This window comes from Lactuca serriola, chromosome 8 (assembly GCF_051521515.1).
Source record: "Lactuca serriola cultivar US96UC23 chromosome 8, Lser_US96UC23_V15, whole genome shotgun sequence".
NCBI classification, from domain to species: Eukaryota; Viridiplantae; Streptophyta; class Magnoliopsida; order Asterales; family Asteraceae; genus Lactuca; species Lactuca serriola.
The window spans coordinates 72,675,087-72,747,175 of NC_136415.1; the positions used below are offsets into that span (position 1 = coordinate 72,675,087).

General features: G+C 38.0%; 3 protein-coding genes across 3 annotated transcripts; all 3 read left to right on the forward strand.

Annotated features, from left to right (window-relative positions):
* Positions 1 to 15,920: 15,920 nt before the first annotated feature.
* On the forward strand, positions 15,921 to 16,983 carry LOC145067045 (uncharacterized). Its single transcript, XM_079014266.1, has 2 exons — positions 15,921 to 16,455; positions 16,520 to 16,983. Exons 1-2 carry the CDS (start codon positions 15,921 to 15,923, stop codon positions 16,981 to 16,983), a joined length of 999 nt encoding a protein of 332 aa, XP_078870392.1.
* Positions 16,984 to 18,076: 1,093 nt separating this feature from the next.
* LOC145069123 (TMV resistance protein N-like) lies at positions 18,077 to 24,478 on the forward strand. The gene is made up of 6 exons (XM_079016091.1): positions 18,077 to 18,218; positions 19,458 to 20,172; positions 20,551 to 21,664; positions 21,751 to 21,963; positions 22,836 to 23,594; positions 23,664 to 24,478. The coding sequence occupies exons 2-6, from the start codon at positions 19,880 to 19,882 to the stop codon at positions 24,234 to 24,236; spliced, it is 2,952 nt and encodes a 983-aa protein (XP_078872217.1). The 5' UTR covers positions 18,077 to 18,218; positions 19,458 to 19,879; the 3' UTR covers positions 24,237 to 24,478.
* A 28,042-nt stretch (positions 24,479 to 52,520) lies between these two features.
* On the forward strand, positions 52,521 to 58,617 carry LOC145069615 (disease resistance protein Roq1-like). The gene is made up of 6 exons (XM_079016567.1): positions 52,521 to 52,618; positions 54,106 to 54,820; positions 55,168 to 56,272; positions 56,368 to 56,589; positions 57,089 to 57,811; positions 57,890 to 58,617. The coding sequence occupies exons 2-6, from the start codon at positions 54,201 to 54,203 to the stop codon at positions 58,490 to 58,492; spliced, it is 3,273 nt and encodes a 1,090-aa protein (XP_078872693.1). The 5' UTR covers positions 52,521 to 52,618; positions 54,106 to 54,200; the 3' UTR covers positions 58,493 to 58,617.
* The last annotated feature ends 13,472 nt before the right edge of the window (positions 58,618 to 72,089 follow it).

Consider the following 72,089-nt stretch of genomic DNA (forward strand, 5'->3'; position numbering starts at 1 on the left):
TGCCGTTCGGATTAACAAACGCGCCCGCAGTATTCATGGATTTAATGAATAGGGTGTATCGCCCTTACTTGGATCAGTTCGTCATTGTCTTCATCGATGACATACTTATCTACTCTCGAAGTAAGGAGGAACATAGCCAACATCTGTGATTAGTCTTAGTAACCCTGCACGCGGAGAAGCTTTATGCAAAGTTCTCGAAATGCGAATTTTGGATCCGCCGAGTCGAATTATTAGGGTACGTGGTTAGCGAAGAGGGAATGCATGTGGACCCTTCCAAAATTAAAGCCATTGAGAGCTGGTCAGCACCGAAGACGCCAACAGAAATTTGTCAATTTCTAGGCCTTGCTGGCTACTATCGCAGGTTTATTCAGAACTTCTCCCGCATAGCGAAACCTCTTACAACACTTACCTAGAAGGGCGTATCCTTTGACTGGGAAGAAAAGCAGGAGAGAGCGTTCCAAACGCTCAAACGAGCCTTGTGCACCGCGCCAATACTATCCCTCCCCGAAAGGATAGAAGACTTCGTTGTCCATTGCGATGCATCAAATCAAGGACTCGGACATGTTCTAATGCAGCGAGGTAAGATCATCGCCTATGCCTTGCGACAACTAAAGACGCACGAGGTCAACTACATGACCCACGATCTTGAACTAGGAGCAGTTGTATTTGCTCTGAAGATCTGGAGACATTATTTGTACGGAACGAAGAGCACAATCTTTACAGACCACAAGAGCCTACAACACATATTCGACCAGAAGGAGCTCAACGTGAGACAATGGCGGTGGGTCGAGCTACTCAGTGACTACGAATGCGAAATTCGTTATCATCCCGACAAGGCCAATGTAGTAGCTGACGCCCTAAGTCGGAAAGAATGTTCTGGTCGTAGAGTCAAATCATTGACTATGTCTATCCACTCACACTTGTCCACACAAATTAAGGCAGCTCAGCTTGACGCTTTGAAGCCCGAAAATGTGGCGGGTGAATCCCTGAGAGGGATGGATAAGAACTTAGAGGTTAAGGGTGGCGGAGCTTATTATTTCATGGACCGAAGCTGGACCCCGAAACTAGGTGGTTTCAGAGACTTGGTCATGAACGAGGCGCACAACACTCATTATTCCATGCACCCAGGATCAGATAAGATGTATCTGGACCTCAAAAAGTTATACTGGTGGCTTAACATGAAAGAAGAGATTGCTACCTTCGTGAGTAAATGCCTTACTTGCGCAAAGGTCAAGGTCGAGTACCAGAAACCCTCAGGCCTCCTGCAACAGCCTGAAATCCCGGAATGGAAGTGGGAGCGGATCACTATGGATTTCATTACCAAGTTGCCCAAGACAACGGGTGGACTTGATACCATATGGGTCATCGTCGACAGATTGACCAAGTCCGCGCACTTCCTACCTATCAAGGAAACAGACAAGATGGAGAAACTTACAAGAACATACATTAGGGAGATAGTACGACTGCACGGTGTTCCCATATCCATTATCTCGGATAGAGATAGTAGGTTCACTTCTAGCTTCTGGCAGTCGCTACAGAGTTCCCTAGGAACTAGGCTGGACATGAGTACAGCCTACCATCCGCAGACAGACGGACAAAGTGAGAGGACTATTCAAACCTTGGAAGATATGTTGCGAGCCTGTGTTATCGACTTTAGGAAGCCATGGGATACTCATTTACCCCTTGTCGAATTTTCCTACAACAACAGTTATCACACGAGTATAAAGGCAGCTCCATTCGAGGCCCTCTATGGCCGCAAGTGCAGATCCCCTCTGTGCTGGGCTGAGGTGGGTGATACCCAGTTAGCTAAAGGACGAGTTCCTGAAAGCACTCTCACAGGTCCGGAGATCATACGGGAAACGACGAAGAAGATCTTTCAGATCCGCGAACGATTGAAAGCCTCCAAAGACCGACAGAAAAGCTACGTTGATAAACGTAGAAAACCGTTGGAATTCCAGGTGGGCGACTGTGTTTTATTGAAGGTCTCACCCTGTAAGAGCTTGATACGCTTCGGAAAGCGTGGAAAGCTAAATCCAAGGTACATTGGGCCTTTCGAGATTCTTGCCAGAATCGGCCCAGTAGCTTACAAACTCAATCTACCGATCGAACTTAGTAACGTACATTCTACCTTCCACGTATCAAACACTCGACGAGATCGAGATCAACGAGAGCCTCAACTTCGTGGAAGAACCAGTAGAGATCATGGACCGAGTGGTCAAGCAAACGAAACAAAGTCATATCCCGATAGTGAAGGTTCGCTGGAACGCTAAGCGAGGACCTGAATTCACTTGGGAACGAGAGGATCAAATGAAACTAAAATACCATCACCTTTTTACTTAGTTACTTGTAATTACTTATTTGCTTAAATTCTAATTTCGGGACGAAATTCCTTCTAAGGAGGGGATGATGTGACAACCCGAAATTTCTAGCTTTCATTCTTCAGTGTAATTAAAGTTAGCTTCATTTTGCTATTTTATAATGAAGTTTTGGGGCTAAAAGAGTGCTTAAAGCTTAGTATATTTGAGTTACGTGTCGGAGGATGGGTTAGATTTGGGTGTAGCATTGGAAAAACGGGCCAAACACACCAAACCTGGTGTGTGCGGCCAGCCAGCCGCACACAGGCCAACCACACACACCTCCAGCCGCACTCGCCCTCCTATATATACTATCCTTGGTCATTTTGATCATTTCTTACACTTCTACAAAGCAAGAACCCGAAAATCCTCTCAAGTATCATCCGGAAAGGTAACATCTTTCACCAAGAACACCAAGAACACCAAGTTTTCTGGCAGCACACTCTTCAGGCAGCACAACTGGCCGCACATGCGTGCTGGCAGCACACCTGGCCGCACACACACATACAGTGTGTATTTTGGCCATACACCTTCTTGTATAGCCTTATAACCCTTCATACAATCATATATGGTTGTAACACTTCAATATAAGTGTTTACTAGTCCCTAAGGTGGTCCCAATTCATAAATTAGTTGTTCATAACACTAATTATATTCATATATGTGCCAATATATGCTAAATAGGATTCACGTGTGTACTCAAGTCAACACTTGATACTTAGCAACTGATCCAACATTGTCATCAGAACCACTCACTACAGGTGAGTTCATACCCCTAAATGAACCTTTGAAATGTTTTTAAATGCTTTTATGGGGGGGGGGGGGAATACAAGTTGAACAATTATAGTTATTATATCAATCACATGTGATTAATGACTACCAAGAAAATGGTTTTCTTACTTTCCAAACTATTTATCAAACTGTTTTTCCTCAAACTGTCTTACAAACTCCTTTAATTGTCAAATACTTTTACTTAAAACTCTTTTAAACTTATATTTTGTGCATCTGTATAAATATAGTTATATAAGTAGGATTAAAAGGACTTAGAACTGCTAGTCTACCCTGCTTCCTGTTCTTGTTTGATGTGGTCTTAGGGTATCAAGGTTAGTTGTCCGAAGGTCGTTTGAATCCTAGTTATATATTATGTATATGTATATAGATATAAAAGGTTATTTCTTTCATCCAATTCCATGCCCTTAGGTAGCAAGGGCATACAAACATGTTCGTACTTAACTAGTAAACTACCATAGGGGTAGTTTAGGAAGATACTATTACTAGAACAATGAAACATACAATGAGTCAGTTCATACATGAGTCAATACATACTATGATGAGAATCAAACATGTAACAGAGTGATGAGAAACAAACTATAGACACTATGATGAGAAACAAACATACAGGCTAGACAGAGAAAGAACACACAATACAGCTAGTACACAAATCACATTGCATATACATTAACCACATTTATGTGAGCCATTAAGCAGGACATGGCACTACCTGCATATAGATCTATACTAGATTGACTATCCTACACCTTGCTGCTCGCTACAGTGGGACTTGCAAGTCTACGGGTGCCAAACGTCATTTTCACGGCATCTTACATTGTCGTATTTCAGCTAAGTCAGTAGCAAGATACAGGCCGATCACATGTTACCTTAAAATTTACATTTGGTTTAAGGTAGTTAGTACAACAGTAGTTACTAATTACTACATTACAGTACTATAACATTTTCCCTTTACTTTTTACTTTGTGATATTCACACAATAAACAATAATGCAAAAAAAACTATATTTTTGGGTAATGATAGTCGGATTTGGGAAAATACACACTTTTACAAGAGACACACACACAAATACTAGATGCCTTGATGGAAGGCTACTTTTAGTAGAAAACATAGGGTTTTCTAGGAGAGTTCAATCAAATACAAAACTTTTACAAACATACACAGTACATCTTACAAAACATCTTACAAATGCTTTCATACAAACATAGACACTAATATACTTATGATCTCACCAGCTTTAAAGCTGATACTCGCTTTCAATATAACTTGTATTCTCAGGTCGCCAGTAGACAGGTACAGGTGCCAGGTTGTGAGAAGAAGGAGCTAGTTCAAGACTCCTCTTTTATTTTGATGTATATAATTTTTGGTGTCTATATAACTTGACAGAACACACTTGTATGAAACTATAATATTAATGCAATGGATGATGTTGTTGCTTGTTTACTACTTTTCATTGTTGTGATACTGTACATGACGTCTTCCACCCCAGAACGTTTCTGCCGTTCATCGGTTTTGGGGGTGACACAGTCCCCTATGTTCAATTAATATCTTTTGATCACAAAATTAATTCTTTGACCAATATTAATTAACCAATATGATTTATCCTTTAATATATTATTCATATAATCTATTAATAAACCATAATAACCTCTTTCTCTATTATTCATCCAGTCAAGTTGCTCCAATGAAGGTAACCAAAAAGGACCATGTTACAACCGGGTCAATTATATACCAAATATAGTTATGGACTTAGACACTAATCCAATGGTCTCCCATTTGGATAAGTCTAATAACTATAAATGCAAGTACGACTTCAAAATCTGATTAGCAATCGTAGCTCTCAAAAGCCGCTGTCGAACTCTAACATGTCCTTTAGATAAGGGATCGATAGTCCTTCATTCTAAATATATCATGTGAACAATTACATGGAACATAGTCATACTTATTGTCCAAGAATTTTTTTTCTTGATCTTTGATCTGTCTGACATAGAACTTAATTGAACACATCAATTCAGTCCTGACCGGGACCGACACATAAGTCAAACCAAATCATCGAGGGGCCCAAGATATCACTTTTACCGTCGTAGGATAAAAGGAACAGATAAACTTCGACTTATATGCTTTTACTATTTACTCGTCAAATCATACACAACAATGTGTTTTATAACATCAAGTTACGAATGCGTTTACGCATTATCAATGCACAACCAACTTGCAAACAATAAACCATATATCTAGGTTTAAAGACTATATGATATTATTGTCTCACAATCACTCGTGATTAATTCCATGATGTGACTCAAGTGAGCGTAGGTTTAATCCAATACTCATATCTTATTTCACAAGCACTCGTGAACGTTGCAGCAAAATTTTTCTATGTCTAAAAACTTAGACAATCTACAAGCCAATTCATGACAGTCTTCATTCATACTTACTTCCAATGTATGATTGACTGTGGATAGTTTAAATAATATTATTATTTAGGAAGTCAAAACATGCAAAGTGAAACAATAGTAAATAATTAACACAAGACAGTAACTTTACTTATAAATAAAACACCTTTATTTAATCATCAAATGTTAATTACAGTTTGCTATTACAAGTTTCTAAAAGCTATCTAATCACTAAAACTAATATCGTCCTTTATCCCAATGCTCCTAGCGTGCTACAAGTGCTTAACCCTACTCAGTCCCTTCATAAGGGGATATGTTGGGTTCTCTTCTGACGAGACCCACTTTACTACGAGGAGTCCCTCTTCTACCCGATGTCTAATGAAGTGCAACTTTCTGTCGATATGTCTGGATCTGCCATGATCCCTCAGTTCCTTGGTTAAGGCAACCGCGACTTCGTTATCACAGAAAATCTCCATAGGCTCCTTTATGGCTGGCACAACTCCAAGGTCACCGATGAATTTCTTCAACCATATTGCCTCGTTTGACACTTTGCTCGCTACTATGTACTATGATTCGCACGTTGAATCAACTACGGTTTCCTGCTTGGAACTTTTCCAAGTCACTGCTCCTCCATTATGGGTAAAGACCCAGCCCGACAGAGAGCAAAAGTTGTCTCGTTCGGTCTAAAAACTGGCGTCACTATACCCTCACACCCTTAAGTCATCACTCCCACCGAGGATAAGAAACCATTCCTTGGTCCTCCGAAAGTACTTAAGAATATTCTTGACTGCAGTCCAATGTGCTCAACCAGGGTTCTCTTGATATCTGCTGGCCATGCTCAAAGTGAAGTCCACATCAGGGCGAGTACAAGTCATAGCATACATGATCAAGCCAACTGCAGAAGCATAAGGTACCCGGCTCATCTCTGCTATTTCAGCTTCGGTACACGGGCTTTGAGTCTTACTCAACTTGGTATTGCTTTGAGTCTTATCCAAGTAAGTACTTTGAGTAAGTCTTATTAGTCTTTTACTCCTATTTCTCACTATCCTTATCCCTAGAATATAAGCAGCTTCTCCGAGGTCCTTCATAGCTAAGCACTTCCCAAGCCAGGACTTAACCTCCTGTAAGGTTGGCACATCGTTTCCTATGAGTAGTATGTCATCCACATAGAAAACGAGAAAGCTAACTATACTCCCACTAGCTTTGACATATAAGCAGGACTCATCCTCACTTCACAAGAAACCAAAATCTTTGACTTTCTCATCGAAACAAAGATTCCATCTGCGAAATGCTTATTTCAATCCATAAATGGATTTCTCAAGCTTACACACTCTATTTGGGTGTTTCACATCGACAAAATCCTCTGGCTGACTCATGTAAACAACTTCAGCCAGCTTCCTATTAAGGAAAGCAGTTTTGACATCCATATGCCATATTTCATAATCATGAAACCGCAACTATGGCTAGCATAACCCTTATAGAATTTATCTTCACTACTGGTGAGAAAGTCTCATCATATTCAACTTCGGGAGTTTGAGTAAAGCCTTTTGCAACCAATCGTGCCTTATAAGTGTGTACTTTCTCATCCATGTCAGTCTTCTTCTTAAAGATCCATTCCCACCCGACCGTCTTATGAACCGGTACATTGTCAACCAAGTTCCAAACTTGATTGTCATACATGGACTGAATCTCGTTGTCCATAGCCTCTTTCCACTTTGCAGACTCCAGGCCTGCCATGGCTTCCTTGTACCTATTAGGTTCATCTAAATTTACTAGTTTAGTATCACTAATAAACGTATCACCTTCACTTGTTATATGAAAACCATATAAAACAGGCAGAACACTAACTCTACTGGAATGTCTAAGAGGTAAGGATTCATCAATCGATTCAACAGGAGTTTCCTCCTCGGGTTGAGCGCCAGCGTTAGAGGTTCCTTCATTGCTTGACTCTTGAAGCTCTTCAAGATCAATTTGCTTCCCACTGTCCTCTTGGCTTATGAGTTCTCGCTCTCAGAAAACCCCTCTCCTCACAACGAAAACAACATTGTCACTCGGTTTATAGAAGATATATCCAAAGGACTTCTGTGGATAGCCGATGAAAATACACCGCTCACTACGAGGTTTGAGCTTGTCGTGATTCTCTCATCTTACGAAAGCCTCACCACCCCAAACCTTGATATGTGCCAACGAGGGAGCTTTCCCTGTCCATATCTCGTGAGGTGTTTTAGCCACCTTCTTAGTAGGGACTAGATTAAGGATATGGGCAGCAGTCTCTAAGGCATACCCCTAAAATGAGTTAGGTAACGAAGCATGACTTATCAAGGAACGGACCATGTCCAATAGAGTTCGATTGCGCCTCTCAGCCACACCATTCAACTACGGTGTCCTAGGTGGCGTCAATTGCGAAATAATTATGCATTCCTTGAGGTAGTCATGGAATTCAAGACTAAGGTACTCACCACCTCGATCGGATCGGAGCATCTTAATTTTCCTGCCCAACTGATTCTCTACTTCTTGCTTAAACTCCTTGAAGTTTTCAAAGGTTTCTGACTTGTGCTTGATTAAGTAGATATACCTATATTTGTTATAATCATCGATAAAAGTCACATAGAAGCGGTTCGCATCCCTTGTGGTGGATCTAAAGGGCCCACACACATCGGTGTGTATGAGATCCAATAAACCCTCACCCCTTTCAAAAGTATGAGTGAAGGGTGACTTGGTTATCTTTCTAAGCAAACAAGACTCGCACACGTCATCGTCCCTAAGGTCGAATGACTCCAGCACTCCATTATTTTGGCGTTGGGCTATGCGATTCTTTTTGACATGTCCAAGACGACAATGCCACAAACATGCTTTGTCCAAACTATTGGAAGAATCGATATGCAACACATCATTTCCTAAGTTGTCTACAACCATCACAGTTTCATATATTCCATTAGAAGGCAATGCTTCAAAATAGAAAGTACCATTAATGAAAGAATTAATATAACCTTTTTCATTATCAAACAAAAATCTAAAGCCTTGTTTATACAAACCATGAAAAGAAATAATGTTCCGTGTCATTTCTGATGAGTAACAACAATTATTCAAATCTAAACCTAACCCACTACTAATCACTAAAGAGTAAAATCCAATCTTGGTGACATGTGATGCTTTCCTATTCCCCATGATCAAGTTTTATCTTCCCATGCTCCACATTCCTACTTCTTCTTAGACCGTGCAAATCAAACACAAATGTGAAAACCACATCGTGTATCGAGGACCGAAGACATAGTATGCGATGAGTTGTTAGAATGAATAGTATAAATACCTACGAATGACGACTTTATCTTCCCATCCTTGATATCTTGCAAGTACTTCGGGCAGCTTCGTTTCCAATGCTCTTTGTTGTGGCAGTAGAAGCAATCAACATCCTTCGGGTTGGAGGAGGGTGCAGCGGGACCATCCTTGATTCTACTGGAAGAGGTACCATCATGGGACTTTCCCTTGTGGCTCTTAGAATGAGCCTTCCTCTTCTTACCCTTCCCTTGCCCAATAGCCAAGACGGGGGCGGTAGTAGCAAGAGTTGATGCAGCAGATTTGTCTTTCAGACTACTCTCAACAGTCTTTAGCAAGCCTTAAAGCTTGCTTAGAGTGACATCCTCCTTGTTCGTGTGGAAGGTCATACAAAATTGGTTGTAACAAGGAGGTAAGGAGTGTAGAATGATATCTATGGCCAACTCCTCATCAAAGTTAACATTTAACTTCAGTAAGCGGTCCACATATCTCTGCATTTTCTGCAGGTGGGCCGTGATGGACTCTCTATCCTTCATCTTGGTAGTGATCATCGCAGCGATGATCTCGTACCTTTCATTTCTCGCGCTTTGATGGTACCTATCCATAAAATCTTGATGCATATCATAGGGGTAGTAGTCCTCGTAGGACTTTTGGAGTTCATCAGTCATTGTCATGAGCATGATGCAATGAACTTTCGTAGCATCTCGCTCGTGAGCTTCGAAACGCAACAATCTCTTCGGGAGTAGCAGTGTTGGTGTCAACCTCCTTCAGCTCCTTGTCGAGAACATACTCATTGTCCTCATAGCGGGTGACCATACGGATATTGCGGATCCAATCATTGAAATTGGTCCTGTCAAAAATCACTCTCCCACACAAAATTCATGAATGAGAATGAGCCTGCAGGGGTTGAACCAGAAGTGTTGGTCTTTGAAGTAGACATCTGAAAAAGAAAAGAGACAAAATTTAGATTAGATAATAATCCCCAATTAAACAGCCAAATGAGAAATTAGGGCTAGGACCCAGTACAATTATTCACAATTTAGAAGAGGGATGTCGTAATCTAAATTGAAAATAATTTGAAGATAAGTGAATGACGATTCACTAATTTCCACCATGAAAAACAAAAAAGAGTTTTAAGTTTTTAAATGAATTGAAATTCTTAGATTTTTTTAGATTCAGTGAACTTTTCAATGGCATGTTTAAATCTCGATATGCCCTTCAAATTTGTGACTGAGATACCGAGGATCACAAACAAGGTGTGAATAACCATGCAAATATACTTGGTGCTCTCGATGTTACAAATCACCTAATCAATGTGTCAGTTAGCCACACACGCTTCATTGATCTATGATAAATACCAAGCTACCTTTTGCCACCTTTACTAGTCCCAAATTAGTGTGCCGATTAACCACACACGCTCCACTAACGACTTGACAAGGTGTAAAGTGAAAATTCATGGAATAGCATCATTTCACATTTTTCCTAAAGTAACTAAGATTGAGAATTTATAAAAAAAACATTTAATTACTTTATTAATCATTTTACTTTTAATGATGAATTAGCTGTCATGTTATACCCGTTCGGCTAACGACCCTTTACTAATCAAGGAAGTGATTGGTGAGAGTGGACACCCCTTAAACTGCCATTTTGTAGGCATCAACCTTATACACCCGTTATAGACCGGGTTCGTAAATGAGAACTACTAACCGTAAGACTAGCTTAATCTTGTGTGTGTGTTTGTGTGTGTATATATATATATATATATATATATATATATTATTAATCTTAGAATACTATAATAGTATAAGGGTTGAATTTTAAACTTGTAAAATTCTAGGGTTTAGAATTTAAATATTTTTAAAATTAAACTTTTAATCAAAAATTTTAAATTCCAAAACTTGAGGGCAAGTTTTGAAACTTTTCAAAAACATCTATTAGATCAAATTTGAAAAATTATTAATTAATCATATTATTAATATTTATCACATAATTTGACCTAATCTATTTTCTTTCAAGATAATTCAAATAGAAAATACAAATAATTAAATATATCTTATAAAACAAGTAATTATCTTATTTATGACAATTATCCTTCAATTGAATTAGGATAATCAATACCATATTGGAAAAATCGAGTTTTTTCAGTCAAAATCGTTTTTGGTAATTATCCAAATTCAATTTTAGTCAAAATCCTGAAAAATTAGCCACCAGACGAGCCGACTGGCCGAGTCATAGACAGGACTCGTCGAGTTGCCCTGACTCGCCGAGTTCATCTGGTGACTCGACGAGTCCATCAGTCAGAGGCTGGAATTTTCGACTTTTGAGCTTGAACAAATTATCTATGCATCAAATACAATAGAGAAATGATCTAGGCTCTGATACCACTGATGGATTATGAGCAAAACAACATTCCTATGGTGTTCATGCAAACCCTAAAGCTTGGGTCTAGTTTTTTCTATTTGTACATGCAACAATTGTTTAAGACTTGCAAACCCTAATCTAGCATACAACAAAACTTGAAATCAACATAAATAAACTAGTAAGAATGTTACCTTGATTGTTGCTTGAAGATCTTGAGCTTTTGAGAATCTTAGCACCTCAAATATTGTGCCTCTAATAGACCACAAACACCAAAGCAATTGGAGAATGCAAGAGAGAGGGGAGGTGAATTTCAGCTCTATGAACTCTTCTTAGGGTTGTGGTAGCCGAAAAATGTAAGCCAAGAGGTTGCTTATATAGGTGAGCTACTAGGGTTTCAGTCAAAACCCTAATTGGATTGCTTAGGTCTTAAGCAGTCTAAAGATCCTTCCAGAAGCAAGGCCTTGGACGAATTCAATGTGGGCTACCCTCTTGATTTCGTCTACCCACTTCTAAGGGATCCACAACCCAAAAATCAATTATTTTATAATTGCAATTCCAGTCCCCTATGTTTAATTAATATCTTTTGATCATAAAATTAATTTTTAATTAATTCTTTGACCAATATTAATTAACTAATATGATTTCTCTTTTAATATATTATTCATATAATATATTAATAAACTATAAAAACTTCTTTCTCTATTATTCATCCAGTCAAGTTGTTCCGGTGAAGGTAACCAAAAATGACCATGTTACAACCGGGTCAAGTATATATTAAATATAGTTATGGACTTAAACACTAATCCAACAGTTTTCCCATAAACTAATATTAATCTCAAAATATATGATAAAAAATTTGTCAAAGATATCAATCATCTATTTTTAATGTAGTAAAAAATAATATTAATTTTGATTATGTATTTTCTAAATAATTAAAAAGAGAAATGTGATGCTCATTTACTATGAACAGTTTGTGATCGACCTTGTTCTAAGCTATGCACTTCTTCCGAACCATCTAACCCACTCCGATCGAGATAAACAATTTCCTTTAACCAACAATTACTTTTTTACAAAAAGTAAACTATACTTTTTTTAATGTTATTCATGTTTAACAAACAATTTTATAATAAAAAAATAATAGTTATTAAACCTTATCTGTATTAAAAGAAAAAAAAGCATGATTGTAAATGAATTTAGTTATAAACTATTATTATCATCACCATGGTATCTTTAATAAATATAAACAAACAAAACATAAAAAATAGCATTAAAAATATGTTTGAATAAAACGCTAAAAAAATTTGAAAAAAAAAACATCAAAGAAAATATTAGTAATGTATTCGAATAAAACATCATCATCAAAAAAAAAAATTGTTTGAGCTAAACGTCAAAATATACAAACACGAAAAAATGTAAATAAACATTAAACAATATATTTGAACAAAACGGGTCAAAAAAATCTAAAATCTAAAAAATATAAATAATTAAATAAAAAAGTAATAAATAATAAACAAAATTACATAAATGATTTCTGTGATTGGAACAAATTACATAAAGTGTCTCTATGGCAAGAAGGGTAAATGTGTGTCATTTTAGATTGGATTTAATTGAAAAAACTTAGGTTGCGTTTGTTTTTTTAAAAAAAACTCTTCTAACCTCTTAGTGCTGCGTGGCGCAGCACACGCGCAACACTTTTAGGTTCGCAGCAGTTTGTTTTTCTGCAGACTTCGGGCTTAAAAACCTCTTCCCGTCCTCTTCCCCACACAGCAGTGGACTTACCTCTTCTAACTACTTCTAACCTCATCTAAAAAACACTCTATGCCCTAAACAAAAAAAAAAAAAAAACGCCGCTGCCTTGTTCTTTCCCCTTCTTCTTCTCGGCAGCCAACTATCGATCTGGTCCGACTCGACTCCAGCCTCCGCTGCCACCCATCGCCGGTCGCCTTCGTCGTTCCCCTCTGCAACGTCCCTCGCCTACGCCGCTTGCTGCTGCCCTCGATCTTCACAGGTAATTTTTTTTTCTGATTTCTTTGAGCACCGATTCAATGAAATTGAGTACAAATTCTGTGATTTCTTATACATTTGAGTACCGATTCTTTGAATGAATCAAACATAGGAATGTTAAGTGGGAATGGAATCTCAAATTCCAATACCATTGTATAAAGTATGCATAAAAGTAGGAAAAGAGTATGGTGATTGTAATCTTTCTTCATACCCTAGTTTCTGCATGATTGATAGCTGCTTCAGAATATATTCACATGACTGATCAATAAAATTATAACAAGATAACAAATTCAATCCAGCAATGAAGTCTTCAGTATGTATAAAGCCTCATATGAAACAGAACTTCAGTAGAGTTTATCATAAGAATGAAATCACAAACAAACACATGCATGAACAAAAGCAAAAAGGAAAAGAAAGCACGTGGCTTTACAATATTGCAAATATATGATTATATTATAAATTATAAGGCTTTTGTCTCCCTCTCTGAAGCAAATAAAAGGGAGATTTATATCATTATAAAATTTACAAAAAAGCTATCCATTCCCTCCCTTTTTCTCCTAAATTGAAAGAGGAAAACACTTTTTTAGGTGTAACAATACTAAAGTAGTTAAAGCCTATCATTTGGTCCCATAAAACCAATTTCAAGAACAAAGTGTAAGAGTTTATGCATCATGTTGTAGCATTTTCTCAACATGATAATAAAAAAGTTTATTAAATAAACAGATTACTTTATATTTTTTATTAGCTACAACTTGAAAACAGAAAACTGCTCTGTATAATGTGAACTACAATCCCTAATTTCTCAATTTATCATCTGGAAATTATAATATTCAAGCTCAATTATTTTTTATTTTATTTTTTTTGAGGACCAATTTTCTGATTTCTTGCATGCCCTCGGTTTCTAGATCAGTTATTTTTTATTTTTTTATTTTTTTTTGATTTCTTATTGATTTGACTAACGATTGTATGAAATTGAGTACAAATTCTGTGATTTCTTATGCATTTGAGTACCGATTCTTTGCATTTGAGGACCAATTTTCTGATTTCTTGCATGCCCTCGGTTTCAAAATCATAATCTTTGCTTAATTGTTTTTTTTTGTTCATTCATGATGTATTGTTGTTGAATATCCTGAACTTATTTGTTGATTATGTTGGAATATGATTAATCTTTGTAGCTAAAGTATGTATTCTATATTTTTTTTTGTTATTAGCAATGGGAGATAAACATACATGGACCAATGAGCAAACAAAATGCTTATTGCAAACTTGTATTGAAGAAGTGCAAACCGTGGGTAGAAAAGGTTTGAGTTTGCACAAACCATCATGGCACAAGTTAGGAACAACTATTAAGGAAAAGTATGGCGTGGATTTGAATCAACGACAATTAAAAAACGCCTATGATAACCTTAAAGCCAAATACACAGGATGGTTATACTTAAAAAACAAAACTGGAAACCTTTACAACCCACAAACAAATACTGTTAACTTAACAAATGAGGAGTGGGAGGACTTTAAAAAGGTATACATATATACATATATACATACATATATATATATATATATATATATATATATATATATATACACACACACACACATATTTATTCTTATATTACTTTTGTTACATTGATTGCGTTTAGGGACATCCGAAAGCTGCTTCTTTGAAAACCGTCCCATTATTGTTTCCAGAGCTTTGTGCAGAACTCTTTGATGGAAGCAGTGCATCTGGTAATCTCAGCTATGCCACATCCCAAACACCATTGGGATCATCTTCTTTCCATGGCGCACCATTACAGCTTTTGGACGCGCCTTCCATTAACATAGATGAAGATGATTTTTTTTCCAATCATACAAGTGAACATTTTACTCAGACTCCACCTTCTGCTGCTTCACCTTCTGCTGATTCACCTTATGTTGCTTCACCTTCTGGTAACCCCAACAAAAGGGCTAAACCTTCAACTCCTAGACCTCGAGCTCCCAGTGCCTCACCTGATCCACCTTCTTGTGCCTCGCCTAAAGCTTCTATTACTGCTGATGATTTAGCACTGGAGATGCAAAAAGCTCTACGCCATTTGACTCAAGGGCCAACAATTCCCCAGTGTTTAGAGAAGCTTGAGTTGCTCGAGTTAGACCCAATAGACCCTATACGATTTGCTGCGTATCACATTTTTGGAGGGACCATGAATATTAGAGAGATGTGGGTAAATTTGCCTAATGATCCACAAATATTAAGAGGATGGATCGAGATGACAGCTACAAGTTCAGGAGTTTTAAAGGATGGAAAGATTGTTCGTTAAGTTTATATGTTATTTGGTTATTTGCTACTTGGGATTTATGATATGTTTTGGTACTTGAATGTTATTTTGTTATTTGGTACTTGAATGTTATTTGGTTATTTGCTACTTGGGATTTATGATATGTTTTTTGGTACTTGAAATTTATGTTATATTTTTTTGGTACTTGAGATTTATGTTATTATCTTATGTTATATTATTATCTTATGTTATTATTATTATCTTATGTTATATTATTATCTTATGTTATTATATGTTTTCTTGATTAATAGGTTTGTAATGGATCACGACAAAAAGATACTACTCATAATTCTTATGTACTTGTATGTCCGCTACTTTTGGAAGAGGGGTGTCAAACGAGTGCGGGACAACGATTCGGAAATGACAGGACATTAATTTACGTTAGAGTTACTTCACCGTAATCCTCTACAATGTCTTGAAGTGTTACGCATGTCTCGTGAATCATTTGTCCGACTATGTGCTCATTTTAGAGTAAACTACGCGTTAAAGGATAGCAAACATGTGTCGGTTGAGGAGAAGATGGCTATGTTTTTGATGATGATCGGTCATAACCAACGTTATGTGATTATCAAGCGGAGATTTCAACACTCAAAGCAAACAATTCATAAGTTTTTTCATGAAGTGTTGGCCAAAATGTTGCTTTTCGCACATGACATTATAGTACCAACATCTTTTAATCCGAATCCAAACATTCCGGGACATAATAGGAGGCTACGACGGGTGTTCAAGGGAGCAGTTGGTGCACTTGATGGCACTTTGATACATGCTGCTGCCCCTGCAAACAAACATGATTTATATAGAAGTAGGGGAAAAGGCGATTGTTACCAAAACGTATTGGCAATATGTGACTTTAACATGATGTTTACGTTTGTTGTTGCCGGTTGGGAAGGGATAGCACACGATTCTAGAATTTTATCAGAAGCATTAGCAAATCCACATGCACCATTCCCGCTTCCACCTCCAGGTAAATTTATGGTTATTTAAATAGTTTTATCTTTATTTGAAAATAAATGACTTTTTTTTTACAGATAAATATTATCTATGTGATGCCGCCTATGCAAACATTCGAGGTTTTATGGCACCGTACCGTAATGTTAGGTATTGGCTTGAAGATTTCCGTCGAAGACGTGCATTAACGAATAAAGAAAAATTTAACCATGGACACGCAAAACTTCGGAATGTCATTGAGCGTGCTTTTGGTGTCTTGAAAGCACGATTCCCTATACTGAAGAGGATGACACCATTCTCGTTGGTTACACAACGAAACATTACTCTAGCATGTTTTGCGCTTCATAATTTTATAAGAAGAGAGGGACTACGTGATGAGTTTTTTGCACGATATGATGAACCAAATGTCTCGGTTCGGAATAACAATGCGGTCGTTGATAATGATGAAGATGAGATTCCAACACATGGTACTGCTGCGGACCGTGAATATATGACCCAGTTACGGGATGAAATTGTCGAACAATTGATGCAAAATATGGAATGAAAATTATTAAAGTTTGGTTGTATGAATTTTATTTAAAAATGTTATTGTAAGACTAATTTCGTTGTTTGAATTTTATTTCAATGTTTTAAGACTACAATTATTAAATTTTTGGTATTAACAAACTATTTTTGGTTTATTAAATTACTTTATTTTAAATTTTTTCATATCTACAGACGTTAAGAAAACAAACATGCTTCTCATTACAGTCTGCAGCACTTTGGTCCACCTCTTCTGCTGCAGAGGTCTACAGAGGTGGTCCGCAGACTTCAGACAGGTTCACTTCGGAAAAACAAACAGCACCTTAATACGGTTTGCCAAAAGACCACCTTTGTAAGGTGCTGTTTGTTTTTTGGAAAAAAAACCTCTTCAAACCTCTTATTGCTGCGCGGCGCAGCACACGCGCAACACTTTTCATCTCGCAGTTGTTTTGTTTTTTAGAAGTCTCCTGAGTCAAAAACCTCTGCGCGTGCTCTGTTTGGCGCAACACTTATACTGCCTCTTCCAACCTCTTCCAGCGTCTTCTTCTTCTTTTTTTATTGCTGAAATTTTGATTATATGTTGTTAAAATTTTAGTTCACATTTTTTTTTTCGTTTTTTTTATATTCTTGTTGAATTTATTTTTCGGTTTTTTATATTCAATAATGATAATTTTTGTTGAAATATCATAATTTTTTTACTGAATTATCATTAATTTTTACCGAAATGTTATACATTATTAAATTTTACGTATTAAAAAGCTATTTTTGGTTTATAAAATTAGTTTATTTTAATTTTTTAATATCTGCAGCAATATGCAGATGTTAAAAAAACAAACACGCTTCTTATTACAGTCTGCAGCCGTTTGGTCCACCTCTTCTACTGCAAAGGGTTGCAGAGGTGGTCCGCAGACTTCATAAATTTTTGCTTCAGAAAATCAAACAGCACCTAAGACTTTAACAGCACAAGGATCATCCATGCAAATTCATTGGTTATAAGAACTAGAGTTAGTTGATTTCGTCAAATAAAAGGACTATTTATGCAAACTTGTCGAAAATTTAAGGGTATTATAATTAGTTTCTCATTATTTTCACTCGCTCGTTAATCGATCGGAATAACTGAGAGAAAAGAGTCAAGATACTTGACCCAAGTCGAAAGAAGAAATTAAGGAAGATATCCTATGGAAATCAAATTATAAGGCTTGCAAAGTAAAAGATTAAACGGTGTCTGCTAAAGTTTGGTGTTGCTGGGAATTTGAGGTACGTTCCTGAAACTGACAAATTGATGAATTATAAGTTACCAATAAACAAATGGAAGTGTTAATTATATAAAATGGAAGTGTTAATTATGTTTTATATAAGTTATTTAGTAAATTTTCTCAAAGAGTTAAAAAAAAATGTCGACCCGGAATGTGAGAAACGTATTTTGACCTAATTTAGTCAAAGTTGTGAAGTTTATGAATTAGTGTAGTTAGATGATCAAATTAAGAAATTTGTAAAGTTAATATGCTGTCGTGTATGTTATAAACGAATGGAATTTGTAGGAAAATGACTAATGATGTGTGTATGTGTTGTGGACACAAAGAGAAAATGGAAATAGGGGGATTTATCCGTTGTGCATTGCCGTGTATTTGTTGACACTATTTAAATTCGTGTCTTGCTACGTTTAAGTATCAAATACTAGGGAAATTCATTATTAATTTATTAGTTCATAACATTATAATTAGATCAAAGATACTAGTCATTTAATGATTACCCATTGATTTACTGATTACCGATTGCGGTGTTTCAGATCGAATCTGGTTAGTGATGAAAATACTCGTTTAATTACAAGAGATAGATGTTGACATCACGTTATAAATATATGGACAACATGTTAGCAATGATGTTTAAAATTATTGGAGGATCAGGATGTTAAAGATGAAAGTGTGAGTGGGACTGATTAGAGGAAATTCAGAATTTTTAGTAACCAAGGTGTAAATAGACATGTCCTGATGGGAATTGTTTCTTGATTTTTCATTGAGAAACACTTGGAGTCGGGTTTATAGATAGAGTCTGTCTTTTAAACTACGAAATTAAATACAATAATTTTGATTGAATTAATTATTGAGTGTACCCCATGCATAAAATAGGAGAGGCTGTTCATTATTTTCACTCCGTGGTTAGCCAATCTAGAGAATTAAGAGAGAATAGTCAAGAGGTGGAGGAATTGAGGAAAGTGAAGAGTTTAGAAAGGGAGTCTGGTAAATTTTGTTTTCTATTGGGAATTCCTGCACGTCTTATAAGAAAAATACTAATGTAGAATTAAGAATAAAACATTAGTTTGTATAATGTGATTCTGTAAAAACTAATTTAGAATTGAACTTTTATTAGACTTCAAAGGGGTTTTTAAGACCAAAAATTGAAAACGAAAATGTATGGACTAGTTATGTGATTTTCTACATTGTAACATATTACTTTAATTATGATTTCTGACAAGATTTTTCTACATGATAACAGGTTTTATTGGAAAGTTGAATCTCTCGGTATAAAGTTCATTTATTGAGGAGCTCAAACCACATACATTCTATCTCAACAAATCAAAACATCCATGGCATCTTCATCATCTTCTCCTTCTGCTCCGGCCTTTTCTTCTCAATTGTGGAAGTACCATGTTTTTCTTAGCTTTAGAGGAGAAGATACTCGCAAGAATTTTGTGGATCATCTCTACTCAGCTCTTGAACAAGGGATCTACACTTACAAGGATGACGAAACACTTCCCCGGGGTGAATCGATAGGTCCATCCCTTGTGAAGGCTATAGAAGAATCTCAAATTGCTGTCATCATATTCTCTGAAAACTATGCAGATTCATCATGGTGCTTAGATGAACTTTTATGTATTATGAATTGCTGTCATCATATTCTCTCAAATTGCTGTCGTTATGCCTATATTTTATGACGTGGATCCCTCTGATGTGCGAAAACAAAAACAAAAATATGGAGAAGCATTTTCAAAACATGAGTTGGAGAACAAAAACAAAGTTAAATCTTGGACACAAACATTTGTGGATAACCCTTGGGGATGGCTCTTTGCACCACGAGAACAAAAACAGAAACACAGAGAATCATGTTCCAAACAGGAGTTGGAGAACAAGAAGAAAGTTGAATCTTGGAGAAAAGCACTTGTGGATGCAAGTAACATTTCTGGATGGGAACCCAAACACATTGCTAATGGGTATCTTTCTTCTTTATCTTTGCACTTTTTATGCTTAAAGTATGTGTGCTCCACATGCCGCTTATGCGTGTACCTTATAAGTTTTTTATACAACTTTTCTGATTATTCTTGTTGGTCTTGATAACCGTGATAAAGGATTAACTGGATCAATTAGCTTAAGTTATGATGGACTTCATTGAGTTTTAATTCTAATTCTGTACTTAACATTGCGCTTCATACTACAACAACAATCTTGGATCACTTTTTTCTATTTAAAATTATTTGATGTTTCCCAAGAAAAATGTTACAGACTACTTGTGATATTAACTTTACATTTTTATGTTGTGACTTATGAAAATGTGAACATGTTTTAATTATCCTGGCATATCCAATGTATAGGCATGAAGCGAAGGTTATCAACGAAATTGTTGACACAATTTCACAGAGGTTGCAGCTAGTAACTTCAAGTGCAAATGAGAACCTGATCGGACTAGCAATTCGCATGCAACATTTTAAATCAGATTTACAAATTGGATCGGGAGGTGTGCGTATGATTGGAATATGGGGGGTTGGGGGTGGTGGTAAGACTACACTTGCATCTTCTATTTATGATGAAATTTCTAGCAAGTTTGATGGTTGCTGTTTTGTAAAAAATATCCGGGATGAATCAAGCAAGAATGGTTTGGAAAAACTGCAAGAAATAATCCTTTCTAGTGTATTGAAGAAAAAACAAGTGAATGTAATATGGAGAGTTGAGGAGGGAAGACAGGTGATAATGGATAGGTTATGCCATAGAAAGGTCTTGATTGTTCTTGATGATGTCGATCAGCTTGACCAACTAAAAGCATTAGCTGGATCACATAATTGGTTCGGTGAAGGAAGCCGAATAATAATCACAACTAGAGATGAACATTTATTAAATGCACACAAAGTAAATGTGATGCACAGTATTAGTTTATTAAACGATGATGAAGCTATTAAGCTCTTGCGCAAACATGCATGCCTGGACTACAGACCCATGGAAGGTATTGAAGATTATGAGCAGCTTTCAAAAGAGGTGGTGTTTTATGCTGGTGGGCTTCCATTAGCACTTACAGTTCTTGGTTCTTTTCTGTGTGACAAAAACATTAATGAGTGGAGGAGTGCATTAGCCAGACTGAAAGAGATCCCAAATGATAATATCATTGAAACGCTAAAAATCAGCTTTGATGGACTTACAAGGGCTGACAAACACTTGTTCCTAGACATCGCATGCTTTTTTAGGTCGGTGAAGAAAGATACAGCAATGGAGATGCTCAATGCTTGTGGTTTTCATTCTGTTATAGGAGTGAAGGTGTTGATACAAAAAGCTCTCATAACTATTTCAGAAGATGGAGAGTTTGATATGCATGATCTGGTGCAAGAAATGGGACACCACATTGTTAGAGGGAAACACCCTAAGAATCCTGAAAAACATAGCAGACTTTGGAGGAAGGAAGATCTTCTAAAAATATGTGCTATGGATGCAACAATGGTAATGGGTTAAGCTACATTTCCAACATGTATATAACAAAACACTCTGACTGAAGCCCTGACACCATTTTGTTTCTCTTATCACAGGAACTTGACAAGGTTGAAGCAATAAAAGTTGAGAGTGATATATTGCTAGAAGGACAAGTTCTTCCTCCAATTTCTGCTAACATGAAGAACCTTCGGTATTTGTTCTGGATAGGTGATCCTGCAAATCCATTGCTTAATAACTTCCCACCAAGGGAGCTTTGTTGTCTAATATTGGTTGGTGGCTTGCAAAAACAACTTTGGGAGGGCTGTAAGGTAATTTGTATTGTTTATCTAATTTACATATGAAAACAAAGCCGATGCTAAATTATAGACATGAGTAATTCAGAGTAAATTTTAAGTATTCATGGTGTTAATAGTATGAACCTTTACTCTATAAATGTCCTTTGGGTTAATAAGGATTAAAATTTATAAATTATAGACAAAACTGCAAAAATGGTCCCTGTGGTTTGCACTTCATTTGGATAAGGTCCAAAAATCTTTCGACTTGCAAAAATGGTCCTTATTTGAGGGTTTTGTTGTGGATTTGATCCCTAAAATAAAATAAACGGATGTTAAAGTTAGGGACCAAATCCACAACAAAACCTTCGCATACAGAAAAATTTTGCAACTCGAAAGATTTTTGGACCTTACCCAAAGAAAAGTGCAAACCATAGGGATCATTTTTGCAGTTTTGTCTAAAAATACAACTTGTTTGATATGATATTGACAGATTAGTCATTGTAATCCATAGTGGTTATGTATTGCGCATCCTCCATCCAAATATTCTTTTGTTCCAACATAAATACAAGTTTCCTTTTGTTTTCTTGAAAATAAATTAAATACTATATTATTGTTTGGGCGAGATTTTGATCTATTTTTTTGTACTAATAATCATTATAAAATATTGATATCATCGATCTGTGTTCTTTTATTATTTTGTTTTTATCAAGTCATGCTTTTAGATATTTAAACAAGTAAACAAACACTTCAAATGATTTACATGTATGGATGAAAGGGATTAGTTTTTTGTTTAATGATCTTCTCATATTGAAATAGCATATCACTGAGATGTCTGTCTGCATTTGTGTCTGTTTCTTCCTTAATTGATACATTTTTGACTGGTTTTCACTTGTATACATGAACAGTATCTACCAGCTTTGAGAATCATAGTACTTTATTGTTTGGACCACTTAATCATAACACCAGATTTTGATGGACTGCCAAATCTTGAAAAATTGATGCTTGAAAGCTGCATGCATTTAGAAGAGATTAATCCATCAATTGGGCACTTGGAAAGCCTTGTTTTACTATCTATTGAATGTTGTGAAAGTTTTAAGATATTTCCACCCATCACCCGGCTAAAGAATCTCAAGACCCTTATTTTCACACAGTGCTACAAACTTTTTAAACCCTCAGAGATCCAACAACAAAACATGGAAAATTTACCACATTTTCATTTGGATAAAGAATTCTGTTTAGAGGAGCCTTGTTTACCTCCCAACAACATCAACCACCACATAGGGTCTCTGCTTTTTCACAACCTGCAAGAAGTCGGCTTCTTAAGAAAGTTGGATCTCAGCCAGTGCAATTTGGAAGATGAAGACATAGGTTCTACTGTTTGTGAGTTACCCAACTTGCAAGAACTCAATCTTTCACAAAACAAGTTTTCGCGATTATGTTTTAGTCGCTTCCGGCTTCCTCGGCTCAAATGGCTCAATGTGAGAAACTGCTATGACCTTGTAGAATTGACAGAGCTTCCATCAAGTATAGCTGCTGTGATGGCAGATTATTGCGACTCACTTGAAACCTTGGGTGATATTTCAAACTGTAAATGGTTGTGGAAAGTCTCACTTTGGATAGGGACCAAACTTTGTGGTGACATATTACTAGGCTCCATGCTCCAGGTTTGGCCCTACATACCTTGGCAATTTCAATCTTATTAATATGAATATTGAATGTGTTTTACATGGCAGGGAAATGCTATTAAAGATCACTTTATCAGTGCCCATCTTCCGCATAAGATTTCAAAGGCGTTTGTAAGTAGACTCTTTGGGTGTAACACATGTGCAGTGCATCTTCTACAGGATAGGGGGAGCACATTTACGCTGTGTCTTCCACATGATTGGTACAATGATTTTTGTGGGTTCTTAATGTGTGTTGTTACCCGCTATGGACTTGAGAAGATTAATATAATCATCAAACCAGAGCGAGATGATCAAGATCCTCCATTTGAGGTCTCGCAGGAATCTAACAGAGGAGCACTGGAGCATGACACATCATTCATAGGATATGTTTCCTTTAGTTCATTAAAGCGAACTACTTTGCTGAATCCATCGTACAATATCCTTTCATTTTCCACAACCACCAAGTATTTGAGTTCATTTGCAGCTAAGCTCATTCCTAGGAAAAGTAAACTTGACTCGATGGAAACAACAAAAATCGCAATAGATTGCTCTGAATTTTGGGATGAGGAAGAAGATCATAGTCCGACATTTACCATTAAACAAGATTCAGAGTCTTGTATCAGTATCTTATGGCGACCTTAGGACAACATCTAACAAACCCATACTCATATCTCTCATTATTTTCCGGTTCGTAGTTCGTGTTCTGAATGTTTTCTTTTGCATTTTTATTGTTAAATGATTAGTTGTAACACTTACCATTATCAATCTCGTTAAAGTCTATATCAATGTCCATATTCGAAAGAATTGAATTCCATTATGTATACTTATGTTAAAAAGACAATTATCCATGCAAAATCTTTTTATATTGAAGCACAATCACATCATCTGCTTGTTGTGTTATACACAGAAGATCAAAGGTCTCCTCAATTGTCTTTTGTTGCCTTGATGTTGGTTGTTCACTGCCTTGTCATTTGCTCTGCGCCCTGTTGCCTCTGTTGTATCATTCGTATGTGGTTTGTTCTCTTTTGTTGGCATGTAACATCTCTCATCCTTGAAATTTCAAACCAATCCACAAAATCACAAACTTGTTTAATAGTCTAATCAAAGGTGAACACAAGCACCCATGTTGTGGGTTCAAAGAAATCACAAATAGAGATCAAATAATCCAAAATTTACTCTCTACATCTCAAATCAATTGTCATGAATATAGACAACAACAAGGGTCAAGACTCACCAAAAAAAGCGTCTTTAACCTTCATAAATTAGAATCTTTACTGGTTGTTCAACATGACATCAAGATTGCAAAAATCAAACTCTTTCAAAAATCCGACTCATTGGCCTTTTGATTGTGTGATACGGCATGCGCCAGTAATAAAGTGGATTAGGGAACAAGTTTAATTTGTTTATGGAAGTTAGGATAAAGTCGTTATCTAGAAGATTGAGTTGTTTTGGGTTTGTTTTTCTAGCAAGACAATATAATATAGTACTCCATTCCTTGTTTAGGATTATGCAGGCAATAAACAAGTTGTACACGACTTTTTGGAGATTTCATGTTCTCGAATTCAGGTAACAATCTTATTAATTGGTATCATAGCAACAAGTTCGGGTATCAAGATGACAAAGTCTAACACAAAAGAAAGCGTTGATTCAGAGGCAGATGTCGCCAAGAGACGTGAGGAGGCCGAACTCATCAGTAAGGAGAACGCACGACAATTTGGGGAGATCTTGCAGACCATCTCCGGCTGGAAGTGGAGAGATGGAAATCGAACAAAGATGATGACCTAGATATCGAATTTGGGTACTTCAAACGGAATTGGAACACCTATTTTTGGGATTAGAATTTTGGGTTAAATAGGAAATAAATTACTAAATAAAACAAATAAAAGTTGAAGTTAAATGATGATATAGAAATTATAATGATGGTTGATATTAAATTTGATTAAACAAAAAACATTATTGGACAATTTGGTGAAAAATAACTAGAAGTGTCATATACGTGGAAGTTGGACTGTAAATAGTAAGTTGACCAAGTTGAGAGAGCGACCACTTTTGTTATAAGCCATGGCGGGGAAGGACTAAGGGTGGTAACTTCCTAAGTTAGAGTTGCAAATATGGGAGTTGGGTTTATTATAGAAAAACATGCATTCTTAAGGGTAAAAATCAAAACTTAAGAATAAGATGCATCGCTCCCACTCATTTCTTCATATCATAATTTTGAGCAATTGGGAGCTCTCCCCATGGCGACTTTCTAGAATCAAGTATTTCTTCATCAAATTCTTGCTTAAGGAGCAATATCTCTACATGAGATGAGACGCAGATGAAGAAATGACGAATTTGGGTTCCAAAAGGGACCCTTAGGGTTGGAGTTTGAAGTTCAAGTGAGAGATTGAAGTCATTGGGATTATTTGAGGTATAATTTTTTTTTCCTTGTAAGCTCTATGCTTGAGTTAGGATTTTGAGTGAGAATTTCAAGTCAAATTTATTAAATTTTGATGCTTGGGGTTTTGTTCTATAACCCTCCTTAAGTGGTTTCTATGGTTCTAAGCAGTAACTAAGCTTGGATATTTATTTTAGGGGGGAAGAAAGTATAATATACCTGAAAATCGGAGAGCAGGGGGCCACATCATAAATTTTATATTTTTAGGCTAAATATGTATATAAACTAAAGTGGAAGGGCTATTTCTAACAAAAAATTTAGGGGGGCCACAGCCCCCCCCCCCCCCCCCCCTAAGCAAGCTTCGTCCATGGTTCTAAGATCAATCATATCGTTCACTTGACGGATTCGAAGTTTGATTAAAAATCTAGCTATGAACGGTAGATTTTAAATTGGGGATTTATGAGTGTTAATCCGTTATGTGAATGATTCTATTATCATAAATGCGGTTTTGTTGCTATAAATACATATTGGATACACAAACTCACTTGAACGAGATGTGTAAATGAGATTCTAATTCATGAATCGATAAATTGGGAATGATTTGGTTCCAAAAGATGAAGGATTGCTTGATCCCTAGGTGATCCTAGGGATTGTTTGGCTATAAGGGCAATATTTGAACTATGGAGTAAAATAGCACTTCTATAGTTAGGTTTTTAGTTTACAAAAATATAGTTCATTACTATGTGTGGGCATTTTGAGCTCTTAACTCCATAAGTAAAGTTTAATGAGCAATAAAACTATGGTATTATTGTGATGACTTAATGGATCCAGTCAAGTGTTGTATCATGTTTCAATGCCTTAATATGTTTGGGAATCCATAGTAGTTTTACAAAAGATTACTATAAGAAACCACAAGTTAATATGAAAAGTAGACGCCCAAATGGAAATGAAAACTAAAAATAGTAAACTGTTGTACAGAACGCGACGCCTTCCTAAGTGAACCCAACACGTAATGTAGAACGTGATGCGTACACTTAATTAGTAAAAACCTACTCATGTCGTTTCATACTTTATTAATTCTCGGAGTTTTGCTTATCCATTTGGTCTTATTTCACTTCTATTAGTCTTAATTAGGTTAAAAATTAACAATTTGAGAGTTTGTAAGTTTTATGACCCTATGGATATTTTGGACATTTTTAGTAACCTATTCTCTAACTTATAGGAAATGATTGAAGAAGGTTTCTCTATGGAAAAGGATTGCTAGAAGTGACCATAAGTTGAGATGAGTTATTGGGAACACATATCCCCTATCGTACAATGTCTTTTCAAATGTTTTTGTAACATCCAGAACCCCGATGTACTTAATTTCTTGACTTATGGCCTTTTGGAGGAGGCTCACGACGTGAGTTTTGGTGGTCACATCGTGAGTGGTCATTGACCCGTTGACCCACATTTTTGGAGTCTCACGACGTGAAGCATAAGGTCTTACGACGTGAACGCGACTTAATGACCCAAAACCCTAATTTTGAGTATTAATGGAATGAGAGGCTATGGTTGCCCATCCTCAGCCACTCTCATCCTCTAAGCCATCTGGAAACCCTAATTTCGACCCTTTTTGAGATCCTTGGTGTTTTGCTTGTTTGAAGGATAAGAAAGGGAGAGAAGAATCCTCATTGTGGAGGAAGTTGTAAGGAGACATCATTTCCATCATCTCTTCTCTTGTTTGGACCCTTGTAAGTATCAAGACTCAAGCTTTATTTCATTTCATGGCTAGATATAGGTTTTTGCTCCCAGTTCCTTAAGTTATAGCTTTTTAGAGTGAAGAAGATCCATAAAATTAGAAACTTTATGGATTCAAATGGTCTTTTGAGTATCATATCATCCAGATCTGGAAGCTGGTGGAGTATTAGAAGCATGCATGAGAACATGAGGCCCTATTTCTACTTTTGACCATAAATGGTGGGGGAGGACATGCATGGTGCGTGCATGTCCATAAAGCAAGCATTTTTATGGACCATTAGGGTGATGGGTTTTGAGCATTCTAACACTCCTATGGTGTACATGCAACCCTAGAAACCTTAGATCTATGTTTGACTAAGATACATGCAAATAATTATTTTTCTAAGGTTCTTATCCTATCTAGAATGGCATGGGGAACTTGAATCAAATAAAGCTAGTAGAATTACTTACCTTGTAGTTGTAGTTGATTGCTTGGAGTTTTAGAGCCTAGCACCAATAGTGTGGATGCCTCAAATGGAAATAACAAATCACCACAAACTTGAAACTTTGAGAGAATAGTATTTACCTTTCTTGAAATCGGCCCTGTTGCTTTACTCACCACAACTAGTGTGATTTCAAGAACCAAAGCCTCCTTTATATAGTATGGTGGATTAGGGTTACATCCATGTAAACCCTAATACCCATGTCTTTTCATTTCCATGAGATCCATGGGTTAAAGCTCCATGGAGTATCCATGGACTTTCCAAGCAAGCCTAGCCCATTCCAAATAAGCATTAGCCCACACTATATAAATATAAGAGCCCATATTTAATTAGTAATACTTTTGGTCTCTAAATTAATTCTAGATTAATTATAGATCAATACTAATTAAATAATATGATTTTATATTAATATATTAGAACTTATGATATATTAATAAATCATACCTTATACTATTCTCAAAAGATTATCCATAAATTTTTTGGGTTAAGTGCAACCCAAATGGACCATGCCGGGTCGAGTCAAGTACATACCAAATATACTTATGGACTTAGACACTATATCCAACAGTCTCCCACTTGGATAAGTCTAATAACTATAATTGCAAGTATGACTTCAGGAACCGATCAGCAATCGTAGCTCTTTAAACTCTGTTGAACTATGAAGTGCCATTTTAGATAAGTGATCATATAATCCTCTGTTCTAGATATCAGTCGGACAAATACATGGAACATGGTCTTGCTTATTGTCCAACATTTGTTTCCCGAATTCCGATTTGTTTGACATAGAACTTAACTGAACACATCAATTTAGTTCTGACCGGGCCCTATACATAGGTCAAAACAAGATCATCGAGGGGCCCATATATCGCTTCTAATCCTAGAAGGAACAGATAAACTTCGACTCATATGTTTGCTCTACTACTTGTTGAATTACACACAAAATCACGGTTTATAACATCGAGTTACCAATGCGTTTTCGTGCAATCAATGCATAACCAATAGGCAACAAATCATATCTCTAGGTTTGAAGACTTATATGATATTACCGTTTCACGATCACTCGAGATAAATTCCATGAAGTGATACAAGTGAGTGTGGGTTGAATCCAATACTCAGAACTTATGAGCACTCATGAGTGTTGTAGCCCCGCTTTGTCTAACATCTTAGACCTCTACAAGCCAACTCATGACAGTCTTGATTCATATCTACTTCCAACATATGACCGACTGTGGAGAGTTTGAATAATATGATATAGACCATAACATAATTATTCTGGAAGTCAAAACATGCAAAAAGAAATAATAGTAAACGATTGACAAGTGATAGCAACACTTTACTCATAAATAACAACTTTTATTTATCATCAAATGTCAATTACATTTTACAAATTTCAAGATTATCTAACTACTAAAACTAATATCATCCTTCAGCCCTATGCTTCGAGCATGCTGGAGATGCTTAGCCCGAGTCAGTCCCTTCGTGAGGGGATCTGCTGGGTTCTCATCCGATGATACCCTCTTTGCCACAAGGATTCCTTCTTCTATTCGATGTCTGACGAAGTGATATTGTCTGTCAATGTGTCTGGATCTCCCATGATCTCTTGGTTCCTTGGCTATGGCAACCGCACTATTGCTGTCACATAAAATCTCCATTGGCTCCTTTATAGCTGGTACAACTCCAAGGTCTCCCATGAAGTTCTTTAGCCATATAGCCTCCTTTGCTGCCTCGCTTGCTGCTATGTACTCTGATTCACAAGTGGAATCAGCCACTGTGTCATGCTTGGAACTTTTCCAAGTAATTGCCCCTCCGTTTAGGGTAAAGACCCAACCCAACTGAGAGCGGAAATTATCCCTGTCAGTCTGAAAGCTAGCATCACTATACCCTACAAATCTTAAGTCATCACTCCCACCAAGGGTAAGGACCCAGTCCTTAGTACTTCGCAGGTACTTGAGAATATTCTTTACCGCTGTCCAGTGAGCCTTGCCAGGATTCCCCTGATATCTGCTGACCATGCTCAAAGCAAAGGCAACATCGGGGCGAGTACAAGACATAACATACATGATCGAGCCTACAGCTGAAGCGTATGGTACTCGACTCATTTCAGCTATCTCAGCCCCTGTACTCAGACTCTGAGTTTTACTCAGTCTGGCATTACACTGGATAGGTAACTCACCTTTCTTGGAGTTATGCATGTTGAACCTTTTCAACACTTTGTCCACATAGGTGCTTTGGCTAAGTCCAATTAGTCTTTTACTCCTGTTTCTCAAAATCCTTATCCCTAGGATATAGGCAGCTTCACCAACGCCCTTCATAGCGAAACACTTCCCAAGCCAGGACTTAACTTCTTGCAGGGTTGGGATGTCATTTCCTATGAGTAGTATGTCATCCACATACAGTACCAAAAATCTTAATATACTCCCACTAGCCTTGACATAGACACAAGATTCATCTTCACTTCTTGAAAAAACAAATTCTTTGACTTTATCATCGAAGCAAAGATTCCATCTGCGAGGTGCATGTTTCAATCCATAAATGGATTTCTCGAGCTTACACACTCTATCGGGGTACTCTGTACTGACAAAACTCTCTAACTGAACCATGTAAACATCTTCAGCCAACTTTCCATTAAGGAAAACGGTTTTGACATCCATTTGTCATATTTCATAATCATGAAATGCAGCAATGGCTAACAGAACCCTAATAGACTTAATCTTGGCCACTGGTGAAAAGGTCTCATCATAATCAACTCCCGGAGTTTGAGAATAACCCTTTGCAACCAGTCGTGCCTTATAAGTGTGTACATTACCGTCCATGTCGGTCTTCTTCTTGAAGATCCATTTGCACCCAAATATCTTACGATCAGTTACATTGTAAACCAAGTTCCAAACTTGATTGTCATACATGGACTGTATCTCGTTATCCATAGCCTCTTTCCATTTAGCAGACTCAGGGCCTGCCATGGCTTCCATGTAGCTGTTAGGCTCATCCAGATTTACCAGTGTGTTATCACTGATAAGTGTCTCACCTTCTGCAGTAATATGGAAACCATAATAATGCTCAGGTGCATTCCTAACTCTGGTGGAACGCCTCAGAGGTATACATTCTTCAGGCTGCTCAACATGAGTTTCCTCCTCAGGTTGAGGGCTAAGGTTTGAGGTTCCTTCACCACTTGACTCTTAAATTTCCTCAAGGTCAATTTGCCTCCCACTGTCTCCTTGGCTCATGAATTCTCTCTCTCTCTCAAAAGACTCTTCTTCTTGCTACAAACACCACATTATCAATGGGTCTGTAGAAGATGTAGCCAAAGGATTTCTGTGGATAACCGATGAAAATACACCTTTCGCTTCGGGGTTCGAGCTTATCGTGAGTCTCGCGTCTCACGAAAGCCTCGCAACCCCAAATCTTGATGTGCTCTAGATTGGGAACTTTTCCAGTGCACACCTCGTGAGGTGTTTTGGCAACCTTCTTTGTAGGGACTAGATTAAGGATATGGGCGGCAGTTTCTAAGGCATACCCCCAAAATGAGATTGGTAGCGAAACTCGACTCATCATGGAACGAACCATGTCCAACAAGGTCCGATTGCGCCTCTCAGCTACACCATTCAACTGTGGTGTCCTAGGAGGTGTCAAATTTGATACAATCCCACATTCCTTAAAATATTCAAGGAACTCAGTACTAAGATACTCACCACCACGATCGGATCGAAGCATATTAATGTTCCTGACCAACTGATTCTCCACTTCTTGCTTAAACTCTTTGAATTTCTCAAAGGTTTCTGACTTATGCTTGATTAAGTAGACATATCTATATCTACTAAAATCATCAGTAAAAGTCACATAGAACCGATTAGCATCTCTTGTAGCGGTTCTGAAGGGTCCACACACATCTGTGTGTATGAGGTCCAACAAACCTTCACCCCTAGCACAAGTGCCAGTAAAAGGTGACTTTGTCATTTTGCCAAGCAAACAAGATTCACAACTATCATCTGACTTTAGGTCAAATGACTCCAAGACTCCATCTTTTTGGAGTTGGCATATGCGTTTCTTGCTTACATGTCCAAGATGACAATGCCATAAAGATGCTTTATCTAAGCTAGTGGAAGAGTCAATACACAATACATTATTTCCTAGATTATCTACAACAGATACAGTTTCATACACTCAATCACAAGGTAATGCTTTAAAATAAAGAACATTATTAAAGAAAGCATCAATACTACCATTATTATTATCAAAATAAAAGGTAAAACCTTGTTTATACAATGCATGAAAGGAAATAACATTTCTTGCCATTTCAGGCGAATAATAACACTTATTCAAATCTAATGTAAACCCACTATTTAGCACTAAGGAATAAAATCCTATCTTGGTGACAGGTGAAGCTTTCCTGTTTCCCATGATCAAGTTTATCTTTCCCTGCTTTACATTCTCACTTCTTCTTAGTCCCTGCAAATCACAACATATGTGAATACCACAACCTGTATCAAGGACCCAAGACTTAGAATGAGGTGAGTTATTAGAAAATATAGTGTATATACCTGCATGGTTGGGTTTTACTTTCCCATCCTTCAAATCTTGCTGGTACTTTGGGCAGTTTCGCTTCCAGTGTGACTTTTCATGGCAATAGAAGCATTCAGTCTCATTAGGGTTAGCAGAAGGAATGACAAAACCTTTCTTGGTTTTGCTTGAATAGGAGTCTTCAAGGGTCTTACCCTTGGTACCCTTAGAAGGGTTCTTTCTCTTCTTCCCTTTGCCATGCCCGATTGCCAAGACATTGGCCGCAGTTGGAGTAGGAGTAGGGGTAGTAACAACCGACTTACCCTTTAGACCACTTTCGGTGGTCTTCAAGAGTCCTTGAAGTTTGTTGAGGGTGACTTCTTCCTTGTTCATGTGATATGTCATGCGGAATTGATCATAACATGATGGTGAGAAGTGAAAAATGATGTCTATTGCTAACTCCTCGGGGAAGTTCACATTCAGCTTCAGTAGACGGTCCACATACCTTTGCATTTTCTGCATGTGGCCCATGATGGGTTCACCATCCTTCATTCGGGTTGTTATCATGGAGGAGATTATTTCATATTGCTCTTGACGAGCACTTTGATGGTAGCGGTCCATCAAGTCCTGGTGCATCTCAAAAGGATAATAGTCCTCATAGGACTTTTGGAGCTCGGCTGTCATGGTGGCCATCATGATGCATGCCACTTTTGTAGCATCTCTTTCATGTACCTCATATTTAACAAGCTCTTCAAGAGTAGCAGTTGGATCGGGTACCTTCAGCTCCTTGTCGAGAACATATTCTTTGTTCTCATATCGAGTGACCATCCTGATGTTTCCGATCCAATCAGTAAAGTTGGATCCTTCAAAGATGACTCTCCCATAAAGATTCATGAGAGAGAAGGAGCTAGTAGGGCTTGAGCCAGAAACATTATTATTGGAAGACATCTGAAAAGAAGAGGGAATAGATTAGATTAGATTTAGAGATAGTCCTTAATAAAACACCCAAATGTAGTATTAAGGCTAGGACCCAACACAATATTTTATAACTTAGAAGAGGGATGTCGTAATCTAAGCTATAAGATATTTGAAGGTAGGTGAATGACGATTCACCAATTTCCACCATGAAAAACGAAATATTTAATTAGGTTTTAATTGGTTTAGAAACTCCTAGATTCTCTGAGATTCATTGAACTTTCTTCAATGACATGTTTCAATCTCGAGTGTGCCCTTCAAGTTTTGTGACTGGGATGCCGAGGATCACAAAGCAAGGTGTGAAGTAACCATGCAAATTACTTGGTACCCTTAATGTATTACGCCTCAATTGATGTGCCGGTTAACCACACACGCTCCATCGATACTATGATAAACATTAAGTCACCCTTTACCTACCTTGTTAAGTTCAAGTTAGTGTGCCAGTTAACCACACACGCTCCACTAACGACTTAAACAAAGTGTAAAGTGTAATTTCATGGATTAGCACCTTATTCACATTTTCCTAAAATAACTAAGATTAGGAATTTAATAAGGTTTAGTTACTTTAGTATTATCGTTATACTTTTAATGAGAATTTATAAGTCCTTGCCCTACCCGTTCAGCTAACGACCCTCCACTGATTAAGGAAGCGGTGGGTGAGAGTGGACACCCATGAAGTTGTCATTTTATAGGCAACAACCTTATACCCCCCTTATAGACCGGCTTCGTGAATGAGGCGTACTAGCGGTAAGACGACTTGATCTTATACATATATATTGTTAACTTATAATATTATAAAGTATAAGAGTTGAATTTTAACTTTTAAAATTCTAAGGGTTGGAACTAAAGTTTTAATCATGACTTTACTTGTTCCAAAACTTGAGGGCAAGTTTTGTAAACTTTCAAAACTTTTCATTTCTTATAACTTATGAATTTAATTGAGTATTAAAAATGAAGACTCTTCATTTTTATAACCCTTGTGTTCTTTTAATGGATTTTATTAAAGTGTGACCTTTGGATTTCCATAACTTGAGGACAAGTTATGGACTCCATTAAAACACATAATGATCATGAATTTAAGCTACCGAGTACGTTACAAACAATTCATATGATCATCTAATATTCATAAGTTCAAGAACATGAATATGAACATTTCAAGAATCATAAATTACTCATAAAACTTGTAATTTTTGATAATAGCCATTGTAAATGGATTAGCATAAACATTACACCATCTAAAACAAGTTTTATAACACCAAAACAGTTTAGGGTAATGTTTCTAGTCCATTTCCAGCAGCAAAAGTCGAAAATCTGCATTCTGCGGCTTCTACTCGTCGAGTGCACGAACCTACTCGACAAGTGGGATGAATTTAGTCATGGACTCGGCGAGTCCCCCCATGGACTCGGCGAGTTCATCATGCAGACAGTAAGAAAATCGACTTTTTATCACTATTTTGCATCAAGTATCAAACAAGCAAGCCTAGGCTTTGATACCACTGATGGGTTTTGAGCATTCTAACACTCCTATTGTGTACATGCAACCCTAGAAACCTTGGATCTATGTTTGACTAAGATACATGCAAATAATTATTTTTCCAAGGTTCTTATCCTATCTAGAATGGCATGGGGAACTTGAATCAAATAAAGCTAGTAGAATTACTTACCTTGTAGTTGTAGTTGATTGCTTGGAGTTGTAGAGCCTAGCACCAATAGTGTGGATGCCTCAAATGGAAATCACAAATCACCACAAACTTGGAACTTTGAGAGAATAGTAATCACCTTTCTTGAAATCGGCCCTGTTGCTTTACTCACCACAACTAGTGTGATTTCAAGAACCAAAGCCTCATTTATATAGTGTGGTGGATTAGGGTTACATCCATGTAAACCCTAATACCCATGTCTTTTCATTTCCATGAGATCCATGGGTTAAAGCTCCATGGAGTATCCATGGACTTTCCAAGCAAGCCTAGCCCATTCCAAATAAGCATTAGCCCACACTATATAAATATAAGAGCCCATATTTAATTAGTAATACTTTTGATCTCTAAATTAATTTTAGATTAATTATAGATCAATACTAATTAAATAATATGATTTTATATTAATATATTAGAACTTATAATATATTAATAAATCATAACTTATACTATTCTCAAAAGATTATCCATAAATTGTTCGGGTGAAGTGCAACCCAAATGGACCAGCAGCCAGACCACATGTTGAAGGTCCGACACCACCATGGGGTGAGGAACTATAAAGGTGGAGTCACCAACAAGGACAACACCCTTCATTTGGTATGAACAGAGATTTCTATAACATAGGTAATGGAGGATCAACTGACAGGGCCCTCCTTGTAATAGTACAATGCATCACTCGCCAGACTGACCAAGCGAGGATATCAATTAATCGGATATTGGAAGCCAACGCCTCTACACAAGTTAACACTGCAAATCTTCGTCATCTAGACGAAGATCATGGTCAAACTAGGAACCTTGTAGTATCACTTCAAAGAGAGATGATGGCTGCCCAAGCTAAGATAAGAGCACTTAAAGAACATCAGATTACACTGGAAGAGCGTTTGAAAGGAAAAGAACACCATGGGGCAGAATCCAATACTCAGAGTAGTACCCGCCGCAGGTAGTGTTACACTACTCCTAAGTTTTAATATATACTACTAATTATCTATGTATGTAAAACTTCACCTCTATGATTTAGTGAATACACTACTCGTATATTGTAATGTTGTGAAGTTTTCTTTATGTAATATAATATGTAGACCTATAAAAAGGTCAAAGTTTCTCAACAATATGTACAAAATATATATCAATTAAAGCGACAAGCATTATATTTCAATGAAAATTACTACAATTTCACGAACTATTTACTAATGGTTAATTTTCATTATTTAGTGTATATGTTTTATGTAATTAAAATTTTATCGATTTAGAAATGATGGGTCCGCATTATATCTTGTTCCTTGTTTGGTTGTGAACTTAAGTCAGACCCATTAGGTTCGACAGTGTATCAAATTCTAATTACATACAACTTGGGTACACTAAGTGATTATAGAAAGACCTGGTATGGAACAAATTACAAAACTTCATTGAGAATACTACTATAAGCAATTCATAAGTTTATTTTTGCATAAATCTCTATTATGAATTGAAATCAAAATACTTTTCAAGTCAAACCATAATACATATAAAAACTAATGTGATTAGTTATTTGATATTCGATTTGTAACAAGTATTGAAAACTTATCATCTCTTCGCTTTTACGTATATAACTAAAAGATGCCACCATGAAAATCAAACAGACATCCACCAACTCCACCTCTGCAACCATCCCCATAGTTTGACGTTGCCATATTTCAAGTAGCGGTCACTACAGCTGTGGCAGCCGCCATGTCACAAATAAATACAACCGGTGCTAGTGGATCAGGGGCTGGTACTCATCCCTCCAATCATGGTGAAATTCATGGACACCAACGAGAATGTTCTTATAAATACTTCACAAATGGCAAACTTAGAACCTTTAATGGGACTGGGGGAGTCATGGCTTTGACTCAATGGATAGAGAAAACCAAAGCAGTTTTTGAGATCTACTCGTGCCCTGAAGGGAGCAAGGTGAAATTTGTTGCCTGTACCTTTTCTGATCGAGCTCTAACATGGTGGAACGGCCATGTAAAGTCACTAAATCTTATAGTGGCTAACTCAATGAGCTGGGAGAATATGAAATCGATGCTGATGCAAGAGTATTGCCCAAGGGGTGAAGTACAAAATCTCGAGCAAGAGCTTTGGGGCCTTACCATGACAGGTTCAGATATAGCAACTTACACCAATAGGTTCAGCGATCTACCGATCTTATGTCCTGGAATGGTTTCTCTGGAGAGAAATTAAAAAATTGAAAGGTATATCTGGGGACTATCACTTCAGATTCAAGGAAATGTGCTAGCTTCCAAGCCTGTTACATTCGATAATGCCAAAGAACAGTCACAGTCACTAGTAGATCATGGAGTCCGTCAAGGCTTCATGACTGCCGTCCCAGAACACCCCAAAGTAAACAACAACAACAATAACAATAACAGCAAGAAAAAGTTCTAGAATAAAAGGAAGGGTCAATCTTCTCAAGATCCCTCAAAGAAGCAACAGATAGTGGCAGTTCATGCTGCTATTGTACCTGCTGCTATTCCTGTTACTCTTACTCCAACAAAGCAATATGCTGGAACTTTACCGAAGTGCAATAAATGTAATTTCCATCACAATGGAAATTGTCATGAGATGCAATTTAGGAACTGCAACAGAAAAGGGCATACTGCCCGATTTTGTAAGTCACCAGCACAACCAATAACCCAAGTTCCTGGCATGGGAATAGGCCAATAATGTTATGGATACGGTGAAACTGGACATTACAAGAGGGATTTTCCAAAGACGAGGAATTTTGGTGGTGTGGGAAGAATACTAGCTATTGGTCATGAAGAATCCATGGCAGATCCTATGGTAGTCATGGGTACGTTTCTTCTCAACAATTCTTATGCATACATTCTATTTGTTAGTGGTACTAAGAAAAGTTTCGTGAGCCATAAATTCGAACACTTACTTAAGCAAAACTTCCAACCACTATAAGATACCTTCACCATAGAAATGGCCAACGGGAAAACCAAGTGCACTAATGATATATACATAGGACACACCCTTACTCTAAATAACTTTTCCTTCCCAATCGACCTTATGTCGGTCTCCATAAAAAGTTTTGACGTCATTATTGGTATGGATTGGTTGAGTCCTAATCACGCCGACATCCTATGTTATGAGAAAGCCATTCGCCTTAACCTGCCAAGTAATGAAACCCTTATCATTTATGACAACAAACTCAATACGAACCTACAAATCATTTCCAGTATCAAGGCGCAAAAGTATAATCACAAGGAGTACTGTTCTTTTCTAGATCACATGGTAGACAAGAAGCAAGGGGTGAAAGACTTCGAGAGTATGTGTAACTTCCCCAACATTTTCCCAGATGATCTTACAGGAGTCCCACCAAAACGAAAAGTCGAATTCAGGATTGTCTTAATTCCTAGAGCTACCCCTGTAGCCAAATCTCCATATCGTCTTGCACCATAAGAAATGCAGGAATTGTCCAACCAATTAAACGGACTCTTAAGCAAAGGGTTCATAAGACCAAGCTTCTCACCCTGGGGAGCACCAGTCTTGTTTGTAAAGAAGAATGATGGATCTTTTCATATGTGCATAGACTACCACAAGCTAAATAAACTTACCATAAAAAACCGATACCCTCTACATCGTATTGATGATCTGTTCAACCAACTACAAGGTGCAAACTGATGGGTTTTGGCCATAAGAACATCCTATGTGCTCATACAAACCCTAATGCTTGGATCTAGGTTTCTCTATTGTACATGCAATTCATCCAAGACTTTAAACCCTAGATCTAGCATACAATTAATCTTATTAACTTAAGAATAGGGTCTTAGATCTTACCTTGATTGTTATGTAGCAATAACAATCTCAAATCCTCCTTGTAATGACTTTAGAAAGCTTAGAGTCACAAATGTCACTCCTCTAATGGTTCACAAACACCAAGAGCAAGAGGATGAAGAATAAGGAGAGTGGAGGCTGCCCAAAACATGTGGAAACCCTAAGGAACAAGTTCCCCACGTTTTTGAGTCTCAAAGGTCCTTTAAATAGTGAGGCTATTAGGGTTATCTAACAAGGAAACCCTAATTTGGATGCTTAGGCCCTAAGCAACCCATGGACTCCTTCCTTAGAGGCCTGGGATGATTTCTAATGGGTTTCCCCATAGAATTTGTCCACCCCTCTAATAGGGAGTGCATTAGCCCAATATTCAACTATCACACAATTAACAGTTCTAGTCCCTTAAGTTTAATTAATGTCTTTTAGCCACAAACTTAATTCTTATTAATTCTTGACTAATATTAATTAAACAATATGATTTCTCCTTTAATATATTATTCTCATAATATATTAATAAATCATAATTAATCCTCTCTATCCATAATTCATCCTATCAAGTTGCTTTGGTGAAGGCAACCCAAAAGGACCATGCACCATCGGGTCAAGTACATACCAAAATAGTTATGGACTTAGACACTAATCCAAAAGTCTCCCACTTGGATAAGTATAATAACTATTCTACGTATGAATTCAGATCCTGATCTGCAATCGTAGCTTTCCAAAGCCGCTGTCAACTCTAGTCTTATCAGATACGCGTGTCCTTTAGATAAGGGATCATATATTCCTCCATTCTAGATATCGTATAGATATGAGACATGAACTTAATCATTCTCTCTATACTATTTCCCGACTTCCGATTTATGACGACTGACAACATACTACAATTGAACACATCAAATTAGTCCCGGCTTGGCCAAGCGCTTAGGTGCCATCACTAAATCATCGAGGGGCCCAAAGATATCGCTTTTATCCTACTTTGGATAAAAGGAACGGATAAACTTTGACTCAATGCTCGCGTGCACTCACTTATCGAATCACACACAACAATATGTTTTATAACACCAAGTTACTGGTGCGTTTACATATTATCAATGTGCAACCGACTCGCAAGATACAACTCACACATCTCGGTTTCAAGAATATAAGATGTTATAGTCTCACCAATCACTTGTGATAAAATCCATGAAGTAATCCAAGTGAGCGTGGGTTTAATCCAATGCTCAAATCATATTCATAAGCACTCATGAACGTTGCAGCAAACATTTGCTTATGTCTAATACTCTTTAGACAATCCACACACCAATTCACGACAGTTTTCATTCATATCTACTTCCAACATATGAACGGCTGTGGCCTGTTCGAATAATTTGACTGTTCTGAACCAATTAAATTATTCACGAGGTCAAAACATGCAAAGTGAAACACAAGAATAATACTAATCCCATATGTCCTCAAACCTTTGAGTATAAATAAAACACGTTTTATTTATCACCATATCGATTACTCATTATTTGTTGTTTCGAGTAATCAACTTCTTACTTGAATTAGTACTATACTTGACCCATGCTCTTAGCATGCACACAATGTTTACCGATGGTTCTTACTTTGTGAAATAGATCAAATGAACACATTTCCAATCATACTCATTTCACAACTCCCAATCCTTTTCACAAGTGAAAGAATATCAAATTCTTGCCACTTATAGAATATGGTAGATTCTAACATTTTATGCAATGATCCTTTCGTAACGTCATATCAAAAAAGTCACAATGACTATTGCCAATGAAATTACAAAGTCCTCTATTTGAGATTGTTACAATACAATTCCATAGATGTGATGTCTCTCACTCAAAGTACATTCCTTCGAACATCCTTTTCCACAACCTAAGCCTTTAGATTTGAAATGAGGCATAATATTCTCTCCCTTAATTATAGCAAAACAACTATTCAACCATTACGACTTTGCAAAGTGTAACTTTTGTTTTCTATAATTAATATTGCTAACTTGCAATACTTTCCATAATAATCATACAAGCACAACATTTATGCTCCCACTATCGTGATTATTATCTCATAAGCATAACTCTTATGCTCCCACTAGCTTTCGCATGCATTCAGAAACAGCTTAACTTCCAGAAAACAATTCCTATTGAATTTCTTAAGTTCATATTTCTAATGCTTTGATAATCCTTTATCTAAGCTTCTCAAACTTATACACATTTGCCTTAGATAGTTTAGATGTGTGTCTAAACAATTAAGACTAATTGCCAAATCTCACAATTCGAATAATGGAAAGGGATACCGTAACCATAATCGAATTTGAGAATCCAATTTTCACAATCATTATCTTCTTAAACTCTCTCTTAGTGAAAGCATTTCCTCACAGTCATTTTCATGAAGGAGGGAATCTTATGACACTCAGATTTTAATGGTGTATGTGTTCCTATCCATGTGAATTTGTCAAAACCAAAGTTTACGACAAATTCAAACTCATATGGACTGAACCTTCTCAATCTTGATTTCTTGCCTTATGGTAACACGGCTGCCCAGCATGTCTTCCAGGTAGTTAAGCAGCTCACCCTTTCTTATCAATGTACTTTTCATTGATCAAGGTGCTTGACTTTTATGCATTCAAATGAGAACTCATAGAACTTACATGCATAATTAACTCAATCGGAACGGCACAAAAACAAGCTAGTGTCAACACGATAGGTTGTAAACCTCAAGTCGTGTGCTAGTGATGATTGATAAGGTTTATTATTGATTAGTTATTGAAACTTTTCAAGACTATTAAGACTCCCACTGACTCCTTGACATATAATATTCTCTTGTCAATAAACATTTCTTGACAAACAAATATTCAAGAGTTAGTGTAGCTTTAATCAAGACGAAACACTTCACAAATTGGTCCTCGTTGGTCTTTGTCTAATCCAAGACATCACAACTTACCAATTTCAAATGTGCAAGAATAAGAAAACCTTTTTCCAAATTCTACATTTGATGAATGTTATAAACCTTCTTAAGACTCCTCACTCAATGTCACAATCTTAACTCTAAGACTTGTTTTGGAACAAAGTATGATTGACTTCTTGATTTAAACATTTCTTTAATTCTTGATTCCTCTTCTCAGACATACAATTGCACTAAGACTCACTTAGAGGATCAATTGAGATATGGTTCTTAATCATTAAGACCTATCATAAAACATAATAAAGGTACTCTCCCTTCTTCTTAGAATAGAGAAACTTTTATCTTTCTGCCTACTTGATTCTTCTTATTCGTTCTGCTATTGATTTAAACCTTTTCAATCAATTCAGAATTACACTTGATCTTATAAGTATAATCATATTTACTAAACCTTTAGTAAATCATGGCGAATATCTTTGTTACTCTTGTGGTGGACTTGATCAGCACACAACTTTGTGTACTCGATCTCCTAGTCCTTCACTTGACACTTTGTAACGAATTAGTCTAATTTCCAAATACGAAATTTCTCATTCATCATGCAAACAAGTTGCATGATTCCAAGTTTCTTTCCAATTAAAACTTGGGCGATGAGAAACTCTCCCTATTTGTTATATTCTCGACATTTCCACGTAATTAAGAATCAAATCCATTATTGCATTCAAACATCAATTTTTTCATACACGCCATTGCAAGGATAAATAAATAATATAAAAAAAATCAAAATTTATTTTATTGCAGAAAAATTTGTCCTTACAATGCAATTTAACTGAAAAACTATGTTGTTACATATTCCTAAGAAATCTATTCTAACTCCAAGTAGTAGCTTAAGATTCTGATCGTAATCCATTTCTTCACGATTAGATTCCGCTCACTTCTTCCCTTAAGATTCCACTCTTTTCTTCGATCCTACAAGACATCGAAATGTAATCTTATCACATCATGTATTCAGAATCTAGAATAGCAACTTAAAAGAGTTAGTTAATGGATTTTACCTAAAGCAGAGCCATACGTTTTGACTCTCCCATCTCTTAGATCTCTTAGGTAAATAGGGCAGCTTCGTCTCCAATGCCCCTTCTCTTGGCAATAAAAGCAAATTGACTCTTTTGGAACAACACATGGAACAACTTCAGACATTGCCTTTCTCTTATGATCAAACTTTTCGATCATGGCATGCCTTTCGTTGCCATTGCCTATATCCATAGAGGTCTGGAAGGTAGATTCACCAATCAACTTTGTTTTTCCTTTGCGCCAAACCATTGCTGATTCAGCAGCAATAAGCATATAGGTGAGATCTATAAGGGTCACGTCGCGGTTCATCATATAGTACTCTCTTACGAACTCACTATACGAGTTAGGAAGTAACTGGAGAACCCAGTCAACAGCCAGCTCCTCACAGACAACAGATCCCAACATTCTTAATCTATCAATGTGTGACTTCATCTCTAGGATGTGTTCACACACTGACTTTCCTTCTTCATGTTTACTTGCCAAAAGGGCTTGAGTGAGCTTAAACTTTTCAAGCCTTCGAACTTGTGGGTTAGGGAGAATAATTGGAGGAGGTGGAGGAAATGAATCATGATCTCTTGTTCCTCGATCGAATTGTGGAATATCATCTTCATGTGGAAAGCTTGTTCCACGGGATTTGGGAATACCATAGTTGTCATACTTTGACATCTACAAAATGGGAGAAAACAAATTCAAGTTAGTTGATTGATTGAGTCCTTAATAAATCACCCAAATGAGATATTAAGGCTAGGACCCAACACAATACGCTACAACCTAGAAAAGGGATGTCGTAATCTAGTTGCAGAATATTTGAAGGTAAGTGAATGACGATTCACTAATTTTCCACCATGAAAAACGAAGAACCGATTAAGTTTTAAATGCTTTGAAAACTCCTAGATCCTTTGAGATTCATTGAACTTTTCAATGACATGTTTAAATCTCGATATGCCCCTCGATTTGTGACTGGGATGCCGAGGATCGCAAAATAGGGTGTGAATAACCATGCAAACTTACATGGTGCCCCCACATGTTACAGTCACCTGTTCAATGTGCCGGTTAACCACACACGCTCCACCGAACTATGACAAACATTGAGTCACCCTTTGCTACCTTTGCTTAGAACCATTTAGTGTGCCGGTTAACCACACACGCTCCACTAATGTCTTTGCAAGGGTACAAAGTGTAATTTAATGGAATTGCATCAATTCACTTTTGCCTAAAGTAACTAAGATTGGGAATTTGTAAAACATTTAGTTACTTTTGTACTTCATTATACTTATAATGGAAGGTTTCTGTCCTATCCTACCCGTTCGGCTAACGACCCTCCACTAGTCAAGAGTGCGGTGGGTAAGAGTGGATACCCATTCAATCGCCATTTTATAGGCAATTTCCTTAAACACCCCTTATAGACCAGCTTCGTGAATGAAGCTAGCCTACTAACGGTAAGACTGACTTTTACTCATACACATATATAATGTTAGACTTTTTATGTTATATATAGTATAGGGTGTACTTTTAAAATACTAGGTGGTCAAATTTAACAATTATACCTTTAATTCAATTAAATTGTGAGCTAAAACTTTTATGGATTTATTAAACCTCTTTTAATTATACACTTTAATTAATTAATAAAACCATAAGGGTGTGATTTGAACTTTTTCAAAACAATACTAGGGTTTTAGAATTTAACATTTCTAAATTAACTTTTAATCAACTTTTAAATTCCAAAAACTTGAGGGCAAGTTTTGAAACATTTCAAAACATTAGGGTTTCAACTATTTAAATTTCAAAAACAAAACTTTTAAGTTCAAATTTAAACTATAAAACCTAAAGGGGAAATTTTGAAACTTTTTCACAAGATAATTCAAATCTAAATTACAAATAATCAAACTTTATCTAATAAAACAAATGATTATCTAAATGTTGACAATTATCTTCTATTTTGGTAAGGATAATCACCAAATATTGATAAAATTCAGATTTTATAACAAAAACACGTTTATGGTAATTATCCAAAGCCAAAACAGGAAGAAAATCGCAAATATGAGCTGTCAGACGCTTTGACTCGTCGAGTCTGGACCTGGACTCGTCGAGTACAGCTGACTCAGCGAGTTCACCAAGTGACTCGGTGAGTCAAACACTCAGAAGCAAAAAATTTCGATTTTCAGTGCCGATTTCGATCAAATATGCATCAATACAATAGAAACCAATCAAGGCTCTGATACCACTGATGGGTTTTGGCCATAAGAACATCCTATGTGCTCATACAAACCCTAATGCTTGGATCTAGGTTTCTCTATTGTACATGCAATTCATCCAAGACTTTAAACCCTAGATCTAGCATACAATTAATCATATTAACTTAAGAATGGGGTCTTAGATCTTACCTTGATTGTTATGTAGCAATAACAATCTCAAATCCTCCTTGTAATGACTTTAGAAAGCTTAGAGTCACAAATGTCACTCCTCTAATGGTTCACGAACACCAAGAGCAAGAGGATGAAGAATAAGGAGAGTGGAGGCTGCCCAAAACGTGTGGAAACCCTAAGGAACAAGTTCCCCACGTTTTTGAGTCTCAAGGGTCCTTTAAATAGTGAGGCTATTAGGGTTATCTAACAAGGAAACCCTAATTTGGATGCTTAGGCCCTAAGCAACCCATGGACTCCTTCCTTAGAGGCCTGGGACAATTTCTAATGGGTTTCCCCATAGAATTCGTCCACCCCTCTAATAGGGAGTCCATTAGCCCAATATTCAACTATCACACAATTGACAGTTCTAGTCCCTTAAGTTTAATTAATGTCTTTTAGCCACAAACTTAATTCTTATTAATTCTTGACTAATATTAATTAAACAATATGATTTCTCCTTTAATATATTATTCTCATAATATATTAATAAATCATAATTAATCCTCTCTCTCTCTCTCTCTCCATAATTCATCCTATCAAGTTGCTTTGGTGAAGGTAACCCAAAAGGACCATGCACCATCGGGTCAAGTACATACCAAAATAGTTATGGACTTAGACACTAATCCAACACAAACTTCTTTTCACAGATTGACTTAAGATCTGGGTACCACCAGTTATGAGTTCTGGAAGAGGATGTTCCCAAAATAGCAATCCAGACTCGTTTTGGTCACTACGAGTTTGTAGTAATGGCTTCCAGACTAACCAATGCGCACGCAATGTTCATGGACTTGATGAACAGGGTGTGTCATCCATACTTGGATAAGTTCGTAATATTCTCCATTGACGATATCCTTATCTACTCAAGAAACAAGTAAGAGCATAGCTAACATCTCCGACAAGTCTTGCAAACATTGAGAGCATAAAAGTTGTATGCAAAGTTCTCAAAGTGCAAATTTTTTATTAGAAAAGTAGATTTCCTAGGTCACGTGGTCAGTGTAGAAGGAATACACGTGGACCCTTCCAAAATTATAGCAATCGAGAACTGGTCAGCACCCAAAACACCTACAGAAATCCGTCAATAGGTCTTGCTGGCTACTATCGCAGATTCATCCAGAATTTCTCCTAAGTTGCTAAACCACTTACCACTCTGACACAAAAGGGTGTTACTTTTAGCTGGGGAGAGAAACAAGAAACAACGTTCCAAACACTGAAGCGAGCCCTATGAAGTTCACATGCCTTGTCTCTACCAGAAGGGACAAAAGATTTTGTAGTATACTGTAATGCGCCTAACCATGGGCTAGGTTGTGTTCTTATGCATCGAGGAAAGGTTATATCTTATGCCTCGAGACAACTTAAGACACATGGGATCAACTATACAACATACGATCTTGAACTGGGAGCAGTAATATTTTCTTTGAAGATATGAAGACACTACTTATATGACACGATATGTACAATATTCACAGATCATAAATGTCTTCAACATATCTTTGACCAAAAAGAACTGGACATGAGACAACGATGTTGGGTGGAGCTACTAAACGATTACGAATGTGAAATTCGTTATCATCTCTATAAATTGAATGTAGTAACTGATGACCTTAGCAGAAAAGAATACTCGGGACGCTGAGTAAATTCGTTGACCATGACAATCCGTTCACACCTGTGCACACAGATCAAAGAGGCTCAACTTGAGGCCTTAAAACCCAAGAATATGGCAGGTGGATCCTTAAGAGGAATGGAAAAGAACGTAGAAATCAAACGTGATGGAGCCTGATATCTCATGAACCGGAACTGGACACCAAAGTTCGGTGGTTACAGAGAGGTTGTCATGAATGAAGTACACAAGGCGCGATACTCCGTTCACCCGGGTTCAGACAAGATGTATCTGGACCTTAAGAAACTTTATTGGTGGCCTAACATGAAGGCTGAGGTTGCTACCTTTGTGGGCAAGTGTCTTACCTGTGTCAAAGTCAAATTAGAGTACCAAAAGCCTTCATGTCTACTACAGCAACCGAAAATCCCTGAATGGAAGTGGGAGCGGATTACAATGGATTTCATAACTAAGTTACACAAGACAACGAGTTGTCATGATACCATTTGGGTAATTGCTGATAGATTAACCAAATTCGCACACTTCTTACCAATAAAGGAAACAGAAAAGATGGAGAAACTAACTAGAACATACATCAGAGAGATAGTTAGATTACACGATGTACCAATATCTATTATCTCTGACCGAGATAGCAGATTCACCTCACGATCCTAACAATCACTTCAAAAATCTCTGGGAACTAGGCTGGACATGAGTATAGCCTACAATCCACAAACCGACGGGCAGAGTGAGAGAACGATTAAGACATTAGAAGACATGCTGAGAGCATGTGTGATCAACTTTGGTAAAACATGGGATACCCATTTACCACTAGTCGAGTTCTCGTACAATAACATTTACCATACTAGCATCAAGGTTGCTCTATTCGAAGCCCTCTATGGTCGCAAGTGCAGATCACCACTGTGCTGGACTGAAGTGGGTGACACGCAACTGGCTAGAGGTCAAGTTCCAGACATCACTCTCACTGGTCCGGAGATCATTCGAGAGACTACTAAGAAGATAGTATAAATCCAAGAAAGACTTAAAGCTTCCAGAGACAGACAAAGAAGCTATGCAAACAAAAGAAGAAAACCCTTGGAATTCTAGGTTGGTGACCGTGTCATGTTGAAGGTCTCGTCCTAGAAAGGCATGATACACCTCATAAAGCATGGAAAACTAAACCCAAAGTACATAGGACCATTTGAGATTCTTGCTAGAATCGGTCCAGTAGCTTACAAACTCAAATTACCTCAAGAACTCAGTAACATACACCCTACCATTCATGTTTCTAACTTAAAGAAGTGCTTATCGAACGAGACTCTTGTAATTCCACATGATAAAATCAAAATAAATGAGAGCCTCAACTTTGTGGAAGAACCAGTATAAATCCTAGACAAGGAGATGAAGAGAACTAAACAAAGTCGTATCTCGATAGTGAAGGTTCAATGGAACACCAAACGAGGACCTAAATTCACCTGGGAACGAGAAGACCAGATGAAACGAAAGTACCCACATCTTTTACCTAGTTTATGAATGTTCACTTTGAAACAAATTTCAGGACGAAATTCCCTCTAACGGGGGGGATAACTTCATAACTGGAAAAATTCTAGATCAATCAAGGTCTAAACTTCACCTATATACTTGTAAATTCATAATGTAATATTCTAGGTTGAGTATTGTAACTTATTTTGAAGTAATAAAAATAGAAATTAATTGAGATGAAAAGTAGGGTAAAAAATAAAGTGTTAAATAAACTTGTTTGGGATGAATAAAGTGGTAGAGATCGTAACAAGGGTTTCAAAAATATAAAGAACCCCCAAATCCGAGTTATAACGAAGAAGTTATGACCTATCGAAGATCTGCGACAAAACCGGCAAAGCGCTGTAGTGTAAAACGTGAGTTTACAATAAAATACTTTTTAGTCTTAGGTATCTAAATAAAAGTTGTAGTATACGTTAAACCGTGAACATACATAGAAAGAACGTACAAATCTGACTTCGTATGAAGAAATTATGATTTTTCTAAGATTCGACATAGCAGTACACAACCTGAAATTCGAAATAAATATCGAGCGATTTTTAGCCGACACAATCTAAACGAGAATCGAAGGTCTTGTCAATATTAGTACAACGGTAAACATACAGACGAAAAAGGACGTCAGATGAAGAAGTTATGAATTTTTAACGGATTTTCCTGTCCCGGTCTGTTAAAAATAAAGTCAAAATTAGCCGATGGAGTCTAAACGAAAGTTGTAGAGTATAACCTAACCTACGCTTAGACATAAAGAACGTCGAAAATGGAGCTCGTATGCAAAAGTTATGATTTTTTGAAGTTTTGGGCACAAAATCGAGAACCTTCACATATTTCACCCCCTTAAGCTTCCTTACAACCCCCCCCCCCCCCCCCCCCCCCCCGGTCCGAAGTCCCGGTAACATATCTAACACCTGAAGAACATCCCAAGGCACCAAAAGTCCACAAGAAAAGAGTCTTTCAGTTTCTAAATCAACCCTTATAAAGCCCGATTTTCACCAACAATGTCTCTTTTCTAGCAACGAAGTGTTGTCCAAATCACCACTACTATCAAGTGAGTTTATACCCCCACATTTTCATCTTTATAATATTTTAAGGGGGAAATACAAGTAAAATACAAGGAAATCTTGTATAAGCAACAAAATTATTCAAATAGTTTACGATTGTTATTTTTACTAAAATAAATATACTACTTTACTAGTTCGGGATTTTATACAAAAACAAGCATATAAACTATAATAGGTATAGTTTATGAGTCATGTATACTTATCAATACAGTTTATGAAATTTACATATTACTTATATATTCAGAATAACTTACGAAAATAAATATATATAAATTGTATTAAATATAATTTATGAAATATTTACAGTTTATCTATTACAAAGATATTTTTCATCATTCTACACATAACAATCGATATAGCTTTGTGAGACATACTTCAAATACTCATTTAAGTATAAAACAAGTCCTGAAATTATAACCAGAGTGTCCTGGACGGAGAGCGTGACACTTGTGTATAGATCTATACGGGACTGACAATCCCACACCTGAACTGTTCGTTACAGTTAGGCCGGCAGGCCTGAGGTGACAATTGTCGTACCAATTTCGACGCCTGAAGAACGTTGTGTTCAGGCCATCTTAGGTCATCAAGCATGGTTATAATAACTCACAATTTGGTATTGAATAATACTATTAGTGTATGAATAAGTAAATAACTTTACATAGTTTTATTAAATAATAAAACTACTATACAGTACTTTACAATACAATTGGTAAAGCTAAGTACTTACAATTTCAAAGAATTCATACAAGCATAATATACAAGATATTATTCTATTACAAGTGAAGATTTATTTCATAGTTTTATGTGAATTAAAACTATATCATACTATTTCAGAACACAAATATATATACAACAGAAAATATAGGATTTTCTGAGTAAACATACTTACATTTTGAGGGAACAAATGACAGATTTATTTACAAAAATACTTATGAACTCACCAAATTGATTGTTGAAACTCTTTTCAAAAATACTTGTATTTTCAGAAAATTAATAAACAGGTACCCATAAGTTTTAAGGAAGACAGAGTTTCACAAAATCATGTCTTTTAATTATACTTTTTGGTGTCAAGTATACAATGATTTGAACACAAATGTAACGTTATATTATATCAATGTAATGGATGTTATATTTTGATTACTATTATGCAATGTTGTGATACTGTACATGAAGTCATCCACCCCCGAATGTTTCCGCCATTCTGGTTTGGGATGTGACAGATTGGTATCAGAACATTGTTTATAGTGAACTAAGTATATCAAACCACAAAAGATATACAAATATAAATACAAATGGTGTTGTAACGCTCTGACTATATATATATATATATATATATATATATATATATATATATTAAATCTAAGTATTTTATTAAAAGTATATGAACATGCATACATACTAGAAACAGTATCACAGTAAAGATTACATAAAAGTATTATGATTGTTGAACAGCACAAGTAGACCTTGGGATATATAATCAACTCTGGGATGAATATAGCTTGATCAACTATATGTATCCGAGAAGTGATTAGCATATGCCTAGGAATGGTTGTGGTGTTGCAACAAGTCTAAAAACTTACCAAACTTATAAACTATAAAACCAAACATAAAATACTATAGGAGTATTATGGGATACTATAAAACCACACGTTTAAATTCTTTCTATGCTTCTTATCCCTATTTATCGTACCGACAACATGGCTGGATTTCATTTACCTGGAGACCCCTACTACCCCAATCAAGGAAATGGAGGTTGGGTTGAGGAAGATTCAGATGAAGAACCAATGGAGGATAGTGAAGAAGAAGATTCAAGTGGCATAGACTCGGAACCATAACTATATAATCCACCACAAGGAGTACAACACCCAGTAGCCAGACCACATGTCGAAGGTCCGACACCGGTACAACACATCACTCGCGTGACCAAGTGAGGATATAAATTAACCGGATACTGGAAGCCAACACCTCTCCACAAGTTAACACTGCAAATCTTCGTCATCTAGACGAAGAGCATTGTCAAACTAGGAACCTTGTAGTATCACTTCAAAGAGAGATGATGGCTGCCCAAGCTAAGATAAGAGCACTTAAAGAACATCAGACTACACTGAAGAGCATTTGAAAGGAAAGGAACACCATGAGGCAGAATCTAGTACTCAGTGTAGTACCCGACGCAAGATGTTTTCAAAAGATGTTTTTTAAAAAATGTTTGAGATTCCTTTTGCTTTTGCAGCCTCAAAAGTTCAAAAAGACACAAAAAATCACAGATGTATGACTTTTGCAAATGTCAGTTTTTGTGCTTTGGTAAAAGTTGTTTTTAAAAATACTTTATCGCTTACCAAACAACTTTTGGACTTTTCTAATTTTTTGGAAAAGTTAAAAGTCAAAAAACCGTTTTAAAAGGAAAAACAAACACCCCCGTGATACAATCGTATCAAAATATGACATTGATGGCATTAGGAATTTTATAATTGTCGAAAATTGGTAGATAATTTTTTTGAGAAATGACTCATCAATGAGATAATTGGTAGAAAATTGGTACAACATATTTACTATTATATATTTACTGAAATCACAATCGTCGTACTTATGTGTTTTTGCAAATGGCCAAAAAACTAGATTATTTCTGTATATCTTTCAAAATCAGGCGACCATTTTTGTAAATATCCCTATCTTAAGGGTTACGAGGTGATAGTGTGAAGAAGTATGATGGTTAATAATGAAACTCTGAAACTTGACTAAATATATACAGGATTATAATTACTTCCTTATTGTTTTCATTCTCTCGTTAATCGATCCGAAGAACTGATAGAAAACAGTCAACGGTACTTACCTACTCAAATTGATCCAATGTAAAAGAACATATTAAGGAATCCTATGGAGATCTGAGGTACGTTCCTCAAATTGATAAATTGATTGAATTATAAATTACCAAGAAAGAAATGGAATTTTTTTTTTTTTTTTTTTTTTTGAGTAAATTTTATCAAATAGTTAAAAAAAATGTCGGCCAGGAATGTGAGAAACGTATTTTGACCTAATTTAGTCAAAGTTGTGAAGTTTTTGAATTAGTGTAGTAGATGATCAAATTAAACATTCTGTGAAGTTAATATGCTGTTGTGTATGTTATAAATGAATGGAATTTGGAGGAGAATGACTAATGACGTGTGTATGTGTTAAGTTGTGGATACAAGAAGAAAGTGAAACAGGGGGTTGGTCCTTTGTCGCGCTCCTGTGTGTTTGTTGAGAAAATACAAGTATGCTTGCCACAATTTGAATTTGTGTATTGTTACGTTTAAGCACCAAATACTTATGAAACTCATTATTAGTACATAACATTATAATTTGATCAAAGGTACTAGTCATTTACTGATTACCAATCGTGGTGTTTCAAATCGAGTCTGGTTAGTGATGCAAATACTCCTTTTGGTGTAAACATAGGCAGAGGATCTATGGTTGGGACGTTTTGGTGAGTTCAAGTTAACCTTTTTAAAACGGATACAAGTTATAGGTGTTGGTGGAAATTGGAAAAGCATAACTTCATAAAATAAGCCTTCTGAAACCTATAATGTCCCAGTTGGATGTTTACACAATGGGAGTAAATAAATAGAGTTATACTTAATGATGATTACGAATGTGAATTTTAGTAGATGGTATGATTGTAAAAGTTGTAATATAGTGACTTAGTGATTTTCTCTTTAAAGGTTATATGTCCTCTTGTCTTACGAGAGACAAATGTTGACATCAAATTATAAATGTGAACATATATCTTGCTCTCCAAAGAGAATTGAATCTAGGCACCCATGATATGAGTGTGAAGTTTCCTAGAGGATCAGAATGGTGAAGATGAAAATGGGACTGTTTAGGAAATCCAGATTTAAGTAACTTTGTTGTTTATTGATATTCTGCCAAACAAGAAATTATGTAGTAGGATCTATTCAATTGACTCATGGGGTGTACTCTTAGCATGAACTGAAGAGGAGAGGGTATTTGTAAACAAAGTGGCCAACTTTATTCACACAATAGAAGGGAATCATTGGGATCTGAACTTTGAAAGAAACAAAATTAAATTATTGAGTTTAGAAAGGGAGTCTGCTAAATTTTTTTTTCTTTTTTCTGGGAAACTTGCTTCTTGTCGTATAAGAAAAATAATATGTAGAATTAAAAGTAAAACATTAGTTTGTGTAACTCACTTTACCTATATCAGTTCATGTCTATCTTTAGAACTGTCACTTGTATTAGACTTCAAAGGAGTTTTTACGACCGAAAAATGAAAAAGTAAATGTAAGGACTGGTTATGAGATTTTCTACATGGTAACCTGTTACTTCAACTGTGAGCAGTTATGAGTTCTGAAAAGATTTTTCTACATGATATAACAGGTTTTACTGAAAATTAGTCACATCTCTCGGTAGAAAGTTCATTTCATTGAGGTGCGCAAACCACATACATTCTATCCCAACAAATCAACAAATCCATGGCATCTTCATCATCTTCTCCTTCTGCTCTGGCATTTTCTTCTCAATCATGGAAGTACCATGTTTTTCTTAGCTTTAGAGGAGAAGATACTCGCAGGAATTTTGTAGATCATCTCTACTCAGCTCTTGAACAGCAAGGGATCTACACCTACAAGGATGAAGAAACACTTCCTCGAGGCAAATCGATCGGTCCATCTCTTATGAAAGCTATAGAAGATTCTCAGATTGCTGTCATCATATTCTCAGAGAACTATGCAGACTCTTCATGGTGCTTAGATGAACTTGCATATATTATGAAATGCAAGGATACAAAAAGCCAAATCATTATCCCCATATTCTATGGCGTGGATCCCTCTGAAGTACGAAAACAAAAACGAAAATACGGAGAAGCATTTGCCAAACATGAGTTAGAGAACAAGAAGAAAGCTAAATCTTGGGGACAAGCAGTTACGGAGGACCTTTGGGGATGGCTCTTTAACCCCCGAGAACAAAACCGAAAATACAGAGAAGCATTTGCTAAACATGAGTTGGAGAACAAAACCAAGGTTGAGTCTTGGAGAAAAGCACTTGTGGATGCAAGTAACATTTCTGGATGGGAACCCAAGCATGTTGCCAACGGGTAATGTTCTTTTTTGTTTTTGTACTTTTTATGCCTAGAATATGCATGCTCTACAACTCACCGACACTTGTACCTTGTAAGCCTAATTCAAGTTATGATGGACTTCATTGACTTCTAAATCTAATTTCTTACTTAACGCATCGCTTCAAGCTACAACAAAAAATCCATCTTGCTTTGTTTTTTGCTATTTGAAAGTATTCTATGCGTCCCAAGAAAAATGCTACATATAGTTGTGATATTAACTTTAAAGGTCCTATTTTGAGACTGAAATTTTATGGAGCATTAAACACAGTAGTCTTTTGTTAATTCGAGTATGTGTTAATAATCCTTGTATATCCAATGTATAGGCATGAATCAAGGGTTATCAAAGAAATTGTTGACACAATTTCACATAGGTTGCAATTAGTACCTTCAAGTGCCAATAAGAATCTGGTCGGAATGGCGGCTCGGATGCAACGTTTGAAATTAGAGTTACAAATTGGGTCAGGTGGTGTGCAGATGATTGGAATATGGGGAGTTGGGGGTGGTGGTAAGACTACTCTTGCATCTTCTATTTATGATGAAATCTCTAGCAATTTCGATGGTTGTTGCTTTGTGAAAAATATCCGGGAGGAATCAAGCAAGAATGGTTTGGTAAGCTTGCAAAAAAAATTTATTTCTGGTGTTTTGAAACAAAAGGAAGTACAGGAATTAGAGAGAGTTGAGGAAGGAAGACGCATGATAATTGATAGATTATGCCATAGAAAGGTCATTATTGTTCTTGATGATGTCGATAAGCTTGACCAACTAGAAGCGTTAGCTGGATCACATGAATGGTTTGGTGAAGGAAGCCGAATAATAATCACAACTAGAGATGAACATGTATTAAATGCAAACAGAGTCGATGTTAAGCACAATATTAGCTTGTTAAACAATGATGAAGCTATTAAGCTCTTTCGCAAGCATGCACACCGGGATTACACATCCATGGAAGAATATGAGCAGCTTATAAAAGAGGTGGTCTCTTATGCTGGTGGGCTTCCATTAGCACTTGCAGTTCTTGGTTCATTTCTGTGTGACAAAAACATTAATGAGTGGAGGAGTGCATTGGCCAGGCTGAAAGAGATTCCAAATGATAACATTGTGGAAACACTAAAAATCAGCTTTGATGGACTTACAAAGGTTGAGAGAGAGTTGTTCCTTGATATTGCATGTTTCTTTAGGGGGAGGGAGAAAGATGAGGCAATGGAGATACTTGAGGCTTGTGGTTTTCATCCAGTTATTGGAGTGAAGGTGTTGATACAAAAGTCTCTCATAACTATTTCAGAAGATGGAGTGTTTGATATGCATGATCTGGTGCAAGAAATGGGACACCACATTGTTAGAGGGGAACGCCCTAACAATCCTGAAAAACATACCAGAGTTTGGAAGGAGGAAGATGTTGCAAAAATATGTGATATAGATGCAACCACGGTAATGTTTAAGCTAAAGCTTTGCATGATATATTATGTATGTATAAACAAACATTTTTGAATCAATCCTGACACTATTTTGTTCCTCTATCACAGGAACTTGACAATATCGAAGCAATTATAATGGTTTTCCGGTTTCAGCCAGCAAAAAATCAAGAACAAGATCTTCATTCGGTTGCTGCATACATGAAGAACCTTCGGTATATAGAATCGTTTGGTGATCCTGCAAAATCATTGTTTAATGACATTCCACTAAGGGAGCTTTGTTGTCTTATATTGTTCTCGGGTTCGCAAAACCAACTTTGGGAGGGTTGTAAGGTAATTCTTATTGTTTGTCACTTTATCTAATTAACAGATGAAAACAAAGTTGATGATGAATAATCTGATGTTGATGTGTATCACTTCTGTGACTGTCCTTGGTCTTAATAATTATAAAATATTCAAAATATATCTTGTTTATTGATATATTATTCATTGTAATCCATGGTATTTATGTAAATACCCATCCTCCGTCTAAATATCCTTTTGTCATAACATACATACAAATTTCCTTTTGTTTTTCAAAAATAAATTCTATGTTACTATTTAGGTGAAATTTCAATCTATTTTTTATTATTATATTATAGATATCTTATTAACCAGTTGAACACTTCAGATGATTTCCATTTGCGGATGGAAGGAACTAGTATTTTTTTCTAATTATCATATCACATATAAACAGTCTATAGCTGTGTTTGTCTGTCTCTCTGCGTGCCATTTTCCTTAGAATCTTATCACCTTGATACATTTTTGACTTGTTTGCACTTGTATTCAACAGTTGTTGCCAAGTTTGAAGTTATTGAGAATTTGTGATATGTATAACCTAATCATGACACCAGATTTTAATGGACTTCCAAATCTTGAAAGATTGATTCTTCATGAATGCCCGTGTTTAGAAGAAATTCATCCATCAATTGGCTACCTGGAAAAGCTTGTTTTCTTATCTATAGAACAATGTGGTGGTCTTGATATGTTTCCATCCATTATGGGATTAAAGAAACTCAAGACCCTTTCATTCAAAGGGCACCTCAAATTTGTTAATTGTTGGAGGTGTGGTTGCAGCAATCTTCCTGATGTAGAATGTTGTGTTGAGGAGCCTTGTTTATGTCGGTTAGGGTTTTTTCACAACTTGCAAGAACTTCATTTCTTAAGGAAGTTGGATCTCTGCTGGAGCAATTTGGGAGATGAAGACATAGGCTCTGATGTTTTAGAGTTTCCCAACTTACAAGAACTCAATCTATACGGAAATAAGTTTTCACAGTTAAGTTTTAGTTGCTTGCGATTTCCTCGGCTCAAATGGCTCGACGTGTCATTCTGCAAAGAACTTGTAGAGTTGTCAGAGCTGCCAAAGAGTATAGCTATTGTTATAGCAGATTATTGTGACTCACTTGAAAGCTTTGGAGATATCTCAAACTGTAAATGGTTGTGGAAAGTCTCACTTCGAGGGGACAAGAAAGTAGGTCCACTTGTTGGTGAGATATTACTAGACTCCATGCTCCAGGTACCTTTTGAATTTCAATCTTTATCATAAAAATTAACCCAAACATACAAATAAATGAATATGTGTTTTCCATGGCAGGGGAATGCTATTGAAAATCATTTTATCAGTTTTAGTATTCTGCATCAGATTCCAAAGGGGTTTGCGGGCAGGTTCTTTAGAGGGAAAACATTTACAAAGCATCCCCCACATGCTATTTGGAACCTATTTGATGACGACACGTTTAGACTGCGTCTTCCAGATGATTGGTGCAATGACTTTTGTGGGTTTTTAATACGTGTTGTTACCATTGTCAGACATCTGGATATAGATGTAATCATCAAGCACGATCCAGATGAAGAAGATTCTGGGTTTGAGATTTGGCAGGAGTCTAATGAGGTACCAGAGCCTGAATATGGTGGAGATGTTAGGACACACGTGGGATATGTTTCCTTTAGTTCATTGAGGCGGACCACATCATTGAGTCCATCATACAATATTATTTCATTTTCCATAAAGAGCAGTTGGTCTTCGTTTGCAGCTGAGCTTGTTCCTAGAAAAAGTAAGGATGATCCGATGCAAACAACCAAAGTTTCAACAGATTCCTCAGAATTTTGGGATGAGGAAAATGATGAATATAAGGCATTTATTATCCAAGATGATTCAAAGTCTTATATCAATATAATATGGCAATATAACATCTAACAAAACCCGTACACCAATAGATATCTCGACTCTTTGCCAGTTTGTATAGTCCGCACTCTGAACTTATGATTGTGATTACACTGCAATATACATTGAGAAATAAATTGCAAATGGAGAAGAACAAATGTCCTGAAAGATGATTGCATATCACAGTAAAAACTCCTGATTTGATACCATAAAATATTTTGAGTATTGAAAGAGAATGATTTGTATATAATCTTTAGCTAATTCATATGACTACACTTTGTATTAATAAAGGAAAGCACTACTTCTATTTCATGACAGGGTTTATTTGCCAAATTGTAAACTTTTATTCCTTCGATTGAAACTGAAATAAAAAAGAAATACCAAAGGTTCTTGGCTTTTGAAAGGCCAAGTCTCTCCCGAGTGATCTCTCACACAACTAGTTTTGTTCAAAGATACGTACCCTCAAATACAAGACTTGTACTTATACTCTACTAAACTGAAATAACATGTAAAATAACCTAAAATCACTTAACCTTTGCATTAGCTTGTTTGAACACATCTAAACAGCCTTGACCAATGTACTTTACCTCTATATCCATATATGATCCTTTATTTTAAATACACCAGGCCAATAGTAATAGTAATTAATTACTACTAGAAATTAATATTCAATATAAATCACAAGGTAGACATGATGTATGGTGCTAGTTTATTATAACATAATGAGGCTATTTAGGTCTTTCATAGACATGCATATCAGGTATATTCTAACTCAGCCCTTTCATCATTTTATTTCTTTATTGTAGGCAAATGACAATGTAACATCCCGAGTTCAGGAGTGCAAGTTCAGGGTTCAAAGTATAAATGTGGAAGAGCAACTCGGCGAGTCCATGGTTAGACTCGGCGAGTTGAGTCGCGTTCAGGTCGAGTAATAAGTGACCAACTCGGCGAGTCTCATGGGTGGACTCGGCGAGTTGGTGCTGTATGGAGAAAACCCTAATCCTGGAGGTTGAGCCCTATATAATGAACATAATACCCTCTCCCTAGCCTCATTACCCTCTTTTGAAGTCCACAAAACCCTAATGCGCGTTTGTGAGTAATTTGAGAGCATTTGAACCTTGGAGAAGAGATTTTGGAAGAGATCTTGGAGAGTTAGGAGGCTTGGAGCAAAGGGCTTTGCTAGGATTCGAATTTCTCTTTTGTTGGAGCTTCCTTTTAAGGTATTATTTCGTTGCTTGGGCTGTTATTCATCTAGATTCATCATTTTGGAGTATTTGGAAAGAATAGCTTGTGATATTTCAAGTTTGGAGGTTAGATCTGGGGTTGCTACCTCAGATCTGGAATGGAGAAGGTCTAGAGTGCATTAAAGTCCCTGTTCTTGAGTGATTGGTGAAGCCATCTTGTCCCAAACCCTAACCCTAGAGTGTTATATGCTTAGATCTCTTTTGATTCACGTAAAGTTTGCCACTTTACGTGATGGATGGGTTGTATAAGGGTAGATCCATGTTTTGGATCATCTGCATGGCCTGGAAAGCTTCTGTATGGATTAAGATCTAGGGGTACCCGGCGAAGTCACAAGGGTGTACTCGGCGAGTTGCATGAAGGTGGGCAGGAACTCGACGAGTTGGAAGAACAACTCGGCGATTTGGTTGAAGATAGCCTTGGACTCGGCGAGTTTGGTCTTGAGGTCCTAGCCTTTTCTGGTTATGCATGGTATATGTGGTTGGTATTTTGGGGGTATCTCACTAAGCTTTCGGGCTTACAGTTGTGGTTTAATGTTTTTCAGGTACATCAGGAGACCGTGGCAAGGCGAAAGTGTGATCGTACCGCTCCTCATGTTATGTTTTGCGATATGGTTATGGGAAGACTCTGATAATAATTGTATTGAAAACCTTTCTGTAATAATTTAACGAAACTGTGTTGTTTTTGAAATGTTTAAATTGGCTTGAATTTTTAGAGTGTTACAAGTTGGTATCAGAGCCTTGGTTTGAGTGAATTGGAGGAACATTCGTGTGAATCCAGTCTCTAATCAAGGAGAGTTTTCAAAAGAGAATTTAAAATGGTTTTCAAAATGAGTAAAAGAGGATGCGGAGGTACGGTCAGCCGGAGCCAGTAAGTAGCCCCAAAATACCATGCAAATTATTTGTTTATGTGTTATGATAGAACACCATGCTAGTACTAGGCTAGGGATCTCCAGGAATTACATGATAGTATGGCCTGATTTGTGATGCCTGCTAGCCTAGGGTTTCTTTATGTATGAGATTTACAATGATTCCTCTAGGAGTGAGGGTTGAGTGCTTGGTATGTCCGTTCTTCTCTTTGGTGTTGTGGTGATACTTGGTAGGAATATGGGTAGGTGTGGAAGGTAGTATGGGCCCGTACTACTGAAAGCACAGGACCAATACGCGTACCAAGGAAGTCACAACCCCTAGGGCGGTGTTGAGAGTCAGTTCCCGGGTTAGTAGGAGGTATCTGATGTTTGTAGTGTTTTTCAGTATGGTGGTTACGAGGCATGCTAGGAGAGGATCCGGATGAAGATCGGGAGCAGGAGAGGGCGATCAGGGTGGGTCAACACCACCCGAAGGTATTGGTCAGATGAGCACATATGAGTTGGATGCCAGGATTCGAGAGATCCTGCATGATGAGGTTGTTGCTGCATTCCGGGCTCAGTTACCGGAGATGTTCGGATCGATCAAGACCGCCATGGTTGAGTATTTTGATGAGCGTTATGCAGCTCTTGCAGAGACGGCTGCTGCGGCAGCTACAACGGCTGTAGCAACGGCAGGGGGAGGAGCCGGTAGAGGTTTTCAGTATCGGGACTTCGATAATACGAAGCGCCCTACCTTCGATGGAGTTCAAGACCCGATTGTTGCTATGAGATGGTTGTCAGACGTGGAGGGGTGTTTCTTTACGTGTTCATGCCCTGCTGATCAGAGGGTGAGGTGTGCTCTGAACCTTTTGAGGCTCGGGGTGAAGGATTGGTGGAGGTTGACCACATGATCATATTCTGATGCGCCGCAAGCTGCAATTTCTTGGGATCAGTTCAGAGAGATGTTCAGTACTCGCTATGTTCCGCGAGTTGAGAGGGAGAGATTAACCCAGGAGTTCCTGGAGCTGAAGCAGGATTCCGAGTCGGTGACGGAGATCACCAGGATGTTCACTGAGAGGGCGATGTTTTGCCCTGAGTTTGCTTCTGAGCAGGCCCAGATGTCCCGATATCTGAGTATGCTGAAGAGGGATATCAGATAGTTTGTGTCTATGCAAAGGTGCGAGACGTTGTTGGAATTACAGGAAGCCACTAGACGGTGGGAGTTGGAGATCGAGTTGTAGTTTAGAGAACAGAGGCAGACTCCGGTACAGTCGCAGCCAGCGCCGAAACGGTCAAAGACCGTTGATCTCAGTTTGAGTAGTCAGGGCATCCGCACTTGTGGGAAGTGCGGGAAGGGTCACATCAGAGTTTGTAGGACTGGAGGTGCGTGCTGCAAGTGCGGGAGAGAGGGGCATTATGCGAGGGATTTTCGTCAGTTAGCCCCGGTTTAGGATATGAGGATTTGTTACCAGTGCCATCAGGTTGGTCACTTGAGGGCCAACTGTCCACAGCTTACTGTAGGACCGGTGCAGGCTCCAGCATCAGCCACGTTGAGGATTACGGGTGGAGGTCAGGGTGGAGCAGAGCCCCCGAGGACTCAGGGTCGTGCTTTTCAGCTTACAGCAGAGGAGGTCAGGGAAGTGTCGGATGCAGCTGCGGGTATTTTTTTCTTCTTGATATTTGTTTATCTAGTAATTATTATGGGTATTGTATATCTTTTAGTCTCGTGGTGTGATTTTTGGTATTGTATTTGTTGTTCCTTGAGGGTTATGGTATGGTTAAGGGTTTTGGTATTGGGAGTTTCGTTAGTTATCATCCATGGGGATTGTCAGTGGGGAATTAGGTTCCTGGTCTGAATGTCGGGTAGCATATGCGGTTTGAAGAATGGTTAGCTGAAGGTCGGACTTCTTTCAAGTCCGAGATGATCGGTATTGATGTGGGATTTTGTGAAGGATGTCCGTTCTAGTGGGGATCGGTTCGTGTGTAAAGGAATATGCTGTGTAGGGATACTAAGGGAGGTCGGTTATGGCGACTGGTGGTTGATAGTCAGAGCTCTAAGTGGGGAGAATTGGAAAATTCTCCGGAAGGTCGGCAAGCATGAGAGGTTGATTAGCTGCCTGGGATTCAACAGTGGTTCTGTCAGCCGAGCGTAGGCTGGTATGAGCAAGTGTCAGACAGATGGGGCGAGATGCAAACCAAGGGTGATTGATTGTGGAAGGCCTGGGATCGGGCTGGGATTGAGTATGTAGGATGGAGATAGATTTTGGAACCCATATATGGCTAGAACAATATGCATGGGAGGGTTTTCCTGGAGGGATAACGCGGGATGATGAATGCTAGTTGAGCGGTCCGGATAGACTAAAGGCCGGTGGGCGTACCAGTCAGGCCGAAGGCTCGGAGAACGGTCCAGTCAGGCTGAAGGCCCTGGAGAGTGGTCCAGACCTGCTGAAGGTTCTGAGAGTGGTCCAAATGGGCTGAAGGTCTGGTAAGGCGGTCCAGTCATGCTGAAGACTCTGCATGTGTTGATAAATTGGTATGAGGGAATGGAATGAGTATGTCGCGATGTGATAGCATCAGAAGGTCTGGCCCCGGGTATTAATCGTGATTAGTGAAAGATAGTTCATGGACTCGAGAGCCCTTGCGAGTAGATTCAGAGTATGCGGAGTGCAAGGGATAACAATTGTGCTATAAGGGAATGGTGTAGCGTTGGGCGACCACCGTGGCACTTGTCTTAGTGACAAGGCGGCCAAGTGGATTTCCTTGGATAAGGAAAGGGAAAGGAATGTAGCTCCGAGAGGGAATGTAAGTTCACGGAAGTAAAAGAAGTAGTGCGGAGTTATGATTGGGATGTTAAAATTATGGTTATTGCGTAGTGGGTGCGGTGGTGGTATGGAATCACATCCGGGTTGGATGTCTGCTGAGGTCGCGAAAGGAATTCTGCGGGTATAGGGCCAAGAGGCTCGGAAGGGATGCAGGGATGGAATCTTGAATTTCCAGTTTGATTTTGATCAAGGAATTATGTATGTAGTGGAAATTCATCCTGGGGGATCTTTGGAGATGTAGTCAGTGTATCGAGTTTTCCCAACCCGAAGATGCTAGAGCCAGTCCAGCATGGGTATGAGATTACGGAGGAGAACTCATGGGAGTTGCTCTGAGACTAAGGGATGTGTCATCCTGTCAGCATGGAGTGGATAAAGTTGGACTCAGATCGGGATTCCGGTGGTTCAGCGTTATTCTAGCTCGTATGAGCCAAGTGATTATTGTGATTTGGAGCGAGTGAAGTATCATGGAGTGGTACTCGGTTGCTAAGTGTGGTTATCGGAGGATGAGTCCAGTGGTCGGCTTGAAGCAGTGGTCAGGACACCGCAAGAAGGAAAGTTGGGTATTGGGTTTCGATGGTTGTGTTTGATGAACCTGGTCTAGTTAATGCCAGGAGGTGCATTGTGAGAGTAGTTCTGGAATTGTGTTGCTGCAAGCTTCGAGGACGAAGCCTAATTTAAGTGGGGGAGAATTGTAACATCCCGAGTTCAGGAGTGCAAGTTCAGGGTTCAAAGTGTAAATGTGGAAGAGCAACTCGGCGAGTCCATGGTTAGACTCGACGAGTTGAGTCGCGTTCAGGTCGAGTAATAAGTGACCAACTCGGCGAGTCTCATGGGTGGACTCGGCGGGTTGGTGCTGTATGGAGAAAACCCTAATCCCAGGGGTTGAGCCCTATATAATGAACATAATACCCTCTCCCTAGCCTCTTTACCCTCTCTTGAAGTCCAGAAAATCCTAATGCGCGTTGTGAGTAATTTGAGAGCATTTGAACCTTGGAGAAGAGATTTTGGAAGAGATCTTGGAGAGTTAGGAGGCTTGGAGCAAGGGGCTTTGCTAGGATTCAAATTTCTCTTTTGTTGGAGCTTCCTTTTGAGGTATTATTTCGTTGCTTAGGCTGTTATTCATCTAGATTCATCATTTTGGAGTATTTGGAAAGAATAGCTTGTGATATTTCAAGTTTGGAGGTTAGATCTGGGCTTGCTACCTCAGATCTGGAATGGAGAAGGTCTAGAGTGCACTAAAGTTCCTGTTCTTGAGTGATTGGTGAATCCATCTTGTCCCAAACCCTATCCCTAGAGTGTTATATGCTTATATCTCTTTGGATTCACATAAAGTTTTCCACTTTACGTGATGGATGGGTTGTAGAAGGGTAGATCCATGTTTTGGATCATCTGCATGGCCTAGAAAGCTTCTGTATGGATTAAGATCTAGGGGTACCCGACGAGTCACAAGGGTGTACTCGGCGAGTTGCATGAAGGTGGGCAGGAACTCGCCAAGTTGGAAGAACAACTCGGCGATTTGGTTGAAGATAGCCTTGGAATCGGCGAGTATGTTCTTGGACTCGACGAGTCTGGTCTTGAGGTCCTAGCCTTTTCTGGTTAAGCTAAGAATCGGTGAGTCAAGGGATGACTCAGTGAGTTGAGATGGGACTTTTCAGAGTTGAGAGACTCAGCGAGTCAGCGGGCTGACTCGGCGAGTAGGGTCAGTCATGAAGTTTGATTTTGACTGAGGACTTTGACTTTGACCAAGAGTTGACTAGTTGACTTCCAAGGGCATTTTGGTAATTTTTAGTATTTATTGGGTTCAGTCTTTTGGCATTATCAGGGGTGGAGTTCGTGTCGGAGGTTGGAGCAGCGTGGTCTTATCTTTTCAATCAGCAGTTGCAAGGTGAGTTATCCTCACTATATCGATAGGGTCTAAGGTACCAAGGCCGGCCCTTTATCGGATTGTAATCCAGGTATCGTTGTTATGTTGTTGCTTTGCTATGTTTGCATCCTGATAGTTAGGATGGTATATGTTAGAGACCTGGTTAAGGTTGGTATCCTGGTATATAGGATGATGCTATGCTAGTGACCGGTTAGGTCGGTATCCTGTTTAGAGTATGTTATGTTATGTGATCTGCTAGATCGGTTTGATTGGATGTGAATTGTTGTATGATTGTATGTTTATGTGCACATGGTTGTTTGACTGGGGTTGGGTTGAGGCAGGTCCTGCTTTGTGCTGTAGGCCAACATACCCAGGGCGGACCGGTTATTCCGAAGGCCTAGCGAGCGGTCCGGATAGGCTGTAGGCCCCACGAGGGCGGACCAGATGTGCCGAGGCTCAGAGAGTGGACTAGGCCGACTAAAGGCCCGATGCGGGCAGACCAGTCATACTGTAGACTCAAAGAGTGGACCAGGTGGGTTGAAGGCCCGATTCGGGCGGACCAACGACACTGCAAACTTGTGGGATATGGCTAGACTCAGAGGGTGGACTAGGTGGACTGAAGGCCCGTGCGGCGGACCAGTCATACAGTAGACCCGAAGTGCATGGTTGTTCTGTTCGGTTATGAGATGTTATGTGTGGTATATGTGGTTGGTATTTTGGGGGTATCTCACTAAGCTTTCGGGCTTACAGTTGTGGTTTAATGTTTTTCAGGTACTTCAGGAGACCGTGGCAGGGCGAAGGCGTGATCGTACCGCTCCTCATGTTATGTTTTGTTGTATGGTTCTGGGAAGACTCTGATAATAATTGTATTGAAAACCTTTCTGTAATAATTTAACGAAACTGAGTTGTTTTTGAAAAGTTTAAATTGGCTTGAATTTTTAGAGTGTTACAAACAAGATTAAATAGATAATACATCAAGGTTCTTCATCATGTTATCCTAAGCTTGTTGAAAACATGAAGCCAACGTTCCTTTATGTGCCCCTCTTCTATCCCCAACATGTTGAAGGGCCTAATTATCTTTCTAATAAGTTGCAACTTATTTGTTGCTCTTGTTATCCTGCAAATTTGATAGCCAGTTTCCAACCCAAGAGGCTTGTTGCTCTACGGTTGCATCGGAGATTGCAAGAACAATTTTGGAGGGGTTGTTAGATAAATCTTGTTTCTTTGGTTAACATATAAAGTTTGTGGATCATGTATTAAAAGTCTGTCTAGTTTATGCTATAGTTTTTTCGTAGATATATTTGTGTAATTGCTTATTGTGGCATTGAGTATTGGTCCTATTAAGCAAATTTAGTATAGTTGTACAATATATATTAGTTAATGTGTGCAAAGCACCTGATAATCTCATGATTAGAATCTGATATGAAACCTGCTTATTCCCTCATATTTCAGAACATTATATCATCTATGTATTCCTACATATCACTACAAGAAAAAGAGTTTCATAAGCTGACATAATCAATATCAATAGTCAATAATCAGTCTTTGATGATGTAACACCCCATTTATTAAATAATTAAAGAGATAAACTTAATGAATGAATAATAGCCCTAAAATAAATAATTATATATCAAAGGTTGGTCTCGAAAGGCTAATTGTCATAATATTAGAAGTTGGGGGTTAAAAGTGTAAGTTTCGGACTTAGGTTGTAAATATTTATGAAGACAGGGGTTCCGTAGTAATTATTTGGATTTAAATTGAAAGGAAAAGAGGTGGAAGGGATGAATAGGTCATAATTAAGATATTGGGGGCTATAGGGGTAACATAGGGAGCTGGATTGTAAAGATTTTAGAAGATATGGGCACTTTGGTAATTTATGGGACTTGATTTGAAAAGGATTTTCGAGGTCAGGGTTTAAATGGTAAATTCTGGGATATTTTTGGAAATAATTCTGGTGGAGAGGGGCTGATATGGTTAAAATGGGCAGAAGTTTGATGAACACGGGTTATACCCGCTACCCCCCTCATGCAGCCTCCATATATATGGCTAGGTATATTAGAAACCCTAACCCTAAATGATAGCACCCAGCCGCCACCTTATAACTTCTAGTCGTCGGCTGCCACCCTCATCTTCAACCGCTTCTTCCTCCGCCATCGAGACCCTAAACCATCGTTGTGCCCCTGCTGTTGGTGACAAGGAAGACCACCGGTGAAGCCGTGAGCGCCGCTTCCACCTTTCCGTCGTTCTTCTTCTTCTTATACTCTTCTATTGCCGCTCATGCCCCACTCGGCCATTGCTGGTGCCGTTCCGACCACCTTTTGCTTCCGAGATCGTGCCACAGCAGCAAGTCGCCGCTACCCCCCCGCTAGTACAACTCACATTCAATTGTTCCGGTCGAGATTCACCATCGCGAGGCCGTTGTTGTTGTCTCACAGCTGACAGAGGGTGTTGTGTTCGTCACTGTTGCTACTTGCCCGTTGCCACGCCGTCGCTCGCGTCATCGCCCCTTCCTCCGTCTTTCTCTTGTTGCGTCTCAGGCCACTGTTACCGTGTTGGAGCCATAAAACCACCGATACCATTGTCGGTATACTCACCTTGCTGCTCCGGTAATCGTTTACCACCCCAAGGGGCTGTTGTGTGCGCATGAGCAGGCCTTTTGCCGAGTAATGTCGTGAAGAACCACCATGGCAGCCGGTCATGGTGGTTATTGCAGTTAACGCCGCCATCAACCGTTGTTGTCGTCGTCATGCGCCATCGGGAGGGTAGCTAGGTGCTTGCAAACAGAAGCATGGGTGGGTGTGTTTCCATTATTGGTGTGTATGTGTGTATGGTGTTGTTTGGCCGGAAAATCGGGAAAAGCCACCACCACCATCGTGAGGTGGTGGCTACCACCACCTGCCACCGCCAACCACCCTGCCACTAGGGTGGTTGTGTGTGTTAGTTAGTGTGTGTGTTACTTTTGGTATTTACATTGTAAATTGTAACAAAAAATGGAATAATAAGAAAGAAACCCTAACCACCACCGTGAGGTGGTGGTTGCCGCCTCCTGCCGCCACCACCCATCGTGTTGGGTGGCGGTGTGCTTGTTGGTGTTTGGATGTCGTTTGGGATGTTTGGATAAGGGACTAAAACTCTAATGGGCCCAATGAAGCTTAATGGGCCTAAAAGCCCAAACATGTGACTAATGGGCCTAGTGAAACCCTAATGGGCCTAATGAACCTTAATTGATGAAAAGACCTAACTATTTGGCCAATTGGGCTAAGATGGGGTTGGAAACCCTAATTAGGGTTTAGAAAACCCTAATACTAGTTTATGGGCTTGGACCTATCGGGACCCACATTTGGGCCATTTGAATGGAATTATGTAATAAGCCCGACTTCACCATATGATATACCTAGTAGAGTAATGGACTTAATAGATTAAGTCCTTAATGGGTTAAGTGAGAAACACCTAACCCTAATTATCATTTTATAAGAAGCTAGTAATTGATATCATTTTATTAAAGTATGTCGTTACCATTGTTTTGGTAATGACTAAAAAGATTGTTGATAATACGACCCTAGTGGTCATATCGAATTGAGTCTGATTACGATAAGTATGATACATGGTTTAGAGAACCAAGTGAAACCCTAGTTTCACTTGGGCTTTGTGTTGAGCCTTTCTATTGGATTTTGGGGTTTGGGCCAATAATGGGCCATCCAAGGACAATCAATGGATAATAATAATTAGATGGGCTTTAGGGTAGGGCCCATATGAGATTGGGCCTAATTTGGAAAATTGGGCCATAGATGCGCCATAGTTTGGGCCTAGATGATTATGAGACATTGGGCCATTGAAATGCCAAGTGTATGGACTGGACTAAATGGTTGGGCCTTTAATTAAGACCGTGTAAAGGTTTGGGACCAATTTGGAAAATTGGGCCATATGTTGGGCTTTGACTCATAGTTGACTTTTGGGCCTTTGGATTGGGCCTTGGGCTTGGATTAAGCTAAGTTAGGGTAAAGTAGTATTTACCCCAAAGTATGTATTTATGGTTATGTGTTGGAGCCCAATTATTAATTGGGTGATGTTTTGATATTGACAGTTCGGGAATCTGTCATCCAGCAGCTGCGGATTATGTCTACGAGACTTCAGCAGTGTGAGGGGAGTTACCTTCCAGTAGAGGTGGGTCTAAGGCACCAATGTTGGCCCATTAATAGGTGACTATGTATGAGATGATTGTCTTTGTCATAATTGTCTGGTTTGCAACTATCTGATATGCTCTATGTGCTAGGATGCTCTGTTATATGTGTTAGTAGTTTTTAGGGGTGAAATAGCCCCCAGATACCGGTTGAAAGATACCGAAGGGGTCGTCAGAACCCATGCATGCCTAGCAGTAAGTTATGTTTTGTTATTATGTGGTAGTGGTAGGGGTGAAATAGTCCCCCGGTTACCGGTTGAAAGATACCGAAGGGGAGGTTAGCTCCCGGTTACCGGTTGAAAGATAGCGAAGGGGTAGGTCGGGTACCCAGATATGCCTGACTGTATATTTATGTATGTTATGCTATGTTATTATGTGGTAATGAAACCGTCCCCAGATACCGGTTGAAAGATACCGAAGGGGTAGGCCAACACCCAGATATGCTTGGCAGTATATGTATTGTATGGTATGTGGTATGATGGGGGAACTCACTAATCTTTGTGCTTACGGTTTTCAATTTTGGCTTCAGGTACTTCATTTTAAAAGGAAAGGAGTCGGCTTGATCACAGCGCATCACCTCACGTTTTCCGTAGACGAGATCTTTGGGATTACACTCTGATATGGTTTTATGATACTATGTTTTGATTATTGACACTTTGGTTTTGACATTATATATTATTATGAATGTTTTTATACTGATAGTTTTATGCAATAACTTAATTAAAATGAAAATTTTGGCCTGTATTTTTGTGATGTTACAAGTTGGTATCAGAGCCTTGGTTTGAGTGATTCGGGCACACTCCCAGGTGTGTCTGAACTTAAACTAACGACTTGGAATGAACATTGTCAAAAGTAAAACCCTTTTTATAAAAAGAAATTTGAAAAGAGAAAAGAAATTTGAAAAGAGAAAAGAACTTTGAAAAGAACAAGGTGTGTGATGCGTTCAATCAACCGAGCTCATGTAAGTTTTCTCCAAGATACCCATAGATGTTATGACATGTTATGTTATGGTGTGATTATGAGAACTGCATGCTAGATTAAGGCTAAGGATCTAAGAGGATGCCTTATATGCCTATTATATGTTCTTGTAGACTTGCATGCTAGTACTGATCAGTCGGTGATAGGATAGCCTGTTTAGGTTATGTCTGATTGTATGAGCCTTTGAATTGCATGAACATATTCCTGATTAAAGGATATGATGGTTTGATTGGAATATTATGGTTAGATTTTCCATTGTCTACATGTTGCTTTTTTTGTGTTTTGTGGGACTCTTAGTAATGTGAGCTAGCTATTAAGTGAATATGCTAAGTCACATGTGGCACAGGCTGGATAATCTCAGAGTGATAGATTTGACCCTATTGCGTAACTTTTTTCTGAGTCCAACCGTTCTAGGGATGGGTCTATTACTCGAAGGATTATCTGATCTCTGTTACATGTGGCTATATTAATGAGGTAGCCCGTTGACATTATTGGGAATCTTTCAGTAGCTGAGGACTGGGTGGATACAGGAACCTGGGAAAACCTAGGATATGTTTCAGTGGGTGAGTAGTGAGGCTCAGTGAGACTTGGGTGTACCAATTTGAGGAAGTGACTTAGAGGATTCAGGAGGATCGCTGAGGAAAGTAAGGATAGGTGTGGAAGGTAGTATTGGGCCCATACTACTGAAAGCACGGGATCCATACTCGAATTGGTGAGAGTCTTGGAGAATCTAAGAAGCTTCAGGGAAGAGTTTGTGACCCAGTTTGGGGACAGAGGATGTTCCAGTTGTTGCAGCTTAGCCATTGGCTGTGAGCTAGTGAGCGTGGCAGGGTGTCAGACCCTGAAGAATATGATTTCCAAAAGGTTGCAAATGCGAGATCGAATTAGAGCACTTTGAGAAGAGAGGTTCGTGCCAGGTGCATATACTAGAGGGTATTGGGAAGAGGCCCGTCACCTCCGATCATCGGGTGAAAGGTCAGCAGGGACGGATTCAGTGCAGCACGTACGAGAAAGTGGACAAGAGAGTTTTCACCCCCAAGGGTTTAGGCTGCTATAGGTGTGGCAGGGTTGATCATGTCAGCTGAAGGTGATCAGTATTCCTCCACATGTTACGAGTATGTCATCTTCTACTGATAATAGATGGATGATGGGAATATGTATCACTTTGGAAGTGTGAGTAAGTTTGGATAGGTCAGATCTCGGGTCAATTTTCTGCCAGTATTTGGGTTATCAAGGATCACATATGTCATCCTGCATGCCGAAAAGTCCTTGATGAACCCAGCGACGCATTTTGCGGAGTGGGTTCAGCGTGGACCGTTATCATTCCAGATCTTTGCCGGGATCTATGTGGGAGTATTATTTAGAGGTTACCCAGTCAGGGTTAGAGCGATAGTTCTTCAGTGAAGTCAGCGTTCAATTGTTCTATCATGGTCCAGGTGTGGTCGACAATGGTCTATGGATGAACTTTGGAGTTCAAGGAACTACTGTTGCTAGGAAAGGATCGGTAGCATGAAGACAGTGATGTCAGTTGCCGGTGTTAGATGCATAAGTGGTTGGTCATTGGATGTTCAAGAGAATTGTGTTTTCGCATTGGATATGTTCGGTTAGAGTTTAGTGGTACTGCAAGATTGGAAGTAGGAACGAGGACTCGTCAGCCAGAGTGAAGATTAAGGCCTCTAGTTGTCAGCAAGGGAGGT

Bases quoted from the DNA above. Each gene is read 5' to 3' on its own strand.
- LOC145067045 (XM_079014266.1), top strand. From the start codon at position 15,921: ATGTCTCGTGAATCATTTGTCCGACTATGTGCTCATTTTAGAGTAAAC. The intron at 16,456-16,519 runs GTAAATTTATGG...TTTTTTTTACAG, and splicing joins ATTCCCGCTTCCACCTCCAG to ATAAATATTATCTATGTGAT.
- LOC145069123 (XM_079016091.1), top strand. From the start codon at position 19,880: ATGCCTATATTTTATGACGTGGATCCCTCTGATGTGCGAAAACAAAAA. The intron at 21,964-22,835 runs GTAATTTGTATT...ATACATGAACAG, and splicing joins AACTTTGGGAGGGCTGTAAG to TATCTACCAGCTTTGAGAAT. The intron at 23,595-23,663 runs GTTTGGCCCTAC...TTTACATGGCAG, and splicing joins TACTAGGCTCCATGCTCCAG to GGAAATGCTATTAAAGATCA.
- LOC145069615 (XM_079016567.1), top strand. From the start codon at position 54,201: ATGGCATCTTCATCATCTTCTCCTTCTGCTCTGGCATTTTCTTCTCAA. The intron at 56,590-57,088 runs GTAATTCTTATT...TGTATTCAACAG, and splicing joins AACTTTGGGAGGGTTGTAAG to TTGTTGCCAAGTTTGAAGTT. The intron at 57,812-57,889 runs GTACCTTTTGAA...TTTCCATGGCAG, and splicing joins TACTAGACTCCATGCTCCAG to GGGAATGCTATTGAAAATCA.